The sequence below is a fragment of the Lissotriton vulgaris genome, chromosome 9 (genome assembly GCF_964263255.1).
Source record: "Lissotriton vulgaris chromosome 9, aLisVul1.2, whole genome shotgun sequence".
NCBI classification, from domain to species: Eukaryota; Metazoa; Chordata; class Amphibia; order Caudata; family Salamandridae; genus Lissotriton; species Lissotriton vulgaris.
In genome coordinates, this window is record NC_141697.1 from 297,780,533 (window position 1) to 297,852,621 (window position 72,089).

Sequence of the window (72,089 nt, forward strand, 5' to 3'; positions counted from 1 at the left end):
CTACCCTAAATGATATCAAGAGCCAAATAGATCGCCATCACAAGGAAATAAATGAGCGAAAAATTCGCAAATTCAAAAGAGATACTTTAGATTATCGTTTAGGAGAAGTATATACATGGGCAGAAGTATATGCAAAAAAACGTCAAAGTCGTCCATATAATTCCAACACTGAGACATCTTCATCAGATAGCGACACGAACCAAAGAGCACGCAAGTCACAACCTACACCTGCCACCCATGACAAAACATCTGCAGAAGAACCGACTACCAGCAAAGTCACTGAAACAAGTCCTTTTTTAGACCAAGGCCAAGCACAAGAAGGAGACCCAGGCGAGGGTCCGGCAAAGGACAAAGACAGGGATCCACCGAACACCAGAAGCATGACCGTGATTGCCAAAGAGAAGGAGAAGGAGAAGAAAACCAAAAAGAATCCTCCCCAAAACACCTAGTCATCAACATTAGTGACCATCAACTCAACCCATATGAATTGGATTTACTACAAAAAGGCACATCATTTATACTGACAACTACATCTGATAATCTGGAACTTGAAGTGAGTTTTTTTAAACTAATGAGAAAACTCAAACTGAGACATTTCTTTGATAATACATTACCGGAGAGACCACCTCAACAAAAAGATCAATTAGTAGGACTAAGACCCCACAGCACCTTCCAAGCTCCAACCAGTCACAAAACACTGGACTTATTCGAAAGTCTAGTAAAACAAGATTTGAAGAAAATCAAACACATAAAACCGAAAAACAAAAATATCACACAAAAAGATCTTGATACTCTACATAAATTGGCCAGAAATGAAAAAATCACATACACAAAAGCGGACAAAGGTGGCGCCATCGTCATCATGAATACAGAAATGTACAAACAAAAGGTCAAAGAACATATTTCAGATGAGAAAACATATTGCAAACTGGATAGAAATCCAACACTAGAATATGCAAAAACCCTAAAGCAAATCGTTCAAAGAGCATTACAACAGGGGATCATTGAAGAAAGAACAAAAAACTTTTTAATCACTAGTGATCCAAAAAGTCCTACATTGAGAATGCAACCGAAAATACATAAAAACATCTATGACCCCCCCATGCGACCGATTGTGTCCACTAGAGGAAGTTTGCACGAACCAGTTGGTCAACTCATAGACCGGTATGGTCAACCTATTGTACAGTCCATGCGCACGTATGTCAAAGACACTACTCAATTTTTACAAATTCTTGAACAAGTGCAATGGGATCCAACACAAAAAATGATTCTATGTACAGCAGATGTCTGCAGCCTATATACTAGTATCCCCCATGACATGGGTATCGAAGCAATGGAAGCGGCTTTTTTGAAGTCAGAATTAGATCATGATTTTCAAATCTTTTTGATGGAACTAATGTACTACACTTTATACCATAGTTATTTTAAAGTAGAGGAATCATGGTACCAACAATTGTCAGGCATGGCCATGGGCAATTCAGCAGCCCCAGTGTATGCGAACATTTTCATGGAATGGTATGAAAATCGACATATACTCTCCAATAATGAATGGACTAAAAACTTGAAACTACTGATCAGGTATATCGATGATTACTTTATCATATGGACAAACACCCAAGAGAAACTACTATTGGAACTAACGAAATTCAATGAGCAGGACCAAAGAATACAACTCACATGGAACATGTCTGATACATCTGTCAATTTTTTAGATGTAAAGGTAACCATAACACCTGAGGGATTTGTGACCGATTTGTACACCAAACCAACAGACCGAAACAACATGTTGCTACACTCTAGTTTTCACCAACCAAATCTGATTAACAATTTACCATTCTCACAGATGGCTAGAGTGAAACGAATTACTTCGAACAAAAACACACTGAATATCAGACTGGATGAAATGATTCAAAAATTCAAAAGGAGAGGTTATCCACAACCGCTACTAGACGAATCTAAAAACAGGATTGATCAAATGGAAAGAAAACAATTACTAACCAGCAAAACCAAACCTCAACAGACAAGAATGGTTGTAGTATCAAAATACTCCACGGTGAGTAAGAAATACAAACAAGCCATTATGAAACATTGGTCAATTCTGAACATGGAACCTGATTTTAACCAATCTTTCAGAGAACCTCCAATCTTTGCATACACTAGAGCCAAAAACTTAGGAGAAATTTTACAACAGAAAACTCCAGTCAACATTACATTCACTGGGACAAAACCCTGTTTAAATTGCGGGAACTGTAACAGCATAATACAAGGAAACACAATCAACCACCCCTCCAAAGGTTACCCAATAAAACTTAAAGTGAATGCGACCTGCGAATCAAACAATTTGATTTATGGAATCAGATGCCCCTGCGGCAAAATGTACGTGGGTAAAACTGAGAGACGCATTAAAGTGCGCCTAACGGAACACAGATCGAACATAAGACTAAAGAATACAAAATCAGCATTATCACAGCATTTCTCAGAAGCAAGTCACAACGTCTCACAGATTAAATTCATAATATTGGAAACAATTCAGAAAATCGAAGGGAGAAACAACAATAACTTTTTATTGATGAGAGAGAACTATTGGATACAAAAATTGTCTACCCAGAAACCAATGGGGTTAAATGACAGAATCGAATTTTCTTGTTACCTATGAAGAAACATATTAACTGCCTGTATATGACTGTATCCTGTGTATACTGCGTGTGGTTCACATATACCCTCACATTTTGACATCACTTCTATCATTCTCACTGATGGCTCACAACTCTAATTCCCACAACCCTCATGTAACCCTCTTTGGTTCGAATCCCGAGCTTTCCGGATTAAGAATTTTTTTCAATATGATTTTCACAATCGTCAGAGAGTGTAGGTCACTATTACTATAATTTTTTCAAAAACACTTTTTCGTTACACACAGTTCTGGCCAGAACACTACATTAACGTGCACTTTGGTTTGCACGCGACCATTGACAACCGTTCGCCCGTATAGTCTTTTTTCCATGAGCCCACAGCGTCATGAGCCACATGACCGGAACTCAGTTTAAAAACAGACACACACAGCTAGTAGACGTACCAGCTCGCACCGACGAGAGGACCCGCGTGAATCGGCATTCACACGCTACAGCAGGTTAGTTTCGGAGACGGCTGTCTTTGAGAAATCGCGAACGTTCGAATGGTCATAGATATGACAAATAGACGCTAGATCTCTGTTCTTTTATTGTATTTTTACAGGTTTCCCTACCTTTGGAAACTCCTGACATGTGAGTTCAAACAAACCGCTAGCACTTAACATTTTTTTAAAAAACACCCTGCATGCATCTCACGTTATCACGTTTCACCATGTACTCACCCATTATATTTCAGTTTCAAGCACGTTTTTACTGCTATACAATCACTTATGTATTATATACTAGTGAATTCATTTCTGATTAATGTCATTATTATTTTTGACAGTGTCATTTTCCCTGATGAAGGGCACATTTGCATGCCCGAAATGCATTGGACTGATTTAAATGACAATGTTTGACATGATTATGAAAATGCCAAAAATCATTGCATCACAAAAAAGAAAACATATTTGAATCACATTGAATGAATTAAACAATAAAATGATTGAACAATGAACTGAACTACAGTGTGGAAGTCTACTTATGATATGGAGACAACACTTTGAGTGCCTATGAAGGGATGGATCTAGAGTACCTTTAGACCCACAATTTTGTCAATTATATTGGGTGTCAGGTAATGCAGGAAATCTTGAGCTACATGTATAGCACAGACATATTCTATATCTGCGCACAGACAGCTGCAGCCTGTCCCTGGCCTGCTCTACATATCCTAAGGCACACATTGAAAAAGGGCGCATACAATCAGATTCAAAAGGTCAGCTTGAGAGAAGTTGTAGTTGTAGACATCATTTCATTACTTGACTGTGGTTTTGGACCAAATGTTGTATAACATGCTATGAATTAAGCTATGTTCTTTCTCTGTATGGCAGCTAGAGCCCATTAGGGTGCCTTGGAATGTGTGTCCCTAGTCTTTTTTGTCAAACTCCTGTTGGTGCCTTTTTAATAGGTGTTTTCCTCAGTCGCATTTGTAGGAAGCTGGCTCTGTATATATAATACCAAAGTAAGGTATAGTGTGCACAGAGTCCAGTGGATCCCCAGAGGTATACCAGAGGCTAAATTAGATAATTACTAAAAGCTCTCTTTGTGGTAGTGGGGTTGAGCAGTTAGACTTATCACAATGGTGTAATAGGCATTTATTATATTCACTCAACCAAGACTGATGGCACACACTCAGAGACAGAATAAAGACCAATTAGGCAAGAATAAAAAGGTATCATTATATTTTATGTCTAGAATAAAGTAGGAATTGTTACAGGCAAGTAGAATATACTTTCAAATGGAAAACTTTACAAGCGAATGCAATTGCAAATGGTATTAGTACCATTTCAGGTTTGCATGTGCCTTTAAAACAGTTTAGAATACATAGAAAACACTTTTGATTACTTTTAGATTTATTTTCAGTTACTTTCAGTTCTTGGGATAATATGTTGAAATATCACCCGCTGGGTCTTACAAGATGCAGGTAAGTACAACAGTTTTAGGTTTAAAACACAGGCACTTTTCTTTCATGCAAAAACAGTTCAACACAGAGCATTTTTGGAACAAAAATCATAACATTGGTTCCTATGTGAAAAAATAAGGCTATTGGGTTGCAGGTAAGTAAACGGACTGCAAGGATAGCTTTGTGGGTTAAAACCAAGGTTCCCAAAGGTTCATTTGGCTCTAAAATTGCACCACCAGCATCACTAGGGTGGCCAGGTGCAGAGGGCATGGGCCCAATTTAAGCCAATGGGGCTAGGGGAGCCTTCGGTCAGGGAATGCTCATAAGCCGGCCACTCTGTTGTGGGAACAAAGCTCCTTGGATTAAGATCAGCACTGCAGGGGCTAACAATTAGCACAGGAGCTGCACCACCAGTGGCACAGAGCAAGCCAGATGCAGAGTGCCAAGAAGGCGTCAGCAGCCCTGTGACTTTCAATGAAGATCTCTGGTTTGAAGAAAAGTCTGCAGGCTCAGGAGGGAGGTTTCCTGAAGGCAACAACCAGCTACAGAGGTAAGTTGGGTTCTTGGGGGATGCCTGGACTCCATTGGTTGGGGTACCCAAGGCCGGGGGGCATTGGTGCAGGGTTGTCTTTAGGCGTCAGGGGGGGCCTTCAGGTTGAGGCTGCAGGCTTCCACCTGGAGCTCGAGGTAAGTCGGGAACCATATCCCAGGTCAGGATTTCTGGTCAGACCTCCTCGAGGTGTTGGGCCACTCGAACCTGGGTAGTGGGCATTGGGTGCAGAGTGGTGCAGAACCACAGAGCAGCCTGGATATGGTTCTGTGTTGGAGTCTTTTGGTTGAACAAGTCGGGTGCTCTTGGGAAACAGTTTGTAGATGAAGGCAGGGTAGGTCCTCTGGGTTCTGGATGGCTGCTGGACATGCCAGAGTTTTGCTGTGAGCATGTCTGAGTCAGGACAGGCCTGTAGGGCTGGGGCCAAAGCTGTTGGTGTTCTCTTCTTCCTGGGTCATCACAGCTCTTCGGTCCTTCTTATTCTTTCTTCCTTGAATCTTCAGTGGCAAGGTTCAGGGTCACCCCTAAATACTACATTTAGGGGTGTTATAGGGGTATCCAGATCAGGACCAATAGATCCCTTCCTTGGGGTGAGTACACCCCCTATTATGCCACCCTCCAGTGGGAGAGGGGCATGGGCCTCTCTCTAATAGCCTGTGTCCCCTCATCTTCACGATGGAGGGACCTTACACATGGGCTTCACCTCGCCTCCCCCACCTGAGTGGTGGGGTTGGCAAAGGTGGGCACACCTCTCTTCCTCACTTGGTTTTCCCAACGATTCTCCCGCCTGAAGTGGAGGTCAGAACTGGTGGGAGACAGTTGCTGGGGGCAGCAAAAGGCAGGGACAGCTCACAAAGGTGGCAGGCCTTTGAACCTTCCCCTTCATGGACCCCGCCCATACTGGGGGAGGAGGTATGACACCTCTGCCCAGGATAGGCTTTATTTCTGGACCCAGAGAGCAGAAGCCCTCTACTCAGGGGAGGCAAATGCAGGTAGCCATTCAGGAACCACACAAGTACTTGTCATTTTTCAGGGGACATCTCTTAGGTGCCCTCTGAGTGCATTTAATGTGCTGAGAGGTTTTCTATCAATCTTCCAGGTTTCAGTAAAGCCACTATGGAACTGTGGAGTTCTCAATGCCCAACTTCCTGACCAAATACACGTTATGGCTTTACTGCACTTACTATGTCTACTGTACCCTCACCTGCGGACTTGTGCACCCTGCTAGATGGGTGACTTACCTAGGCCATAGGGAGTGGGTTGCAGGCATGGCACACAGGGATGAGAGCCATGTCAACTCTTCACTTTTCTCTGCACCAAATGACACAGCCTGCAATGGCAGTGTGTGGATGTTAAGGTGCGGGGTCCCAAAGGGTGGCAGAATAGGTGCTGCAGCTCTTACAGACCTTCCTTGGTTTCACTGCCCTTGATATCCATGGGACCTTTTACAAGGGGCTTATCTGTGGCCAGAGAGATGCCAATTCTGGGTACAAAGATAGAGCTTTGGGAGCAAACACAGGCACTGGGAAGTGTCAGACAAAAAGTGGGGCTAACGATTCAAAAAGAGGCACATTCATACAACATGGACATGTGATTGTCAGTCATAGTGAGAATATAACAATTAAAGGTAATAGTGCAAAACCTGTTTGTAGGAAAGGGCCTCTTTTGACATGGTTACCTCCCACGTTTTGCTTGGTATCTTGTGCAACTTTGACTGAAAGGGTACTGTGTTCCGGCCAACCAGGTCCCCAGTACCAGTGTTCTTTCTATAAACCGTACTTTTGCTCCACAGTTGGCACACCTTTAGGATTAATGCAAGCCCCTAGTAAATGATACCCATGGTACCTAGGGAACTGGACCTAAAGAAGATTCCCAAGGGCTGTAGCATGAATTATGCCACCCTAAAGAACCGCTCACCAAGCTCATGAAAACTGCCATTACTGCCTGGGTATCTTGGTGCAGAGAAAACTGAACAGATGATATGACACATATCCCTGTGTACCATGCCTACGCAGCACTGCATGTTTTATAGATAAGTCACCACTATGGCAGACCTAGCAAGCCTAAGATAGGGTGCACTATACCCATGTGTGGGCCTATCTGCATAAGTGAATGTGCCTCTTGTCATCTAAGCTCTCCCTTAGAGCCCACCAGTGTGCAGGGAAGGCATTTTGAGTACATAGGCTGGTTACTCATCATTCTGAGTTTCCCAGCTACATGATAGCTTCACTGTACCTCAAGGTGTTTGGTACCAAACGCCTCATCTTAATAAACCCACACTGATTCCAGTGCTGGGTTTATTAATAATTGCACCCAGAAAGCACCTTAGAGGTGCCCTCTGAAAACGTAATGACTACTAGTGTGAGGAATGACTGTTAACCACCATCAAGCCATCATAGACAGGATTCTGGCTTGCTGGGGTGAGAGCCTATGTCTCAGAGGCCAGAAACAAAGCCTACTCTGGGCAGAGGTGCTCATACCTCCTCCACGGAGGATGTGCATTCCAGGGCAGGAAGCTTCAAAGGCCCTGCCACCTTTGTTATGTGACCCAGGCCTCTCCAGATAGTGGAGATGTCCACATTCCTGTCCTGACCCCACTTTTTGGTGGCAATACAAGCGGAAAAATCTGTAAAATTAGAAGATTTGTCAACATTTAGCAAGCACCACCTCTAGGGGGGGCAAGCTGATGTGGATCCCACTCTTCAGATTCCATTCAGATTCAGAATTAGTATTCTAGGGTGAGGGTTATGCTCACTTCCCACAGGGTCATAGAGAGGGTGTAGACACCCTAAAGGTAGGTAGCACATTGGCTACTACCTGTCACTCCACAGCACACCCCTAAATTGAGTACCTAGGTGGCACTCCTGAACCCTAAATTTCAGACTCAATGGATCAACAGAAGAAAGATGAAGAAGAGTCAGTGCCTTGCGAGAACTGTAGCAGAATTTTCAACTTTGGCATGAAGCCCTGAAAGTTCTCAGCCCTCTATTTTTGGTTTAGTACACTATACAGAAAGCTAGCTTCCTATACAACAGTATACTTTGATAAATACCTAAAGGCACACATTATGGGTTAGATGTGCAAAAGTAAAATTCTGTGCAAACTGTCTGGATATACAAATTACAAAGTCCAGGTCTGGCTTCCAGACATAACTAGATGGCTTGCCATCCTCATGTTTTTAATCACTTCAGTTCAGTGGATGATCCATTAAAATCCACCACACTTGGAGGTCAAAGGTCACCCACTGTACGGGAACGGAAAATTGTACGAGTGAAAGCAATAGAACGATTTTCTTTTCCAAACTCAAAGTTGGAAGGTGAGGGAACAGCTTCCCTTGTATCCAAGGTGAAGTCACAGCAAAACGAAAACCTGACTAGACCTTGCTAACAGTGTGGTCTGCTTTTACTTTGATTGGTGATGGGGGCATAGTTTTATCCATATGCACCGATTACATGGGAGAGGCATGGTTAGAAATTTGGGCAATGGCCCATTTACAGCGCATTCCCTCTCTAGCAGATCCCTGCTTATGGATTTGACTGTGGTGGCGATCTTCAAGCAGAAGGTCAATCCACTAAACCAGGGATACTTTCCTTCATTGGAGCAGCCCCTGTGCTTCCTCCACCCTCAGACAACACTGTTTTCTTCCCCCTGGGGGCAAATAGTGGGGGCAGGATTCACTAAGATTTCCATAATGCAGAACAGCAAAGGAACTTGCTGCACTGCATTGTGTGGAAGGGAGAGAGCAGAACTGCACCATATTTACAATTATTCCTCTTATACAGACGCATAATTGAGAGCTTAGGTGACCCTGGATGGGCTACCACTTAAAGGATGGAAGGGCGGAGGTGGGCCCAGCTGTACTTACACTTGAATAGGCTGTGTCTATATCAGAAAAGGCAAGATTCCTGGGGACTTCAAAAAGAAAGCTCTAGAAGCTTCTCCCCACTCCAAAGGTACAACTGGGTATAAATACTGGCTGATTGTCTGACCTCCTGACTTGACTCCTGACTTGAGCCTCAGGGACAGAAGAATCCAACATTCTTGCTCCTGCATCTGGACTCTGCCATCTGTGAATCTGCGCTGACAAGTGGTGACAGCCCAGTCCTGGGCTGTAGGAAGTGGGCCTAAGGTGCTCTGCCAGCCTCCATCAAGCAGAACTAATGCATCTCCCTTGCTGTGCAACATCAACCAGAAACAAAGCATTTTGCTACTGTGTGGATCGGAACCACAGTAAAGATCCACATCGCATCACAGCCCGTTATCTCATCAAGACCACCATTGTGCGATGCTTAGTTGCCCCATGGTCCACAAATCTATTGTCAATGAAGTCGCAGGACTCCGCATTGCATTCTCATAGCTCCTGATGCATAGCCTGACTATGTGACGCATCCTCAATTCTTGACTTCGCATTACAAGCCCTCGTCAATGGGATCTTCGATGACAACGCAACAGGACATCGCACCTCAGCCTCTCCGCGTCTCAGAACCGACGCATCACTTCAGCTGTTCTCGCAACACTCCGCAAACCAGGATTTAGGGTACTCTGTTCAATGGGCCTAACTGGGTCCCTGTAGCTATCCCTTGCTCCAGCGTGGTTGGCCTGCATATGTAGCTTTATCACAGTATGGCACAACCAGATATCCACAGTTTCCACTTTATGCATATTAGTGCTATTTTCACTAAAAACATTAGCATTGAATATCTCCGGTTCTACTAATTGAATGTATGCTGTTTTGTTCTTGTTTTATTTATTAAATATTACTTTATTGTACTAAACTGGTGTGGGATCCTTTTGTGATGTGTTTTCACTGTGTTACTGTTTGAAGTGTTGCACAAATACTTTACAAATTGCCTCTTAGTTAAGCCTGACTGCTCTGTGCCAAACTACCTGAGGGCTGAGCACAGGTAAATATAGGGTTTGCTTGTGACTTCACCCTGAGAAGAATTGTGATTGCTCCTTGAGAAGAGTTGTAACCCCCACAACCAGTAACCCACTTTCTTAGTGGAGAAATAAAGATATTTATTTTTGCTACACCAGCTTCAGCTAGGCGCATCATTTTGGTGCAAACTCATTATTACAAGTCTCTGCCAATATGAGTTTGCTTCAAAATGCACAGGTGAAGGCATGGGAAGGCCCATGCTCCACCACAAACTCCCTTGTTTTAAAAAATGTCTTGGTGTGACAGGTTTTCCAGGATGGTTGCCAGTCGGGTGAAAATACCGCAGTAAGTCCAATTACCAAAACAGGACATTTTTTGACAACAAATGCAGATGTCTCCATGTTGCGTTTTGGGGTATTTTGAGTTGCATGCTTTTTTCTCAGCCACAAAAGTGGGGTGCCATTTGTTTCAGAAGAAGTGAGGGGAACACGAATTGTATAAAATGTGCTGTAATGAATGGAGTTTCTCTCCATTATTGGCTTCTAAATGTAAGCAAGTATGCAAGATGGATCCCAATTTGCAAATTGTGCTCTGAATCACGTGACACTATGGGGAAACCCAAATTCATAGATGTACAAATACCCTCTGTTCCTAAACTTAGTCCCCTGTTCACATTTCAAAAATACGCAGGTTTCCTTCATACCCATTTTCCATGCAATAGATATTACCATGTGAATTGATGCATGGTTGGTATACAATGAGGAGTCATCACAAGCTACAGCTCGTTTGTTTATGTGTTTTTGAAAGACCCATTAAACACGATATATCCCTGTGACCAGAAGGATCTGATGGATGTAATGGTATGTTACTTCTGTAAATCAGCCACTAGGGCAAAATATTACCTATGGAAAAGTCATCAATTGCTACATATTTTCATTATATTTTTTTATTTCAACGATTTGCATCTTTTGGGAAACCATATGTAATATACACAAATTGCCACTTGTCAATTCAGAATGTTGTCTATGTTTTAAAATTGTACAGCTTTCCAGGTTCACCCAGTGGTTTCACAACTGTTTCCACCACTAATTGCAAGTAGATGGAAATAGCAAAAAATAGGAAAAAATTGAATACATGTTAGGAAAATACAAAAAGAATAGTAAAAAGAAATATTTTCTTTTACAACTGTTTTTTCCCTGAAGGCTGGAAACATGGTGATCTTAGCACAGCAAAAGTCTTGTTGATGCCATTTTTTGAAGAAAAAAAAAGACTTTTTCTGGTAAAACACTTCCAACATAAAAAAAAACATTATGTTGTGTTTATAGCTTTGTTTTCACTCCCCCAGGGATTTTCACAAGGCCTGGGTACCTTTAGTATTCGCAGGATTTAAGAAAAAAGGACACATATTCATCCTGGATACCTTTGATGGAAAAAGGTTATAAAGGTCAATGCATAAAGGTCTATGCTCCAAACATCAAAAAAGTGCTCAGCACTGGAAATGGAAAATCACAGCAACTAAGAGATTTAAAAAACGAAATCAAAGGCATACATATATACAAATTTTTTGTCAGCCCTCTTTGGTCACATTTTTCTTCTGCCTGCCACAACACAGTATGAAGCATTGGGCCAGCTCATTTTGCCGAAAGCCTGGTTTGTTCTGAGAGTTATTTTGGCCAATAATATGCACACAGTCACCTTAAAAGGAGGCTGATGTACCTTGGTTACTGTACTGCTCTTTATACTTCCAATCAAATCCAGAATTCTTTATTCAGCATTTTACATTAAATTAACGCCATAAAAGTACAGATTAAAAATGACAATAATTTGCAGTTTAAAAAGAATACAGAAACTGTCACTCTTGCAGTTCATTGGGCCCGCCCCCCCCACATGTTGGTCATGATTATGGGGTTATTTTACTCAACGAGTCCCTCTAGTGTCTCTTAATTTTACTGCTAACCTTAACACCATCGCTGCGTGCAAGATTCCCCTCCTGTGCTTGGCCCCAATGTAAATGGGTGAGGTCATGACGAGCTCAGTTCGTCATGAGCACACAAGAGGTATACTTCTTGACGAGCTGAGCTCGTCATGAGCATCGAAGGGGTTAAGAAACTTGTCACAGAAAATAAGGTCAGGGGGTCTTGGACCATTTGTAAGTATAAAAGGGCCTCCTTCGCATGCCTAAATTTGGCTTTTTTCAGCAAACCTACTAAAAAATGGTGCCTGGGCAATGAATAAAATGGACATAATAATACAAAATGAATGGTGTTCTGCAGAGATCGTTGATCGCTGCCTAGGGACCCTTTGACTCAACTGAATTAGTAAAACCTGCCGGATCGGCTAGTAAGTGATGTAAAATGTTGAGCCTAAAACGTGTGATTAAAAATCTATCCTGGGCATTGTGTATGAGGGCAAGGTAAGGGTCTGTTCCTTCACAGGTCATCACTAAACCATGGGCTTTGACTGATTGTTTGCCCCAGTCCCTAACGTCTCTGGCTGAGGCTTTGTATTTGAAAAACATCTCCTTTACCCTAGCCTGATCTCGACCTGTTATACCGGTCGGCATCAGGAAAAGGTCCATACAGCCAATATTTTCCAAAGCTCCCTTCATGTACTCCAGCCATGGGATATTCATTCCCCTATCCCTCCCCAAGCAATCCATAATTATGCGTTTGTCAGCCTGGCCTCTGGGTTAGCCCAGATCTTTCGCCATGCTAACAGGGGCCTACTCTCCACCCTGTCCTCTATAAAAGCTCCACCCAGTTCTTCATGTGTAATATAAGAGGGTATGCACTGTGGGACTTTGAGGATCCTTCTCAAACATGTGTTCTCCTCTGTCTGCAGCTTGTCGACATTGGCGATCCCCCACAATTCAGCCCCATACGCAGCTTTAGAGTAGCAAATTGAGTTGTAGAAGTTCATCATTTGCTCCGGCGACCATCTAAGTACGCCTATTCTATAGTTAAAACATTTTCTGGGTTTAGTCCCCATCTCCATGACATACAACTTAGTCAAGTTGGCGGATGAATCTAAACTAGTCATAAAATCGATGAAACCATCTATCAATCACTGCAGTCCCAGTGGAGTATGTGCCAACAGTACCGCGTCATCTACATAGAGCAGGACGGGGATTGCTCTACTGCCTACTCTAGGAGGGAGACAGGGTGTTGAAGGCTGCTGTCAGGTCGAGTAGGACCAAAAGGGTGGTGTGGCCCTTATCGACCTTTGAGCGGATGTTATTAATGACAACAGTAAGGGCAGATTCCGTACTGTGGGTTCTTCGAAAACCATGTTGCAAAGTGTCCAACAAGCTCGAGTCATCCAAGAAGGTACTAAGATGGCGGTTAGGATGAGCTTCAAGTATTTTAGCGGGGGCAGGTAATAAGGAAGTAGGTCGAAAATTTTTCAAGACCCCAGGGTCCAAAGAGGCCTTCTTCAAGAGTGGTTTGACGACCGCCATTTTCCAGGAGTGGGGGAAAATTCCCTCCTTAATTGCAAGGTTCATCACCACTAGAAGGGGGGGAATAGCCACTTCCCTACATGCCTTCAGCATTTTGAGCGGACAAGGGTCCAGAGGGAAGCCAGATTTGATGTTATCGAGGAGCCGGTTGATCCCATCCAGGGTAAGGGAAGGGAAATTAAGAAAGCTAGGTCTGGATTCATCAGCCTGGGACCCTGCTGGGACCCTGCTGCGGGGAGGGAAGGAGGTAGCTTTCATTAGTAGGAGGCTACTTCCCAGGGAACAAAGGTGGAGTGCAATCGAAAGGGAAGCTTTTGCTGTGGTCTGGACTCTGAAGAAGCTGAGGCCCTACTGGTTTGGGACTCACTTCCGGGTTCAGACAGACCACAGGTCCCTCAGATGGTTAATGCAGATGAGGGGTGAGAACCCAAAACTGTTGAGGTGGTCCATCTCCCTGCAAGGAATGGATTTTTCCGTGGAACACCGCCCTGGTACAGAACACGCCAACGCTGATGGTCTGTCCAGCTTCTTCCACCTTAGTGAAGAGAACTCCCAAGAGGGTGAACATTTCTCCCCACTTTCTGCTGGAGGGGACATGGGTTAGACCTGGCATCTTTGGCGTGGTATCCCCTGTATTTTTGCCTCTACCTCCTGCATTTTTGATGCTGTGCTGGATTTCCTTTTGCTGGTTTCGATACTTTGGGCACTTTGACACTTCTGATCAGTGTCAAAGTGCAAGTGCTCCCTGAGTAAATTGTAATGGTAATTGGTTATCCATGATTGGCATATTTGATTTACCAAGAAGTCCCTAGTAAAGTGCACTGAGTGTGCCAGGGCTGGTGATTCAAATACTACTAGTGGGCCTGCAGCACTTATTATGCCACCCACATGAGTAGCCCTAAAATGGTGTCTCAGGCCTGCCACCGCAGTGCATGGTGTGCAGTCTGTGGACTGCCACGTCAACCTGGCCAGTGTCCCCACTGACCAGGCCTAACCCTTCCCTTTCTGTACACATTGGACACCCCTATGGAAGGCCCAAGATACCCCACTGGGCTGGGTGCAGTTTATGTGAAAGGTAGAGCATGTGCTATTGCAGGTGACATGATCTGGTAGTGAATTACAGCCATTTTCGTTTTTCACATTGTAAGGCTATCTTGCCCATAGGCTATAATGGGGAATGCTGTGTACAGTGGTTACCTGCATATCTTCCCATATGAGCAAGATTGGACATAAAAGTCTGGTATCCCTGAACTCAGAATTTAATAATATATCTTTTAGGAAAGGTGGTTTTAAAATCCTGTGTTTGAGAACAGCACTTTTAGAAAGTGGCTGGTCTCTTGTCTAACCTTTCAGTGTGCCTTGGCCTGTTTGTGAATTGATTGTCTGGTTTGTGAGTGACAGGAGCTGGGTGGCTCCCAGAGGCTGAGTGTCCCATCCCTGGGCTGAATAGCTCCATCTGCATGTAGAGGTAGGAGGGGGTAGCACCTGGGTCTGAATAGGGCTGTGCCTGCCTTCCACAATGCTGGCTCCACCTCCTGCTGGGTGGCTGATGACCCTGCGCCTCTCTCTGAAAGGAAAGGAGATGCCAGGAAAACAAAGTGCTCAAGGAACACCCAGAACTGGTTCGGACCGGGCTCAGAGACATAGACTTTAAGGGGTATGAGTATAGGACCCCAGACTACAGAAAATTAGATCATCCTGGAATCAAGAAGGAACCTCTGCAAGGAGAAAGCTGGAAGACTGAAAAGGAAGGACTGTCCTGCTGTGTGTTTGTAGGCTGACCTGCAGTTGCCTTGCTGCCAAGGAGAGGGGATGAACTTTGCTTTGTGCTGTGTCCTCTTGCTTGAAGAGATCTCCAAGGGCCTTAGTAGAGCTGGCTCCCTGTTAAGAAGTCACAGGAACAAAAGGACTTCACCCCCAGCTCCCCCTGAACTCTACTGAGAGAGTTCTGTCCTTCCTCGAGTGCTTGGGCCAGTTGTGGTGCCTCTGAAAGTTGTACTTGTTGTTGGGAAGCTGGATAAGAAGAAACTAAAGACAATCAGCAAAGCTTCACGCATCGCTTGCTTGCGGAGCGCATCCCCGTCAGTGCAAGGAAATCCCACCGCCGCGAAGATTGAGATCGTTGCAGCGCCTGTTGCCACTGCAAGAACTGACGCATCCTTACCTTGCGGAACGCATCCCTCCGGTGCGGGAAGAGTACCATTGCTGTGAGAATCGTTGCAGAGCCTGTCGTCACTGGGTGAGATTGTCGCACCGCTTGCTTGTGGACCACATCACGTCGCTGCGAGAGTCATTGCAGAGCCATCGTATTGAGTTGCCGCGAGAGGAGAAGATTGACGCTGCGCTGCGTATCGCCGCCGCATCTGAGATCGTCGCCGTCCCGAAGATCGTCACATCGTACTTTTGCGAGATGCTTACTACGAAACCTGCGCACCGGAATCCATACAAAGTATCGCATCCCTCCCCATACAGACCAGAGTCACTGCAACACGCCCGCTGCGTCCAGCGGGGTTGTCGCATCGCCTCCCCAGGGTCTCAGGAGTGACGCAGTGCTTGTTTTTCAACGTTGCAGCTTTCCCTTAGAACTTTTGTCACATCTAAAGGTACTTTTGGCTAAAACATGACGCAATTGTGGATTATTTTAATGCAACCTTAAGAACTCTTTTGATATTATATCCTTTAACTGTGTATGTTGGATTTTTTGTCGTTTTGGTCTTGTTTAGTTTAGAATAAATACTTCTATTTTTCTAAACTGGTGTGGAGTCCATATGTGGTGTTTTCACTGTGTTACTGTGAGTGTTGGTACAAATACTTTACACATTGCCTTTGATAAGCCTGTCTGCTCGTGCCAAGCTACTAAGGGGGTGAGCAGGGGTTATCTAAATATTGTATCCCCCTTACCCTGACTAGAGGCCAAGGTCCCTATTTGTCACAAGTATCTACCTGTGCCAACTAGAGACCCCGAATTCTATTAGTCAGTAATTGTTGCAATAATTGTAATATCCAATAAAAAAAAGACCCCGCTGTGTCAGAATTTATCAAGTGAATAAATACCAACCTACTCCGAGTATTTTCCCTGATAACAGAGATAAACATACGGATATGGGTGCTTACCGCACCAAAATCTGCAGGTTCCAGTATTTATAGAACATTTTTCCTCGTATTATTTCAGAAAGTTTGATCAGCCAAAATGTATCCTGAAAATGTGATTTTGATCACAATACTCATAATTCCTATATGTGTGGGAAAGGAGTTACCGCTCATATTTAACAGTTAATTCATAATTTAAGGTTTCGATCTAACAAATATAACTAATTTAATTGATTATTGAATTAATTAATTCATAGTTTGCAGAGTGCACTTCCTGAAGTCAAATATTTCAAGGTCCTCTTCTATGTGGTAATGAAGAAAAAGGCCTAGAATCACACAATTTTGTTATGTGTGTAAGCTGGGATTGATTCCAGGTTTTCTATGTTCATGTTGGGCAATTTGGCCACCAAATATACATGATTCCCGTTCCCTGCACCCACCTTACAGTCCAGCCGCCCCCATAACTGCCAACCTGCTGGCATCACTACGGCCCTTTGTCACACCATGGATCAAACGTTTTAGCTCTTGATAACATTTTTGCGAGTACCACTGATTTATATATTTCAATAGGGAAGCACTAAGGGTAATTTTGAACCACTAATCACCACATACTCACACTTGTCAATTTTGTAAATAATTAAATCACCACCAATGTGCTTTCTTACCCTTTAATACAGATGTTTATTGTTTCACTATGAATTATACTTTTTCATTGTCCGTGGCAAGATAAAAACGCTGAGTGCTTCCATTGTGGGGTCACAATTGCGACAAAAGAAATAAAGGCAGGGTAAATTAATAAAATACAGTGTAAACAATATCGCAATACAAGAATATTGTGTCAAAAATATAAGCCTACTCTGTTCGCTTATTGTCACTGCTTTGTAGGAAACTTTCCTACGGAGAGATTGACGCTGGAGCGTTTCTCACAGAAAAAATGCTAAAGTAACTGAAAAAAGTAGGCCACTTCCTTAAGCAAACATGCCTTTAGCGGAGGCACACTTACAGGAAGTGGCTCTTAAGTTAAAATCCTGTTTTCAAGCTCTCTCCTCTTATTGCGTTCTCTTATTATCAGCTTTGAAAGCACTTGTTCACTTGTGGAATAATACATCTCCTCCTCTTGACACCGCACAACCGCAGCTGAGTTAATTTGCCAGGATGGCGGCTTTGTCAAACCCAAGCACTCGCCCTCCCCCATCACAAGGGTGGCGTATCACTCAGCGTCCCCTTCAGGACATATGGCTCCCTGGCAGCGGGATCCATATTCCATCCGCCATAACCGGGACCTTGACATTTACACTTGACTGAGAGCAGCCGTCATACATCCCGAGGCCTGCGGCAGCAGCAGACACATCCATCATTTTCAGGTGTGCCAGTCCTGTCTCTTTATTACCAGCAGCAGGGGGATGCTGCGCGGCTACGCAGGTGCTCTGAGAGCTGATGATATTTCCGCTTAGGTCTGCACCTCGTTTAGATCTCGAGTAAGTACTGGACGGATAGGAAGGAGATCTGCCCTTTAACTGTTCCCCATAGATCTGTCGACAGTTGCTCTTGACCTCCACAAATTAAATGTCGTGTATGTTTTATAGGTGATTTGTAGACATGAAGTTATGGAAGAATTCTTTCTTGGTCTGAAAGGTATTGAAAGGCCTTTGCACAAATCACTTTGAAACTACTTATTCCAGACTCTAGTTGTGGACTTGGCTGAATGCTCTGTAGGAAATAAAGTAAAGCTCCCAGTGCATATTTAGGTCAGCCACCTTCAGGGCACTTTGAAGAGAATATGGCAATTAATCCCAGGTACCAATTGCCATTCACGAGCTGGAAGACTAAAAAACTTACAGGTGACCTGAGGACTCAGCCTTTTATGGGTTGTTCTATCCAGAATTTTAAGGAACACATTTCATACGCTGAGCGTGAAGTTTTATTTACATTTATTTGAGTATTTGTAAAGTTTGACCAAAATTCAAAGTATTGGACTGGCAGCACAAAATAAAAACCAGCATCAAAATCCAATGAACAATAATGTGTAGCGCCTTGAGTAGGCTTGCGCTGGAGAGCAGGAGAGCCAAGATGCTCCCCTGGGAGCGGTAATGCACTTAAAAGTGCTAGATTCATTCACTCAAGTGTAAAATACTTTTGGTGAATTTTGTTCAATATTGGATCCAGCAGTAATCAAACCTATAACAAAAGGGACATCTCCTGTTTTTACTTTGTGGTTTACTCTGTGTTTTTCGAAACAGTTTTATGGAATAGTACTGTACATGGCATATTGATCATGGATGTCTCACTAGCTTGTGTTTTCAAGTTTAAGAGAAAATACAAAATTGAATACGGTAGCACCAGAAAAGTCAAGAGAAAGACAGAAGCTGTGTTGTTTCATAATCGTAAGACAACCATCAGGAATCCACAACTTTTGAACGTCTGCCACGCTTAAGAGGAAAGTCATCCTTTATGGAAGAGGAAACTTTACACACATCATAGTGTTATGCTACATCATCAGCATCCTCTCCCCACCCTGTTAGGTCAGTGCCTCCAGGGCGTACTCAACCTCCCCAAAGACTTAAATGAAAGAGGGCGTTCTTGGATAAAAACTACTGGACAAGGTGGGAACCAGACAATCCAAAAATACCTCAGAGTTCCTCGGTATTTCCCCATTATTGGTGAGGACCCTGAGTATATTCAAACCCAAGAACAAGTGAGTATATAGAGGATTATGGTGCAACCCCGGCTACTACCTGCCAACATGTTTCTGCCCATTGATTTTAGCCTAGCAGGTCGGGGGCATTCTTCAGGGCTTAGGGCTCCCTTAACTAGCCTTAATTACTCTAATAGCCACATAGACAATTGTTGCTATAAAGTATAATCTTCCTTTATCTGAGGTGAATCCTACCTGACACTGGATATAGTTTAATATGTTAACCTATTTGGGAAGGAGTAACAAGACATATATAATATTATTGACTACTTCGCTATGCACATTCCAAGGTAAATGGCCAGAGACTGATCCCAGTATTCCTCTCAGCAGAATATGTCTTTGAACAAGACAGTATTTAATACCTTGCAAAAAACACCGTTGATGGACAGAATGCAGAACAAGTCAGCCTGGTTAGCTTGACTCCAATGATGGGGAGAGCCTGGGACTCACGTCTGAGCATACCCAGCCCATTCGGGGTGAAAATTGCAAAAAACACAGTTGATGGACATAATGCAGAACAATGTCTTACATTCACCCCAGTACAAAGATCTGGGCCTAAATCCATCGTTTTTTTTCACTCCACACCACTCTAGGTCAGACAATGGCTATATGCAAATCAGCCTTGACCCTGTGCCTCATGGGAACAGTCCAGCCCGAACTACCAAGCCATGTCTTTCCTAGACCGGAATCAAGCATCCAAGTCAGCCTGGATAGCTTGACTCCAGTGATGTGGAGAACCTGGGACTCACATCTGAGCATACCCAGCCCACTCAGGGTGAAAATTGCAAAAAACACAGTTGATGGACAGAATGCAGAACAATGTCTTACATTCACCCCAGTACAAAGATCTGGGCCTAAATCCATCGTTTTTTGCACTCCACACCACCCTAGGTCAGACAATGGCTATATGAAAATCAGCCTTGACCCTGTGCTTCCGGGGGAACAGTCCAGCCCGAACTACCAAACCATGTCTTTCCTAGACCGGAATCAAGCATCCAAGTCAGCCTGGTTAGCTTGACTCCAATGATGTGGAGAGCCTGGGACTCACGTCTGAGCATACCCAGCCCATTCGGGGTGAAAATTGCAAAAAACACAGTTGATGGACAGAATGCAGAACAATGTCTTACATTCACCCCAGTACAAAGATCTGGGCCTAAATCCATCGTTTTTTTGCACTCCACACCACTCTAGGTCAGACAATGGCTATATGCAAATCAGCCTTGACCCTGTGCCTCATTGGAACAGTCCAGCCCGAACTACCAAGCCATTTCTTTTCTAGACCGGAATCAAGCATCCAAGTCAGCCTGGATAGCTTGACTCCAGTAATGTGGAGAGCCTGGGACTCACGTCTGAGCATACCCAGCCCACTCGGGGTGAAAATTGCAAAAAACACAGTTGATGGACAGAATGCAGAACAATGTCTTACATTCACCCCAGTAAAAAGATTTAAATATTTAATACCTTGTCATGTGTCTAATTACTGTCAGGAGGACATGGTCAGCAGAATTAATATTATTTTTTATAAAGTCAGATTTTCTAAACATTTATCAACCATCTACTTCAACACTAAACTCGATTTTTGATAAATATAAAAATATTATTTCGGTGATTATTGAATGTGTCATTAGGCAGCCAGCTTGTTTGCTACAAGGCACATGTAGGGGGGATTTATCTAATCTTTAAAAGTTGATTTTTCTCTTTGTCAGAAGGGTTTCATATGGCCTGCCATGATGCTGTGTTTTACACTGCAGTCTGTCAGGCAACAATGGCAGGACTGAAGCTGGTCAATTACTTTCTGTCATGTGGGCTGTGTCAATGTGCATGTTCACCCACATGTGAGATTCAACCTTTTTGACAACTTATACATTTCTTCCCCAGCTTACTGGGGACTCAGTTAAAAGTTAAATATGTCATTTTGGGGCATATTATCAAGGGGGTTTATCTCCGCTTTTTTGGCTTTAAAAGTCAAGAAAGCTGAGATAAAATGATCTCCCTATTACCTAGCTGTCGCTAACACCAGTTAGCGACAGCTAGTAGGAAATAGCGACCATCTTGGGCCCCACTTTGCATGTCAGTGATATTTATCACTAATGACATGCAAAGTGGGCGTGCCAAGATGATAGCGACTGGAAACAGTTGCTAACATCGCTATCTCCTATTACCAACTTTTGGAGATATTCGCGCTAAGCGCGAATATCTCCAAAAGCTAACACCTTCCCTGAGCAGTTCTTAGCCATGTGATCCAATGGGAGGTGGATAACATGGCTAAGAGCATTAGCTTGGTAATGCATGAATATCGCTGACTTTTCAGCGATATTCATGCATTGCGGCGATTTTTTTCGCATTTGCGATAAACCTTGATAATAGCAAGGTTCCTAAGCGATAAAAATCACCGCAGCTCAGCTGTAAATTTTTGTCTCTAACCAAGTAATAGAGATAATTATCGCTATTGCTTGGTAATATGTCCCTTTGTTTTAGCCATCCTGTCAGCATGTTTTGGGAGTCAAGGAATATGTAACCGAAACATCCCAGGACACAGAGTCAAAAATGTCAATATATCTCATCGGCAAAAATGCGAGAACATTTTTAGACATATGTAGAAACCACGCACAAAGGTGAACGTCTTATCTATGACTTGAGGATAGGTTCTAATATGGTCAGGGATGCCCGCCACCCCTTCCACCACCAATCCCAATGGTAGGAGACAGACACAGTTTGAACTTTTAGAAGGTAGGGGGGCCTCACGACCCCCCCGGCCGTATTTATTAAAATATGAAACAAAATATAAAACTTTAAATTAAAAACGTTTCATGTATCATGTACAAAATTCAACTTTCATTACACTTGATGAAGACAGGTATCCAGGCTAACCTCAATACAAAGATTTTCCTAACCGAGTCTAACATCATGACATAATGAATTGCATACGAATTTTGTACTTCCTATCGTTAGGGGCCAACGGCAAGGTCTTAACCGGTGTCAGATCCCTATCACCAAATTCCCGCCCTCAAGTGTGAGTGGCGTATGCGCAGAGGGCTTTACCCTCATAGCCAACTGCAACTTCCCTTGTCATGGGGGCCCCCTTCCACTCTGCGCCAGCTTAAGGTCGTCCGAGTTCCCGTGCAGGGTATCCGTAAGAAGGACAGCATAGACTCCCCCCCTTTCCCTGCACTCTCTTCCGCCGAAGTGGATATCCGGCCCCCGGCAAATTCGTGGGAGGGGCATATAGCCATCTCCCCCTGGGAGGGGCCTATGGCTGTCTCCCCCTGGGCGACCCATCTGTAATGGGTGCTGCCCCCCTGTGGGAAGGGCCAATGGCCGCCTCCCCCTGGGCGCTCCCATCCATAATGGGTGGCGCCCCCACTAGGGACCTTGAAATCAATGCTCACCGATCATGACCTTACTGCCCGACCGAAGACTAAATAAATACGACAGTTAGTTACCTACTAGGGGAAAAAACCTATGCTTAATAATCACTGCTCAACGATCATGACCTTACCGCCACAGGCCAGATAGTTGACCGACTATCTGGCCCCCCCACACCTCCGATAGGTCATGTCTCCTCAATCCCACTAGCCAAGCTATCATGTCCCCTATCAATAAGTCGTTCCCCACTTTGGACAGGTGTACCCCATCGTCTGAATAACAGTGGTCCCCCAGATGCACCCATGAGGTATGCTTTGAAGATGAGCAGAGCGAAACAATTTCTCCATTTTATTGTTGACCCTCTTTACCGAATGGTTCAATGCTGTCGTGGACAATCCACCCCTCCATACCCTCCTCGGGATCATGTGTGACCACGCTATCGTGCACCTGGGGAGCGTCTTTGCTAACCAACTAACTGCTGAAAGTATGTGCTCGATTAAAGCTCATTTGCCCAACCTTACCAAGTCATTGCCCCCAACGTGCACTATGACTACTGATGGCGGTGACCTCTGCCGCCTAACAATTCTTCCACAAAACTTTGCAGTCGGTCAATACATAGGCCGCCCTTCCCATGGAAGGACACCCTGAAACCATATTCCTCAGATGTGTGGATCGCATCACCTGTCTTGAATATGTCCGCGGCACGCCTCATGTATGAGTGGCCCACGACCCAGACCACTCGCCTTCCATTCCTTGTTCCTGAAGTGGTGGTTAGCTGATACTGGGCTGGTCCCAATTTCCGCCCTGCGTCACAGGCTCGTGAAACTGTAATCCAAACAAAAGACAACAAGCGTGAGTGCACTTCTTCAGTAACTTACAACATGTGCAGCCGCACGTACCGTTTGAAACAACTTGACGACCAGCGGCCTAATTGTTTCACATTGTCCGCCCGCAGACCTCCAGCCGTTGCTTCTGTAGCGGCTCCTATCCTAAATGAACGAGTCCCATAATCACTCGGGTTCAAGCCCGCAGCTGCAATCGTGATTGCCAGCACCCTCTGGAACTGAAACTTTGTTAACGGGGTGCCGTCAGCATGTCGCAGCAAGGCCCCCCCCCATGTCGTCAACCTTTGTTTTAGGTAGGCCTCAACATACCTTACTGGACAACAGGGACTACCCAGAGCGCGCTGCAACGCAATGCTATTCCCCTGGGCCTCCTGGTCTGTCTTTGACCTGGCTATCGTGATCAGCAGGGAATCCCCCCTCACTTGCGTGTGGTCCCTGCGCAAACCCCCATCGATATCCCTTTTGTTGGCAGCCACTAGTTCGCTTACCCGCAGGGCCCCATAGAACGCCAACGCAAATGCTGCCCTGAATAGGACGACCTCACTAGGTGAGGAGCACGTCTCCTCTAGTTTAGTCAACAAGGAGGTCAATCTGTCAAAACCTATCGGGTGCCTGGTATCCTTTTTGCGACCCACTAGGTGCCGCCAGCCGCGCAGCACCTTTATGACTATAAAGGAATCCGTCGGGTCCCTAATCCCCTGGAACTGAGCCATAAATGATATGGCGGCCTTATACCGACTGGTGGTTGCCACCGACCGGCCCTCCTCAGGAAGTGCCACTAAAAATCGGGTAAAGGTCCCCTCCTGACCTCATCTATGCTCCCATGCAGGGCCCAAAAAGGCGCAGTATGAGTGGAACGCCCCTTCATAAGCTTTTCTTGTCCTGGGCACTAAACTGGCTGCCACTAGGTCTTGTAGTCCGGGGCGCCGATTTGCCATAGTGCTTCGGGAAATGGCGCTGCCACTAGCTCCGCTGAGGGTAAACACTCCCTGAAAGCCTGCATTTTGAAACGAGAGAGCGCATCCGCTGCATTATTCAGTAGAGTCAGAGTCAAAAACGTTTTATTCGATTATTTTAAAATCATAAAAGTATGCTATACAGTCACATTAAATCTATTATTCAGTACTCCCGGCACATGTTTTGCCCTGAATTGTACATTTACTGCCACATGCATCAAACTCCCGTTTTGCGTTTCCAGATTTGCGAATTTTACCGAATCGCAAATATGGATTCGCAAAACGGGATGCATCATAGAAAGTGCAAAATATTTCCGATTCGGTAAAAATCGCAATTTTTACCGAATCGCAAATATTATGTGACTTCAAAATTGCGAATTCGCTATTCCCATTGATTCCTATGGGCCAAAAGGCCCATAGGAATCAATGGAAATTGCGAGTGGCACTTAGAAAATTTCATGGGTGCAGGGGGGGGGGTCCAAAGGACCCCCCCCTGCTCCCCTGAAATGTATTTTTAAATGGATGTTTCACACACACATGTCCTAAGGACATGTGTGTCTGTAACATGACATTGTTTAAAATGTAAATTAGTACATTTTAAACCTTTTTCGCAATTTACCACGAGGTTCAACCTCGTGGTAATTTGCACTTCCAAACCTTGTTCTCGCAATTTGATTTCAGAATGATGCATTGCATTTAAGGAATCGCAAATTTGCGATTCCTTAAATGCAATCGCATTCTGGAAAGTCGCAAAATCAGCGAATTTCATTAAAAAATAATGATGCATCTGAAAAAGCATTTTTGGAGTCGCAAACGGCCGATTTTAAGGAATCGCACCGTTTGCGACTCCAAAAATGCTTGATGCATGTGGCCCAAAGTCTCAAGCATTCCAACACAATCTCTTTCAACAATCACAATATCCACTTGCAGCGTGCTGCCTGCTGGTTAATGCACTCGACTACAGTCATGTTATCAGACCAAAATATCACCGAGCGGTTTCGGAACTCTTCTGGCCATGCCGACAACGCTACCCAGATGAGGAATAGCTCTAGAAAACCAATGTTGCTCGTCAAACCACTTGTTTCCCACCATGCTGGCCATTTCTGGGCCGACCATTGGTTACCAAGGATCGCGCCAAACCCCACACTGCCCGCAGAGTCAGTCCATAAACCTAATTCTGCTGACGAGGCCGGGGCTTTGCTCCAGACTACTCGGCCATTGAAATCCGCCAGGAATGCCAGCCAAATGAGCATGTCCTGGCGAACCTCTGCCGACAGCCTCGTACGATGGTGCTCTTCCTTTAGGCCAACCATGGCCTGGGCAATCGATCGGGAGAAGGGGCGAGCCATAAGTATAACCCTCAATGCAAAGTTAAGCTGACATACTGTTTGCTGTAGTTGGTGCAGTGTCACTTTGTCGTTCCGGAGACATTGCAACAAGGAGGCCCTGAATTTGGCAATCTTCTCCGCCGGCAAACGGAAGCAACCCTCCAAGGAGTCTAGTTCGATACCCAGAAACTCCAGGGAGGTATTTGGACCCACCATCTTACCTGGCGCTAATGATACCCCGAAACCCCGCATGAGCACGCAGAAATCCCGCAATGCCCGTGCACAGTCCCGAGAGCCTGCTGGGCCGAGAAACAGGGAATCATCGAGATAACGCATCACATATTGGTGCCCTGAGGCCTTCGAGAATACCCACTCCAGAAATGAGCTAAACATTTCAAAATAGGCACACGAAATTGAACAACCCATCGGCATGCACATATTTATATAGTACTTCCCCTGAAATGCAAAACCCAACAGGTGCTGATCCTGGGGATGCACCGGAAGCAACCTAAATGCGGATTCAATGTCTGATTTTGCTAACAATGCACCGGGGCCTAGGCGATTCAACATTACTACTGCGTCATCGAATGATGCATACTTCACACTGCAAATGCCTGCATCGATCGCCTCATTAACGGAAGCTCCCCTTGGTGCCGATAAATTATGAATGAGCCTGAACTCTCCCGGCTCCTTCTTGGGAACTACCCCTAACGGGGAACACACAAAATTGGCCGTTGGTGGTTCACCGAACGGTCCTGCAACCCGCCCCAAGCGAACCTCTTTTGCGATATTTGTGGCGGCCACCGCCGAGTTGAGCTTAACGGACAGTTGGTTTCTGCATGAGGGGGCCACCCAAAAATCACCCGCCGGGATCCTGAAGCCATACGAGAAGCCATCTCGCAGGATCCCAGCGGACACATGATCAGGGTATTTGTTCAGCCAGGGAGTCAAAGCCAGAATATCCACGGGCGATTGTTTGGACCTCCGAGGCACCGTGTCAATCCTGTTTGGTACCCCCTTTCCCTCCTGTACTATTGCCTCTGGATCGGCAGCTAGTCTCGGGGTGGGAGGTGTTACCACAACCTGCGCAGGCATGGCTGCACCTGCATGTTCCCTGCGGCCTGCTACATGTTCCCTTGTTGAAACCCCAACATACCACTCGCTTATTCCCATTCCCGCCCGATCTAGACTGAGTGTTTTCCCCCTAGGTTGGTCGAAAGGGCTGTGGATGCTTCTGCTGAAAGGCCCTGGAGCCGTTTGCACTCGACCCTGATCCACCCGCTGAGCCCGGCAAGAACTGCGCATGCCAAGATACAGTATCCAAACAATCCCAAGTCAATGTTTCGTTAAACTCTTTCGCTTTTCTAAATGCCACGTCATACCCTTTCCATTCCTCTCCTCCATACTTCTCATGGAAGCCCGTGATTCTGCTCTGGTAGCAAGCAAGGTCTCCCAAGAGTTCTGGTGTTTGCTCACCCATAATTGCTACAAAAATAGAAAAAGCCCTGATCCAGTTCATCATAGACTCTTCAACCCTGAATTCTGCCATTTTTGCCCTCCATACACTGGGGTGCCATAAATCCTTCTGAGTCTTGGCATATTCTAACTCACGATTGTCTGTCAACAATGAAAACATATTGATATACTTGTTTGCCCACACCATTTCTTTAGTTGCCATAGGAACATGTTGCGCCAAGTATTCCCGCCTTGAGGGTACAGCGCCCTCCCCCATTATAGGGAGCGATCTCTTACCGGTCTCTGTTGTACCTCCGGTCATGTCCGTCGACTTATTCCGGCTTTCGACCGCAGCCAGGTTTGCCACCTGTGGAGAAATAGAAGGCACGTTTGCTGCCCCAGCGGCCCTTGTCTGCCTGAGCTGCTCGACAATCTGCCTAGCTTCTTTGGCTGGGTCTTCCACAGCCGCGGATCCCCCGCTCCCTTCTTCAACCAGGGTAACACAGCCGCCAACTGAAGCGCTAGTTCGGGAGGCATTTGGTCGTTATCCAGCGGTGTGATAACCACGGGGATTGGCAATCCCCCATCCGGTGCAGGTACCGGGCTGGACGCTGGTGCTACTGGGACCAGCAGGACCTCCATCGGGACTGGGGCCTCGCTAGGACCCACTTTCCCCTTCCTCGTTTTCCCCTTATCCCCCCCTGGGATAATGTTTGGCAAAGCAGGCCCCACGATCCTCTTAGGTCGCCCTGGGGGCCCCGCTTGGGCCTCCACTTGTTTCCGGAGGGCCACTAGGCCGCGACCCAACTGGTCTACTTTACCGAATTTCCTGTCCATCGCCGACACTTGGTTCACTAGTGTGCGCAGCATTCGTTCCATCTCGGAGCTCTTTCCACTCTTCTTACCAGGCATATCTGCGTTCTGTTCTGTCTCTGCCTGTTTTCCAGTAGTGACTCGAACTCCAGCTACGCCTTGACAACTGAAACAGAAAAAACAACGATTATACGTTCAAAAACTGCAGTTTGTTACCTTGAGGGCTCACAAGCGACGAGTGGTGCAGCCTTCAGAGCACAGGAACAAGAGGACGCCTGCCTGGATTCCAGCACCTTTTATCTTGCAGTGGGAAGGCGGGGCAGCATCCCCATCCCGCCCAGAAGTGCACGGACTTCCGGGTGAGTGTTAGGACAACCTTTTTAGGTGGCGGGGGCGTGCTCCAACCACTCCACTATGGGCATACCGGCCGGGACACGCCCCCGCCCGCAAAAGTTTCCCGGGGGATCGGGGCACCCAGCCATACATTCGGGGTGACCGAGAGGTCTCCCTTTTCCAAGAACTGTTTAGAGCATGACAAGGAAAGTTACACCAGCCTATGGAGAAAGGAGTCTAAAAGTAAATGAACAAATATGTGCAGAGAAACTACTCATGTTTTGGTGGTAAACCAAGCAATCACTGCTCCTGTAGACATCTGTTCGAATTTAGCATACAGGGCCTACAGTCTAGTAATTTACACAAGCACCAGGATTCATTTTAAAATGTGGGGATATGAATAATAATACATTGAGGATTAAAACACCAGGGACCTGCAGGCATTGACTGTCAGATCCCTTGAACTTTTTGCTTTCTTTGTTCTACAATTTTGGTCCCTTCTTTTGACAGTAATTAGTGCAGATCGCTGTGGGTTGCATGAGGCTGAAATATTTATTTGCCGTTGGAGGGCAAGCAATGTCAGTTACATTTTTCATAGAATCGACCTTTGCATCATTACTTTACTTTAACCGGCCAGAAGAACTGTCGTGAGACAAATACTTCCTGACATAGAAGGAGGAGCCAAGAAACCAGTATTAAATAACTGTGCTCATTATTTTTTGTTCTACACGAAAGAAGATGTCGGCACAGATGTGAGCATGAAAAGTACTCTTATCCGCAGTTTTCTTCCTCCCACCGTAGACTGATAGATCCAGCTATTTTTTAGTTTCAACATATTCATTTAATATCTGATGGATAAGCCTGCTCACATGACAGTAGGGACAATCATTGCTAATATAGCCTGCAGCGTGTGTTCATAACAAGGTTGACCATAATGAATTTGAAAATAATGAACTATGTTTTGTGCAGATATGACTTGCTTCTCACAGACACCAGATACAATATTACATCCAGCACACTGGGAAAGGCATTATCAATTGTACTCATTATAATAACTTTCACTAGACTGTCTGCAATCGGAAATGGGTCCAGAAAGATTTAGATGTAAAGTATTTATTAAAAGTGAACAACAGAGTTTAAGCTGTAAAAACTATTTGTGGATAACTTTTTATCAACTTCCATTTACACGGACACCCACTATCCCATGTGAGCAAACATATTATCCTATGAAGTTTTCACTAAAGTGGTTTTCTACAAATAGCACACAAGATCCAAATGATCTATTCCACAGTAGAACATAGGGGTCACGAAGTGTTAGCAATCTTACATTTTTAGCATATAAATGAGGAATATTTACAGAAATATCATTACCCGATGTGTTTTTTGCATTCATGCATGTATTGATGTCTTTAAGGTCTTGCCTGCTATAATCTGCCATACTATTTCCATTACGTCATTCAGTAGTACCGCAATTCGGTGGTACATCAATCTAGTTCACAGGAACCCCAAAAGTGCGTAGTATTTTAATTACCAGGCCTTTTCACCTCTTCTGCAGCACCCGAGTAGGTGGAAATGCCAGTGGATATTGTGATTTTTTTCACTATCTTATGCTATGTTAGACTTGAAAAAATTACAGTGAGAAAAACCTACAGAAACGTTGAAGACATAGGGCCTCATTTATGACGTTTTGCTGCAGGGAAGTGCAGCAGGCCTCCCTGCTGCGCTTACCTACGGCAAAAGAAAAGAGCAGGAATGTACTATATCTATAGCATACGGCGCATTCCTGTCCTTTTCCCCTGCGCCGGCGCACAATGTGCTGCCCTGTGCTAACGCTGGCACCTATGCACCATGGTGCAAGGGTGCCTGCATAGCGGGGATGATTGTTTTTGTACAGGAAGGTAAACCTTTCTACACAAAAATAATCAAAAGAGGCTTTTTCCTCTTTCTATGTGTGTTGCAGAATGTCGCACATATAGAAAAAGAAAAAAACGAGGGGAAATAAAGATATTTCTCCTCATTGTGCCTCCATTACGCCTCCCCTGGGGAGGCGTACGCTTTTTGCGCTGCCTCAGATTTACGATTTCTGGTAAATCTGGGGCAGTGTCAAAGGGCCATGGATGTTGCTGGGAACACCCCCCGCAACACCCATTGCACGCCCCTTTAATGCAGAACACTGTGCTAAAGGGACTGATATTTATCAGGCAGCATTAAGCCAAGTAATTTGGCTTAATGCTGCCTGATAAATATGACACAGTTTTCTGCGCCATGGAAGGTCACAAAAAGTGACGTTACAAGGGTGCCAGGAGTCTCATAAATGAAGCCCATATTATGCTGAACACCAAGTTTAATCAACATCGATGTAGGTACAAGACATTTGATACATTTGTAATTCTTCCTTGAAATAAAAAAGGAGAAAGCAGCAATAATACTTTCTAAATTGCTGAAAATTAGCTTAATGCAGATGTATTATTACATGTTGCCTCACATAATTGTACTTATCCAACAGTAGGAAAACACATAAGCAACCTAACCGTGGGGTCTGGTGATCTAGTGGACTAATTCTTCCACTGTAGGGGCCTGTGTTCAAACTGAAGTTCACAGGTTAAAATCCTGGAGGGTCCACTCAGCCTTTCATCCTTCTGAAGTCAATAAAATGAGGACCGTTGAGTTGGCTAATAAATAAACATCTGTTATTCAGCACCAAAATACTCTTCTGGGTGAACGTGTGCTTTACCAATACACGTTATGTTTACTAGAATATTTTAACTGATTTGGTTTGTATATTGTTTTCAGTTGCAAAGACAAGTCTAGTCTAGTCTAGTCTGGATATTTGTATTGCGCAGACATATCACATCCCGTGAGGGAGTCTCATGGCGCATGCGGACAATCCCAGAAAAAAAGGTGAAAGATCCTGGAAGGCAAGACCTAGCTGAAAAGCCATGTTTTCAACAACTTTCGAAAACTCATGTGTTCAACAAGGAGATAATGGACGGAGCGCTGAAACTTTTCAGACACCCACCCCCAGTCATAGATCTGGGTTGAATCCGTCATCATTCTTTAACTCACTCCGCCACCCCAGTTTAGACCTAGCTATATGCAAATCAGTCTTGAACCTGTGGCTCATGGGAACAGTCCAGCCCGAACTGCCAAGCCAAATCTTCCCCAGACCAGAAACAAGCATCCTGGGACAGGTTTCGTGGTAACATACCTCATCAGCCAGGCTAGCTTGAATCCAGTGGCAAAGTGAGCAGGGGACCCACGTCTGTGCATTCCCTGCCAACTTAGGGCGAACAAAGCAAACACAAGGAAATGATGGATGGAGTACTAAAACTTTTCAGACACTCACCCCAGTCACAGATCTGAGTTGAATCCATCATAGTTCTTTAGTTCACTTCGCCAGCCCATTTTAGAACCAGCTATATGCAAATCAGTTTTGACCTTGTGCCTCATGGGAACAGTCCAGCCCGAACTGCCAAGCCAGGTCTTCCTTGGGCCGGAAACAAGCATCCTGGGACCAATTTTGGTGTAACACCCCTCCTGAGCGAGGCTAGCTTGAATCCACTGGCAAGGTGAGCAAGGGACCCACTTCTGGGCATACCCTGCCAACTTAGGGTGAATAAAGCAAACACATGGAGATGATGGATGGAGTCCTGAAACTTTTCAGACACTCACCCCAGTCACAGATCTAACTGGGTCTGAACTGGTGTGGTGAAGTGAGCTAAACAACAATGATGGATTCAACCCAAATCTGTGACTGGGGGTGAGTGTCTGAAAAATGTCATCTCCTTGTGTTTGTATTGTATTAAGTTGTACTGCATTGTATTAGGTACTATTGGTAATCAAACAAATTCCAGAAGTTCACCTTCAAGGTGCAGCAAATAATAAGACCTATCAATCATAAAATTATAAGGACCTAACAATATGAAGAAATGAATACAGGAAGACTAACATTTACTTTAAGAAAGGAACACAGTTGGAATGTTTTTCTGTGATATACTATTTATTTATGAGCAGCACATATGCGAGTCCTAGTCATTGGGTGTGGAGAGAAAGTAAAAAAAGTGGATAATTATGGATTGGCAGTGGTGGAAGAGCTCTGTTAGATATGTTCTGCTTATTAGAACAATGTTAGATAATTGAGACGCAGTGTTGCTGAAGAATTGTTTCATGCTTCCATCTCTACTTTTCCCGTTTTACTATACCCTTCCGGTATGCCTGGTAATGGGGTAAGACCTATGCTAATTGGATGAAAGTGGACTCTAGTATGGTGGATGAAATGTTCAATGGTAAGGCTGTAATATCTTTGGAGCAGTGTAATGGTCAGTTTCAACTCAGAGATAAGGTGAAATCTGGCCTGCAGAGAAATATGTGCTGCAGCCAATTAGTGTGCTTGGTTTTCTATGGACCCATAGAAGGCCTGATGTACTAGAACAGTGGTTCTTAACCTTTTGACATGTGTGTACTCTCCACTTAATCATTACTGGATCCAGGGGCCCCTCCTAAATCATTATGGGAATCTGAGGACCCTAGGTTTAGTAATTTGATGATTTGAACTGCAAAACAATACACAACAAAAACACATACAAGCATTCTTCAAACAACTGTATAAAATGGTAACATATTTTATTTAATTCAGAAATTAAAAAAATCATACATTTAGTTTTAATTGGGAAGGTTTTAGCTTTTCTAAATTCAATATTCTATTTGATGCTCTTGCACTGCTCCCAGGAATCATTCTGAGTATACTTAATTTTTAGCCTGCAGTATCAAATTCCTTCACATTGACAAAACATTTTCAAATTTTCAATTTTTATATTTTGCTTCTTTATTTATATACTCTTTAGTCATTTGTTAATATTCTTTACCTTTCTAAGGGCCAGAAGTAGGTAAATACTATTTACCTATTCTTGAATACCGAATTTTATCGATTCGGTATTTAAGAATAGGTAAATAGTATGTAGGTCATTTTTCGGTAAATTTTACCGAATCTGTCAAATTCGGTATTTACCGAATTTATATTTACCGATTCTGTAATTGCAATTTATTCCCATGGGCCTGGAGGCCCATAGGAATGAATAGAAATTATTGGTAAATACCGATTTGGTAAAAGGGGGAAAACATTGAAGGGTGGCAGGGTATTCACTTTGACACCCTGTTGCCAGCCACGGCCGGTGGTAGGTGGTAGGTGTAACTGCTGGGCAGTGATGTAGGGAGGGGGAGGGGCAGGGTGGGGGATTGTAATGTATGGATTACGGACATTTACATGTAAGTAAACACCCCTGCACCCTTGAAATTTTTCTCACTTTCGATTAGCAAATTGCGAATCGCAAATTGAGAATAACTTCCCATTCATTCCTATGGGCCTCCTGGCCCATAGAAATGAATGGGAAAGTATTCCTTAATTGCGAATCGCAATTTGCTAATCGCAATTAAGGAATTTTAAGATTTTGTACATACATACCTATTTGCGATTCTCAAATAGAGATTTCTTAAAAATCGCTATTTGAGAATCGCAAATCAGGCTGATGATACATATGGCCCTGAATTCCTTAATTTCGGCCCCTACAGCAGTAAAGCCTATTACTGGTCGGTAACAGCCGAAATTCGTTAATTTCGGCCGTTACCGACCGGTAATAGCCTTCCTGCATCTGGCCCTAAGTATTCATGGACCCCGTGAGTAGGCTTCGAGGACCCCAGTGGTCCATGGGCCACAGGATAAGAACCACTGTACTAGAAAGTTTCAGAACACGAAAAGAACTGCAGTGCACACAATTGAAGGCTCAGGCTTTGAGAGTACAACCCCCAAAGCCACAATGAACTAATGGCACATTATGGGACGCAAACAGATTTATGATTTCCAATGTCCACATTGCAACCACTTTTATGGGCAAGGAAACAAGTGTGAGAAGGTGCGCCGCCTCCTCTTTGTGAATGAAATGAATATGAACTCATTATCTGGCTCTACAACCTGTGGCTTTTGGGGGAGCACATAGAGGTCGAATAGACTGTTGCATGCTCTCCCAATAAATGCAATAGAATCATTTCGCAAATGCAAGTGGAGTGATCGTAGGACGTCGAACATGCACCCTTCACCACATCTATGCCCCATTGCTCTGCATGAGACCAGGTTTCTGCGAATCTAACTGAGAGGACATGTTGCTCAACGACAGATTAGTACTTCCGTCGCACCGTAAAATTCCCTGGGGTCGCATCATAGATACTGCTAAAAACCGCATCTGAAATGTAACAGAATTAATAACCACTTCAAGCATGGCAAGACACACAGCTCCAATCTCCAAAATGGCAGTAATGCAGAAAAATACTCACTGATTGTTATCACGTGTTTTGTGAAAGTGCAGGTCGCTGCGCACCAGGGACAAACTACATCGATAAAGTCTGCCCACACTGTATTTTACCCTATCTTTTAAGGGATCTTTTCCGTGCACTTCTGCTACCATAGGCAAGCACCCCATCACACCTAATGCAGTTATATGTATTTGCATAATTTAGTTACGCATAACATGATTATGGAAATCTGCAGATTGCTCAGTCACAGCAAGACTTACTCACTCCAGAATAACACTCGGCGCCTGTAGGAGCATGCAGGAACGGGGATCAGACTTAAGAATGCAAATGAGCTTCTTTTAATGGATTACATTTACAAGATTTTGCATTTATTATTATCTGGCCGAGTAAGAAAGCATCATCTGCTTCACACCCCACGGTTTCCCTTCCAGAGAGAATGTATAACGTTGTCAAGCGGTAGTGATTTTTTGATGGATTGAACTGATTTTTCGATTCTATATGGTGTTGCAATAATTGCCATAGTGCATCATTTCATATTTTAGCAGTATATTCTTGTGTACAAATTACAACTCCTTAATATCATCAAGTGTGTTTTTTACTGGTTTTTTTTGCTTTCCAGTTTTAGTGACTTTAATAAAACAATCTTATTACGGTACAAAATGGTCCATGTGAACCTAAAACACTTCCTTTGAAACCCATGTTTAATTAAATGCAGTTTACTTTCACAATGACTTTCACAATTTACCCTAAGAAACACTTCGATTAAAATGCACTTAGTTCTCCAAAGTTCGGTGTATAATGTTTTTAGGTCTCGCATTTTATCCACTTAGATGTTCTGTCCTTTAATCCAAAGCTCTATTGCCTTGTTATGTTTCACATTTCAAAAACAATTGAAAAATCTCACCTTATTTTTTAGTTCTGTCTTAACCGTAGTCTTTACATCCCGTTCTAAACCTCACTATTGCTTTTAATTAAGTGATTTTCTGATCTGGTTTTCATGATGGTGATAGGAACATAGAATTTTGCTGTGCAACTCATTGGTCAGACTCTGCTGGATCCATGAACCTTTTTGCTCATCTGCTCTAAAGTAAATTGAATTAAATATTAGACTTTGAGAATGGTTATCTGATACAAGGGACTAGTGCTTAGCAAATTTTGTGGCCAGGATTGGTCCAAAGATAAAGAAAACTGCTCAGTCACTCATGTGGCTCCCTTTGCAGATATTTTAAGCATTCCATCAGTTGAATAACATCTGCTTTCTTCTTTTCAGTCGGAAAGTGTTTCTTTCAGGAGGCAAATTAGCGCATGTGTTTCAAAATGTGCTCCTGGTTGATCCTGCTGACTCTCTTACGAGAAAGTGAGCAAACAGTTACTATGCTATTACTTTTCGTTGATGAAGTAGTCCCACAATTAGGGATTTGCAAGCTGAATGTGCAGCAGCACCATAGAGCACTCATTGGGTTGGGTCTGGGTGTACAAGTCTTCTGGAATGGACCTGCCACATCCAGAGATACCACAAACACCTTATTTTTAGCATGGGAATAGTGATATGGCCAGTCACGGCCCGTGGTGGTAAGAGCGGTGGGACGTTTGGGGCCGGGTGAGGGGGGATTTCGACAGACATTGAGAAAGGAAAATTATTTTGTATTTAATTTTCCCTTGTGGTTGTCAGTGAAATTCCCCCTCCACCCCCCCCCCCCCCCAACCCAGCCCCACCGCTCTTACCTGCACGGGACGCAGCTGGATAAGGCCTTGATGGGGTGGCAGGATGGGAATCCTGGTACTACTCTCCATCATCATCACTGCCAGAAAAATGCTCTTACCTTTGATTCTGCTATGACGTGTCATCATTCTCTTGGCTTTCTGATGACTGACGCTCCTACATAGAGGTTGAGAAACAAGAATGATTTTCTCCTTTACGACTGCTATCTGCTTTAAAACTCTGAAAAATGTGGGTTATTATTCTGGGAATAAACATAATTGTTTCAGGACACAAATCAGTTGACTTAGAAACTCTGTTTAACCTCTGTTAGCTTTGCCACATCTACAGGATATTCCACAATTAAATGTATGAGAGGTTTAAGCACTGCCAAACAACATTAAGAAAACAACACAATAGAAATCCCAAACCTGTGTTTAAATCTAGAAGGGAAAATTAAACATAAATCGTTGAAAAAGATGAAGGGAAGAAGAGACGTAGATTTTTCATAGTCTGAGGCAAAACACGTAATGTAATTGAAGAGCGCCAACTGATGTCAATGTTTGCAGAAGACTAGGATCTAGACGCAATTTAGTCTGACCAGAATGAAGTGAGGGTCAGGTAAGCCATGAAAGACACACCAGTCAAGTAGATTTAATTTGGGACTTTGTTATATTTCTGGCTCTCATTTTCTTCCAGATGTCCAAGGCAGTGAGTGTGAGAAGTTGGCCTGGTATATAATGCTCACTAATTCTTAGTGATCACTTTGTACCATGCCAAGCAACCCTTATGATGATGGTTGTAATTCAACCTTGTAGACCAGTTATCCTAGTGGTAACGTGGACAAAGCAGTCTTAGGCTAAACTCTGAAGGGCATGTGAAGCCAGCTGTTATACCATACACAACCCCCTTGAATACCAAATGAAAGGGACAGCACATAGATATATATTGAAAATATATATTGATTTATTAACTATAAAATCCCCTGGACTCTTTATGAGCACAGAAGCATAAGCGTTAAATCACAAGACAGTTTAAAATACACAAAAGTTGCACAATATGGATGAGCCCTAGGGGCCACCTAAACCATATACTAAGAAAGTGGTATAAGAGATACCAGGAGGAAAGTGAAGAGGCCTAGGGCCTTGGGAATCGCTGGAGCTATTCGAGACTAGCAGTGACTAAGTCGGGAGAGGCCCACGGGACTCGGGTGCAGTGTTCAAAGTGCACGCACTTTCCAATACAAAGTCTATGGTGCGTAAAAAGTACAAAGTTAGTTTAAGGGCACTTCCGCTGAACCTAGAGGAACAAAACTTAAGACACAGACCCTAGAGGTGTGTACCAGTGTAGGGACACCGGCGTTGCAATGTTACCTCACCACCAGGAAGCGGGTGCACAGGGTCGAAGTGGCGTCGGGTTTTGACACGCAGGTTCTTGGCGCTTGAAGCTGAAGATGCTGCAGGCGATGTGAAGGAGAAGTGTCCGGTGGATCCAAGGGTGGATCTGAAGTGGTGAAGACCTGAAAGCAGAGGGGACAATGTTCAAAGTCACTGACCAGTGACCACCGTGGAACCAGATTGGAACCAGGCAAAGTCGGGTGCAAACAGGTGATGAGGTGTTGCTTCTCTCTGCAGCCACGTGGACACGAAGAGGTCAAGGACGTCCAGGAGTCGATCACAAGCTGTCCCTTGAAGGCTCTAGCTGATGGCAGTGTCGGCAACTCGATTGAAGCAAACAAGCCTTGGCTAACGCAAGCCACGGCGAAAGTAAATAAAGGCTTATTACTCGGACCAGCAAGGTCAGAGCGGGTACTCCTTTCTACAGGAGCGAGTGCAGGTCTGGAGCAACCAGACCCACAGTGTAAATCGTAGGTTTCGTCGCCAAGATGGCCGCTGATCACGTGACAAGCGGCTGGGATGGCGAGTCGAGTGGCACAAAGCAAAAGGGCCCCATGCAGATCGTGGAGATGCTGGAGGGCTGGTCTTTGGTGCAAATGTTGCTCGGTTGTGGGGCTTCTCAAACCCCAAAGCACAGAGTCGAGGGTGCCTCGGGTGCTGCGCAGTCAGCGTCTCGGGGGTCTTTCAAGATGTCTGCTCCCACATCTCTCGGTGCCTCCACGGGTCCCTTCTTTGCAGGGACTGTGGATCGGGCTGTGAGAAGTCTGGGAAGCTGGGTCTTGTCAGGCTCTGCACTCGGGCTCCGGCGGGAGGCGGCGGCAAAGCAGACGTCGAGGTGCTGGGTGATGCCTGTGTTCACAGGGTGGCCCCTCCTAGGCCACAAGGGAGATTCTCTTCAGTCTTCTGTGCAGCAGAATGTCGAAATCCAGTCTTCTTCTTGTTTAAAGTTGATTCAGGATGATCTGCTGTGCAATGGCACTGCTCCCACTCTTATTCCAATCTGAGGGGTGGATCTCCTGCTAGGTCCCTCCCCTATGGATGGGACCAGGAAGGGGGGTGGTTACACCCCCTCTCCTTTGTCCAGATCCTCGCAGGACTGGGGCTGGAAAGTCCCAGAACCGGTTTGGGCTGGCTTATGCACAGGGACACCTTGTGTGCCCCAGGCATGTCTCAATCTATTCAGCCCTGTCCTACCCAATACACAAAACCCTGTCTGGGGTGGTGCTCGCACCTCCCCAGGCAGGAAACCCTTTGTCCAGGCCCTCCTCGCTGGAAGGACTCCCAGCAGGAGGAGGTCAGACATGTGTCTGTGGTGGCAGCATCCATTTTGTGATGCTGAGGCTCTGTTTAACTTTAACCGGGGTTAAGGCTACACACATGTCGTGTCCCTCTAGAAGGGTGGAATGCTATCCCCATCGCCAGAACTGGCGAGGGGATAGTATTCCAATTCGTATGACACCTTACTCGACATGTTTTGATAAAGCCAAACCAAAGATAGCATATAACCGCGAGGATTATAATGCACTTAAGAGTATATGGTATGGCAATATCCCAGAACAGCTTAGGGATTGGTTCCCGACAGCTGCAGACAGGCTCAGCTCATGCTAGAGCACCATCTCACATGTAACCATGCACTCTGCCCCCAGGATTGCAGGGGCCTTCCATAGGAATGGCTTACAGGTTAACATGTGTCCAGTTTAAGGTTAGATATAGGGATAGTATATCTAAGTAAGAGGTGATTACACCAACTTACCCCAGCTGAGTGATCAGCCAGTTGTGTCAAATCTGGAGGCCAGGCCAGGGGTGGCACAAGACGTGCTGCAGCCCCTGGTAGGCCTTGGATGCACCTATGCCCTGGGTACCTAGGGTACACTGTTACAGGGACCTATAAGGTGAACCAGTTCCAATTATGTTATGCACCTAGGGTACATGGAGTCCATTTTAAGGAGAGAGCAATCAGCCTGGGGCCCTGAATAGCAGGATCCCAGGCCAACTAAGTCAAAAACCAGCTAAACACCAGGCAAAAAGTTTGGGGGTAACCATAGTCAGATATCCACCTTCCTACATAACCCCCCCCCCCCCAAACGAAAGGAGATAAGGCTATCCTTGACCAGGTAAGCCTATATTGCCTAAGTGGCCATATAAGGAAGTACCAGCTCTGGCTTGGTAACCCCCTGTTTCATGGTCCACTAAGCAATCCCTCACCCTAAGGGTATCTGAGGGTCTCCACCATAGGGAATCTCTACCTGTGGTGTGTCTTTGCAAAGTCAAAGGCTGGTGTTGAGATGGAGTACTGAAGTGAGTCTCCTCTGTAGGGCTCAGCTTCCTCCAATCACTCTCCACCATGTGTGCCTTTCTTTCTTTGACTGAGTTGCACTGTGCTCTCAGGGTCAACCTCTGGCTACCTAAAGCTGGAGGCTGAGTCCCTCTGTTTGGCTTACTGAAGGGACAGTTCAGGTTTGGGCCCTTAGGGTCCCAGGTTTGGCTGTGCCCAACAATAGCCATCTGGGGGAGGTCCCTAACTACTTTTAAGGGGGATCCCTCAGGAATTTTTAAAGTTTGCACCTCACTAGGGCTACTAGTTTCGGTGCCCCTAATCTGTGGATGGGGGTGCTTTATTTGACAGGGGGCCCTTTGGGTCTCACTGTCCTTCTTGTCCTCTGCAGCCCTGGGCTGAGTAAGGCAAGGTAGAGAGGGGCAGGTTACCTGCTCCAGACTGGGTCCCACCTGAGAAGGGTCCACTGCCATCAGATGCTCTGTTAGGCCAGGCCTAACAACCTCTGGGACAGTTCCTTCATCAGGGGTAAGATCAGTTTCCTAAGGAGGCTGATCCTTTCCTAAAGTCTGGTGGGAGGGAGATTTCTCTTCCTCCTCAATGCTCTCTGTTTGGGTGGAGTGATCCATCATTTCAGGCTTCACTACCCATGTATCAGTTTGAGTTTGGGCTGTGGCCATCACAGCCCCACCAACCTTTTCAGGAGGAGACTCAGTTTGGGTATGGGCTGTTACTAGTACAGCCCTGCTACTCTTTTCAGTAGGGAGGTTATCTAAAGATGGGGCTGAGGTTTGCTCAGCCCTCCCAACCTTTTCAGGAAGGACATCTTGGATTGGGGCTGTAGCCATCACAGCCCCACTAACCTTTCCATGGAGATTTACCATTCTAGAATGGGTTTGCTGTTCAACCTCAGCCCAGGCTGAGATTTCCAAATCATTACCCAGTAGGCAATCTACAGGCAAGTTGGCTGACACTGCCACTCTCTTTGGGCCAGTGACACCTCCCAAGCTAAGATTGACTACTGCCATGGGATGATTGGTTTCTATGCCATCAATGTTTGTCACCTGATATCTGGCATCAGGTAAAAGTTGCCTTGAGGGGACTAGACATTCAGCCACCATGGTGATGCTAGCCCCTGTGTCTCTGAAGGCCTCAACTTTCAAACCATTGATGAGGGGCTCCTGTCTATACTTGCTCAAAGTGTTTGGGCAAGCAGTGAAATTGGCAACCCCCATGCCAGTCTCATAGACAAGAGTATCTGAGTTAGGGGACCTGGATAGGCCAGAGTCCACCTGTCCTCCAAAAGTAAACCCACCCAAATTCTTGGGGGTGCTCCCACCACCTGGGGGACCACTGCTAACAGTGACAGGAGGTGTTGGAGCCTTACCTGGAGGTATATTCTCTTTATTGCCATTCTTGGGACAACAGCTATCTGTTTTGTAATGCCCCACCTGTTTACAGGTATGACAATAAGGCTTTTTCTGGGTTGTAGAAGTGTCTTGGGACCCACCCCCATTCTTGGAGTTTTGGGGCCCTGGGGAAGTCTTTTCCTTACTTTTATCCCCACCCTTCTCTTGAGGCTTGGTAGTCTCTTTCTTTTGGTCACCACCCTGGTTCTTAGGCCTGATCCTGGTTCTGACCCATTTGTCTGCCCTCCTACCCAATTCTTGTGGGGAGGTCAGATCAGAGTCAACCAGGTGCTGATGTAGAAGCTGATTTTGACAATTACTTAAGATTTGCTCTCTCATAATTAAATTATACAATCCTGTATAGTCAGTAACCTTACTTCCCAGCAACCAGCCCTCCAGAGCCTTAGTGGCACATTCAACAAATTCAGACCAGTCCTGAGTCTGTGTCTTCTGGGTATCTCTGAACATTAACCTGTACTGTTCAGTGGTTAAGCCTAACCCATCAATCAGAGCACTCTTCAGGACCATGTAGTTTCTAGAATACTCATCACTAACTGTGAGGAGTCTGTCTCTGCCTCTACCTTCAAAGGAGAGCCACAAGATTGCTGCCCACTGCTCCTGAGGGATCTGCTGTACCATGCAGGCTCTCTCAAGTGCAGTCATCCATTTGTGGATATCATCCCCAGCTTTGTAGGGGGGCACAATCTTACTCAGGTTTCTTGTATCAAAAGACCTGTCTTTATCCTTCTGGATAGTGCTGCCACCAGTGGATCCTAATCCACTCTCTCTAGGCTGTCTTGCTCTAGCAAGTTTCTCTTTGGCCAGGGCAACCTCTAACTCTTGCCTCTGGATCCTAAGCTCAGCCTCTCTCATCTTGGCCTCATGTTCCCTTCTCTGAGGGCTAGTCATCTCCCTTCTGGAGTGACCATGAGAACCTCTAGAAGCATGGGAGTTGTTAGAGTCACCTGAGTGAGTCCTTCTCCTCCTAGGCTTCTGGTTAAGTCCACCTGGGGGTCTGAATGGGTTGGTACCACATTCATTCCCAAGTAGGCTTAAGTTAGTCTGGTTCAGTCTACTGACCAGCACCTGACTATTTCTGTCATCATCTGACTCACTGCTTCCCCCCTCTTCCTCTTCTTCCTCATCTACCTGAGGAGCTCCAGTGATGGGGGCTTCCTCATCTACCAGGATGATAGGGACAGGGGTGTCTATAGTGTCATCCTCTGAAGGATGGCCTCCATCAGCATTCCCAGTGGGGTCTGCCTTAGAGGGCTTTAGAGTCTCAGACTGGTCTAAGAGCTCTCTTAGGTGGTCTGTAGTAGGGGAAGGCCCTGTCTTCAGACCCCTTAAGACACAAAGCTGTCTTAGTTCCTTAAAGGAGAAAATAGCAAATTTGGATGGTGCCCTTGGAGGGTCACTCTCAACAGGGATGTTACCAGTGGAACCCTCTGCTCCAGACATTGCTCTAGTGTGGGTGGATGTGTTGCAATCTACCTACACTGGTGTTTACCTACTAAACCTATCTAGTAGTTGTAGCTAGGGTGTGCTACTCCCTTTGCTCTACAACAACTAAGTTCAGTAGAACTTAAGTATACTAGTCTTGTTTTATATGTACCTAGCAGGTACCTGTATGATCTTTCAAATGATAATCTCAAAGATTGTAATGGTAAAACAACAGCAAGCTCAGATCCCAATCCGCTGCTCACCAATGTGAGAAGTTGGCCTGGTATATAATGCTCACTAATTCTTAGTGATCACTTTGTACCATGCCAAGCAACCCTTATGATGATGGTTGTAATTCAACCTTGTAGACCAGTTATCCTAGTGGTAACGTGGACAAAGCAGTCTTAGGCTAAACTCTGAAAGGCATGTGAAGCCAGCTGTTATACCATACACAACCCCCTTGAATACCAAATGAAAGGGACACCACATAGATATATATTGAAAATATATATTGATTTATTAACTATAAAATCCCCTGGACTCTTTATGAGCACAGAAGCACAAGCGTTAAATCACAAGACAGTTTAAAATACACAAAAGTTGCACAATATGAATGAGCCCTAGGGGCCACCTAAACCATATACTAAGAAAGTGGTATAAGAGATACCAGGAGGAAAGTGAAGAGGCCTAGGGCCTTGGGAATCGCTGGAGCTATTCGAGACTAGCAGTGACTAAGTCGGGAGAGGCCCACGGGACTCGGGTGCAGTGTTCAAAGTGCACGCACTTTCCAATACAAAGTCTATGGTGCGTAAAAAGTACAAAGTTAGTTTAAGGGCACTTCCGCTGAACCTAGAGGAACAAAACTTAAGACACAGACCCTAGAGGTGTGTACCAGTGTAGGGACACTGGCGTTGCAATGTTACCTCACCCCCAGGAAGTGGGTGCACAGGGTCGAAATGGCGTCGGGTTTTGACACGCAGGTTCTTCGCGCTTGAAGCTGAAGATGCTGCTGGCGATGTGAAGGAGAAGTGTCCGGTGGATCCAAGGGTGGATCTGAAGTGGTGAAGACCTGAAAGCAGAGGGGACAATGTTCAAAGTCACTGACCAGTGACCACCGTGGAACCAGATTGGAACCAGACAAAGTCGGGTGCAAACAGGTGATGAGGTGTTGCTTCTCTCTGCAGCCACGTGGACACGAAGAGGTCAATGACGTCCAGGAGTCGATCACGAGCTGTTCCTTGAAGGTTCTAGCTGATGGCGGTGTCGGCAACTCGATTGAAGCAAACAAGCCTTGGCTAGCGCAAGCCATGGGGAAAGTAAAAAAAGGCTTATTACTCGGACCAGCAAGGTCAGAGCGGGTACTCCTTTCTACAGGAGCGAGTGCAGGTCTGGAGCAACCAGACCCACAGTGTAAATTGTAGGTTTCGTCGCCAAGATGGCCGCTGATCACGTGACAAGCGGCTGGGATGGCGAGTCGAGTGGCACAAAGCAAAAGGGCCCCACGCAGATCGTGGAGATGCTGGAGGGCTGGTCTTTGGTGCAAATGTTGCTCGGTTGTGGGGCTTCTCAAACCCCAAAGCACAGAGTCGAGGGTGCCTCGGGTGCTGCGCAGTCAGCGTCTCGGGGGTCTTTCAAGATGTCCGCTCCCACGTCTCTCGGTGCCTCCACGGGTCCCTTCTTTGCAGGGACTGTGGATCGGGCTGTGAGAAGTCTGGGAAGCTGGGTCTTGTCAGGCTCTGCACTCGGGCTCCGGCGGGAGGCGGCGGCAAAGCAGACGTCGAGGTGCTGGGTGATGCCTGTGTTCACAGGGTGGCCCCTCCTAGGCCACAAGGGAGATTCTCTTCAGTCTTCTGTGCAGCAGAATGTCGAAATCCAGTCTTCTTCTTGTTTAAAGTTGATTTCAGGATGATCTGCTGTGCAATGGCACTGCTCCCACTCTTATTCCAATCTGAGGGGTGGATCTCCTGCTAGGTCCCTCCCCTATGGGTGGGACCAGGAAGGGGGGTGGTTACACCCCCTCTCCTTTGTCCAGATCCTCGCCAGGACTGGGGCTGGAAAGCCCCAGAACCGGTTTGGGCTGGCTTATGCACAGGGACACCTTGTGTGCCCCAGGCATGTCTCAATCTATTCAGCCCTGTCCTACCCAATACACAAAACCCTGTCTGGGGTGGTGCTCGCACCTCCCCAGGCAGGAAACCCTTTGTCCAGGCCCTCCTTGCTGGAAGGACTCCCAGCAGCAGGAGGTCAGACATGTGTCTGTGGTGGCAGCATCCATTTTGTGATGCTGAGGCTCTGTTTAACTTTAACCGGGGTTAAGGCTACACACATGTCGTGTCCCTCTAGAAGGGTGGAATGCTATCCGCATCGCCAGAACTGGCGAGGGGATAGTATTCCAATTCGTATGACACCTTACTCGACATGTTTTGATAAAGCCAAACCAAAGATAGCATATAACCGCGAGGATTATAATGCACTTAAGAGTATATGGTATGGCAATATCCCAGAACAGCTTAGGGATTGGTTCCCGACAGCTGCAGACAGGCTCAGCTCATGCTAGAGCACCATCTCACATGTAACCATGCACTCTGCCCCCAGGATTGCAGGGGCCTTCCATAGGAATGGCTTACAGGTTAACATGTGTCCAGTTTAAGGTTAGATATAGGGATACTATATCTAAGTAAGAGGTGATTACACCAACTTACCCCAGCTGAGTGATCAGCCAGTTGTGTCAAATCTGGAGGCCAGGCCAGGGGTGGCACAAGACGTGCTGCAGCCCCTGGTAGGCCTTGGATGCACCTATGCCCTGGGTACCTAGGGTACACTGTTACAGGGGCCTATAAGGTGAACCAGTTCCAATTATGTTATGCACCTAGGGTACATGGAGTCCATTTTAAGGAGAGAGCAATCAGCCTGGGGCCCTGAATAGCAGGATCCCAGGCCAACTAAGTCAAAAACCAGCTAAACACCAGGCAAAAAGTTTGGGGGTAACCATAGTCAGATATCCACCTTCCTACAGTGAGGACCACTTGAAGTCAGTTATGCTGTTTTCACGTTCCTACTGAGGCCTTCAGTTTTGTGGCAAAAGATCTGCAGGAAAAAGTCAGATTCCACAGCCATCATAGTGGCTTCAATGCTGGAATGAATGTGTTACCTCATTCCAGTCCAAGGTCCCACATTCAAATTAAGTCACTTTTTGGTTTCCTGGAGCGGGGCAAGATGCTTTAGCCAAACTGGGTTTCACAAGGTCAGATATTTCTAGTCTGTAGTATAGCAGTAGCTTAGAATGCAGGTGGAAACTGTTCAGGTTGGGACAATCTGTAGCCGGGTAGTTCATGTCTTCTTCAGGGAGCATTGGTACCTTCTTCCTATGTCTTTTTAATTCGTAATGCTGGGAAAGTAACTTGTGGTCCTGCTGCAGTTCCCAGTTTCTCTTAGGCAACTTGCTTTGGGCCACTGCATTGGGCAGCTAACGCTTGTACACAAGATAGAGCCATTTTCAGCTATTTGTGTCACTAAAGCAGACAACAAGATGCCAACCAGGTGACTCTTGGGGAGTAGTTCGAGTCCCTGGGTGCAATTCAAGAGCATGAGTTATCCCTGTGAATTCAACCAGGGTATACCAATGATGTACTACATGTTGGCAGTGTCACCATTGTCCAGCTTCTTCAGGGAACTGAGACCTCTGTCTTGCTGTGATAGTTACCAAAACTCACCTTGTATTATATTTAATATTTCTGTATTGATGAGTAAGCAATCACTCAGGGGGGCAGGGGATTAAGCCCAGCCAGGTTAGAGACAAAGAAGCCTCTGACGATTATTCAGATTATTGTAAAACCTCGTTGTTAATACTAATTGCTCTACCTCCGGACTGGCACACAGATATGTTGCATTTACAAACGCTACCAGGAAGCGAGAAGGAAAAGGCTTATTGAAAGGAAAAATCAGATCCCACCCTGGTTTCAGGGTGAAATGAGGGCTGTTCACAGAGTGTTACTGTGAAAAGTCCTCTTCTAGGAAAAGTGCCTGTAAAGTGTTAGTCCAGCGCAGCATTTCCCAAGCATTGGCGGCTGCCTCTGTATGGGGGTGGTGGGCCAGGGGCATGATATAAAAATAAAAAACTGTACTTACCTTTTTTGCCGCTGCATGTCTCTCCTCAGTCCTCGCAGAGCACTGGAAGCACCCAGGCTCTCGGACTCTCCAAGGCAATCACGGCGCTGCAGGGCAACACAGCCCAGTGGAGAACATGCTAAGTGCGCATGACTGGACAGCCCCAGAGGGCGTCCAGCTTTGCCCGCCAGACCTGACTGGAGTCAAAGTCCAGCAAAGAAAACCAAAATGATAATAACTTCTTGTTATTATCATTTTTTTTTTTGGCACTGCGAGTAGTAGAGCAACGCTCCTCCGCCTTAACTGGGGAGCCGCCACTGTTCTGAAGCTGTGAGTCGAAATACACTGGAGAGTCAAGAGACGATTTTTGGTGGTTCGGGAAAGTCCGAGCAATAAATAAAGACGCCTTTAAATTCTGTGTTTATTTTGTCACATTTACTGGTGCTTCAAAAACAGTGGTCAAATGTCAGGCTATGACTTCTGACGAATTGCTGCTTATTCTTATAACAAGGGGATTAGTGTTAACTTTTCTTTCCCTGACTGCAAAGTAAGAGAAGTTTTACCATTGAATTATGTAACAAGCTTTCTGAAGAACAGGGATTATCAAAGAAAAGGCTTTAGAATGTAGTTTTTTCAACACACAACAAAATGTATTTAGCTGTATATTGACTGCATACATTCAGCAGTTAGGAAAGCAGAAATGAAACACATTGTATGTACTTTTGGAGTGACCTGGAAACTGAAAGATTAGTAGATTCAAAACAACTCAAGGCACTTTACTTGGTAATGCACACATAATAAATATTCACAGAAACTGGATTTCCACACATTATCATTTGTCATCCTTATCAATAAAACTGAACGAATTCAGGAGCCATTTATTTAGAAAATGTGATGTCTGTAAATAAGAATCTACTACCACAGATTGTTTTAGATACATTAAAAAACAACCCCATTGGTGTCCACTAATGGTAGTTTGTCTCAAGCTAACCCATGTGCTATGAAAGGTGCTTGATGTTCAATTTTCACTGTGGGGCTCATAATTACAAAATTAAGACAACATTATGCAAATCCAATTAAGTTAAAGAAAGAAGAAGATATCAAGAGGAATAGGAACATTTAAAGATAATTTTATAAAGTGGTAGGTACGGAGATTGATCTGAATGCAGGTAAACATTCTGATGCTGGTATCCTGCATGAAACACTGGTGTAATGTGTCAGAACTACGTTTTGCTGGCAGCAATGGGTAAGTAACAAAGCCAATAATATAAAATTGATAGATATTGATTCAAGGGAAACTGGCCAAATAATCGTGGTGCTAAAAAATTCTAGTGCACTTCGACCTGACTGACCTGATCTTAAGGCACATATGGAATTGCAGGATCAAATATTGGTGACTATAAGGGAGATATTTGAAATTATGGAAATACAGAAGATCTGGAAAGGGGCATTACTTGTGCCTTCAAAATAAAAACCACCTTGCTTGAGAATTATCATTTACATTCAGTGCTCTATCTGGTCAGGGGCGGCTCCTCCGTTAAGGCGGAGGAGCGTCACCCACTACCTCAGCGTTCTTTATTGTTCAATTAATTAAAATCATTACAATATACTACATTTTCCATATGTAAAAAAGGAATAGAAAAAAGGAAAGGGTACACTGCTATCTGAATTTGCTAAAAGCTATCAAATCGTAGAAACAATTGTCCAAACTAAGAGGCTGATTACGATGGAATAACGTTCGCCACCACGTCCGTCACACCATTGTAACCTGAATTACCCATCGCCATATTACGATGGCGTTGGGTATCGCTGCTGACGGAAAGCTCGTCTGCCGCTTTTCTGCCGGTCGGCAATCGTTACGATTGCCGGCCGGTGGAGCAGGGGCACAAGTGTGGTGGCGGTGCCTAGCAGGCACCACCATCCATATTATGATGTAGAGCATTTCCATGGAAGGGCTAGCGGGATTTGTTTTGGGGGCCCTTTGTGGGCTTCCGGGGCATGAGGGGCTGCACTTGGGGGTACTTAAGTTACCCCCCAACATTGCCATGCACAAGGTGGCAGGCATCGCGGGGTGCCTGCCACGTTGGGCATGGCAATGCACAACATGGCATTTTACCATTGCAACGGGTGCTGCAGCCAGCAGCACCCATCGCAATGTTAAAATGCCAGATACGACCGCCGCAGTGGGTGTAAGATCATCATAATTGGGGTGGGGGAACCTCTGCATGGCAGGCGGGTGGTCCCATTACTGATAGGGTGGTCTGCCCACCATCCTAATAACCCCCTTAAACTAAAGTGCTGATGCATGGGGATGGCTCCTGCTTCTGTGAACCTAGTTTGCACGTCCTTTAAATGGGCCCTATGCCCGATCAAAGTAAATTTGAAACAACATAATTTTTTTCATTTCAGTGCCAGGTACCTGGATTAGCTTGTCTGACATGCTTGTGTAATCTTCTAGTCTTGATCGTTTTTTTGTTCCCTTGTGCCTGGGATTTATTTTTAATATAAACGGAGGCATACTCTGAATATGTTGTAGACAAGGGACTGTTGTTTTGCTTTGTGGACTGTTTAGTCGTAGTCACTCTGGCTTGGTGGCCAACTGGTTGCAACTTGTGACTTTAGTGGTTTATGTCAGTGCACCCCAGATTGCATCTGTGAATTTCCCTAGTCAGGCCACTATTTGTGTTGTGTTGGGGAAGAACCATAGATCTGAGACTTCTCTGCATCATCTAAAGCCATGAGACCTGCAAATTGAGAGTACCAGACAGTGCTGCTCTCTTGCCAACTTTGGGCAGCAACACAGCAGGCGTAGCTACATAGATGACAAGCGATTAAGTTGAAATGCCAGGCTCAGGATGGATTGAAGTCCACAATGGGCAGTGCGAGGAGTCTCATGTAGGTGATTCTTTTCAGGGCGAGGATTGTCAAAGCTTGCTCAAAGTATGACTGATGTTTCCCAGGATATAGGAGTCATCCAGTGTGGAAAGATTGAGTTGGTAATGAACAATTTCCAGGTCCCTTTCAAATGATATTCTCTTGACCTGAGCGTTCACTGTCTTTTTCCAGGCTATGGCTGGGATATCCTGGTTGTACGGAGTTTGGACTTCTATTTCAACTAGACTTGTAGCTGCTGTCAACTGAGCCTACCATGGGGAACCACCCTCTTAAAAAAATGTTTGGGCTTTCAGTGAGCGTGCTGAGGCATGCAAAGTACTAATGTAGTATGTTTGCTATGTTCCCCGAGCAAATGAAATCTGGGCGTGCGAGTCCAAGTTCCAGTCTCACTCTGGCTCTCCTGGCCTGTCGAGGGAGAGCTAAAACATTCTTATAAGCTGAGAATTGGAGATTCATAATGAGCTTGTTGAATGCACCGGGAAATACTGGATAACCATAATAAAGGGAGGGAACTTGTTTTATTCTTAAATCTTTCAGGATGGGTTCTGCAGTCGGACTGTGAAGTTGCTAGTTTAGGTATCTCAGACTGTAAATGATGCCGGCCCCTTGCTTTTTAGGCATTTTAGGTGGGCCGCTGGCTTTGCCCCTTCTGATAGCCTGACGCTCAGATAGTTATAACTCGTGCATGTTTTAATTTAGAGATCGCCTAGTCACCAATGAGCTGTTTTCTTATGCTGGTACTTCCTAAAGATGATTATATTGGTCTTCTCCTGGTCGCCATGAGGTTGTTCTTTTGATTATACCTGTGGAGGGCATTGAGAGCTTTCTGTACACCGGTCGGCTTGTGATCCATTATTACAATATTGTTGACGTACTGAAGGATTTGGATCCACCCTTTCCCTAGCCTTGGTGTTAATAAACTTGCACCTTCCAGGGCTTTTCCCAGGTCTGCTGTGTAAAGATTAAAGAGCAGGGGGGCGAGGACACAGCCTTGTCTCAGGCCGTTATTGGTTGGCACCTTAGCTCTTACAGTGGATTGGCGGGTCTTTATGCAGACCCAGGTCCCCTGATGTAGTGCGGTTATTCCCTTTAATAACTGTTGGGGAATTCCTCAGGAACCTAATTTTTCCCACAGTTTCCCTCAATCAACCCAGTCCAATGCTGTACTGTAGTCCACAAAGAAGCAGAAAAGAGTTAATTGTGCTGGCTGGGTTGCTAGGTGTGACAGGTGACCTGGTATTAAAATGTTATCCGTAGTGGAACTTTCAGGCCTAAAACCAGATTGAAAGAGGGTAAGGATGTTGTTGCCTTCTATCCAGGCTTCTAGTTCTTTCAATAGTATTCTTGCATATGCTTTTGCTTCTCTATCTAATAGAGCAATAAGGCAGTAGTTTTCTGGTTTCAGGCTGTCCCCTTTTTTTTAAATGGGGAAAAGAATGGAACCTTTCCACGACAATGGGATAGTTGAAGTGGCGTAAGCGTACTTGAAGAGTGGTGTGAGCTGTCCTGCCCAGTATGCATGTGAGGCTTTAACCTCTTCGCCGCTAATGACAAGGGTAACTCGTCATGGACTTTCCATTGATTTCAATGGAAATTCAATGAAAAGATAGAAAGTAGCCTTAGCAGTAAAGGGGTTAAACACTGATACGGGGACCCCATTGGGTTCTGGGGCTCCATCTATCATAATTTTTTTAATTAAGTTGGTAACCTCGGCCTCTGTAATGTTAGGTGTTTTAATGACCTGGCATGCTAGTAGGGAGGTTTGTTGAAGGTTGGTATATGAGTATATGACCCCTCTTGGATCACTTTAGAAAGCCCTCACTCACCACCCTGGTTGGTGACATGCTTCATCATAGGGCCCAACTGGAGAGGCCGAGTGCCTCCCCAGTGTGCTTCGACGCCAGGTCTACTGCGGAGCAGGTTTTGTGAAATAGGCGTGACGTGAGTGATTAAGGAGGTGATGGTTAAAAAATGTCTTCAGTGTCTCAAAAAATATCTTTTATTACTTGATCACTTGGACAGGTTTAAATGGTGTAGGAAAATGGTTCAAATAAATTGTTTGGTTATTTCCAGTAGGTTAATAATCAGTCAACATGTTTCGCCTTGAAACGGGTGTGAATTTACCAGGCATTCATCAGGACAAAAGTGAACTAAACCCTGGCGGTATGAGCACTCTAAGGCCAACCCTAACCTAGGGACGTGAAAGTGAAAATCGCTAGTAAAAAAATGCATGGAGAAGGAGTGAACTCCTCCTAGGGTCTTCCCAATTAGGAGACCTCACAGTTGGTGTATATGCACTTGAATGGTGAGTCAATTGCACACCATTGATCTTGGGAGGGGGGTGGTAGCGTAATTGGCACACCGCCCTCGACACCAGGCACCTGCTTTGAATCTGCTGTCACCCTCGTTACCGGATCCGACTAAAAGTGCTGTTCTCAAACACAGGATCTAAAAACACCTTTTCTAAAAGATGTGTTATTAAATTTGAGTTCAGGGATACCAAACTTTTATGTCCTATCTTGCTCCTATGGGAAGATATGCTGGTAGCCACTGTAGCCAGCATTCCCCATGATAGCCTATGGAGCAAGATAGCTTTACAATAGTGAAAAACGAAAATGGCTGTAATTCACTACCAGAGCATGTCACCTGCACTAATACATGCCCTACCTTTCACCTACACCCCACCCTGCCCAAGGGGGTACCTTGGGTCTTCCATGGGAGTGACAAATGTGTACAGAAAGGGAAGGGTTAGGCCTGGTCTGTGAACTGGCCAGGAGGACATGGCAGTTCAGAGACTGCACACAGGCACTGCAGTGGAGAAGTGTGGCTCAATGATTAGAGCGGCAGACCCTGATGCAGAGGTCTAGCCTGGGACCAGGGTTCAATTCCCCGCCTCGGCGGGTCTTGGGCTCAAAATTCGACAGACCTAATAATTCTCGCCTCGGTGCCGATTCCAATCATGGAGTCCCACTCTGCAACTCTGGGCAATAGCTTGCTTAATCTCCACAACGGCCCCCACAACGCTAAGGATGCCTGGCCTCCACCTTGGTGGTGCCCAGGAGTGGACGCCTCACAGGGAAAGCCAGGATGGGTTCCACAGTGGTATTCGTGCAAGCACCTTGAGACCCTTGTGGGTGGGTAGTGCGCTATACAAGTATCAAATTACATTACATAACAGTGGCAGGCCTGAAACACCATTTTAGGGCTACTCATGTGGGTGGAACAATCAGTGCTACAGGCCCACTAGTAGCATTTGTTATCACCAGCACTGGCAAACTCAGTGCACTCTACTTGGAACTTCTTGGTGACACAAATATGCCAATCATGGATAACCAATCACAATAACAATTTACACAGGGAGAACTTGCGCTTTGACACTGATCAGCAGTGGCAAAGTGCCCAAAGCATCTATACCTGCAAAAACTAAATCCAGCACAGCATCAAAAACACAGGAGGTAGAGGCAAAAAGATAGGGGGAAACCACACCAAGAATGCCAGGTCTAACATCCTTGGACGGGGCTCTTGGTCCTATCTGAGCAATGCTTGAGTAGGAACTTAAGCCGATGTCTCGTTGACAGGCTTCTAATCTGAAAATGAGGCTTCGAGATGGCGGGGATGTTACGTCACCGAATATCTGAGGGTCCAAGGAAAAAGGACCCTGAGTGATGTGTGCACCGATGATAGGTCCTTGTTCCCCAAATGGGCATGGTTGACTATTATGCTCTGGCCTCGTGGTGGTTGATGAAGAAGCTGATTGAATTTCTTTTGCTGGGCTTTGCAAGCTCTGCGATTCCCCCGTTCGTGAAGTTGGATATGGTAGTTTGTCAGTCACTTGTTTTGCATTGGTTGGGATTGGTACTGTTGGTATTGATTTGATTGTTGCAAATGTTTGGGCGAGAATTGGATGGGTCCGCACTTTGTCATTATTGGCTTGTAATATTTGATTGTGGGTTATTTGCAGAAGGGCAACATTTCTTGAAGCTTTTGCCTCTTTCTGCTGTTTTCCTCGAATTCCTTGCCTGAGTGTGAGGTACGGGGATTTGGACTTAGTCTCAGTAGGCTGGTAGAAGTGTTGATGGCCAAGGATTGAGCTTGGTTGACGATCTTCGTTGGGGGATTGCCCGAGTTGATTGTGGTCGGGTTAGCTTGAAGGCCGACACACGTTGTTGTTGGTGTGGAGCAACTGTTGTTCAGCAGGTTGGTGGTGCTCCCTGTTTGTCCCTTTAGCGAGGCGACCAAATCTGTTAAAATATTCAGGAGGGTTGCCCATTTGTTAGTGAGCACTGCATACGAGCAGTTGCAGGGCTGGTTGTCCTTTTTATCGCAAAACTTGTTCTCTATGAGGTCCACCTTGTTGCTCAGATCCACTAAGCGTTGTGTGTGTGTGATGGTTGATAGAAGGTTGATTTGCAGCTCCATTTTGGTTGGTTGTCAGAGTAGTGCCCTTGCCGTGGAATGTTTTTATTTTGCTGGTTGGGATTGGTCCTTAGTCGTTGATAGAAATACTATTTTGAAGGCTTTGGCTGATTGGAGTCGAAGGCCTGGTTTCCCTGGCCATTCTGAACAGCTTTGAGGTGAGCTCCTGTGTTCTTTCTATCTTATTTTCTAAGTTTTGTAAACATATTGGTGATAGTTACCTAACATTTTGTTCACATTCAGACGCTTCTGTCATAATTGGCCCAGATCCTAAGAGCTCTGAAGGGCTGGGCTGGATAGGGAACTGCAGGGTAGGTTGTTGTTGGCGATGTATTTGGGCTGTAATAAACCGCTCATGGTTTCCTGGCGTTGGGACGATGGTATCAACATGTAAGTCCCTTACAAGTTTGTGTTCATTTCCAGAGGAGCGGCACAGCGTAGGGCAGGATTGAGACCCGCGTCTCCCAATGTGTGTACGTTGATTTTGTATTGTGAGAGATTTACTTCTGGGGAGATTGCCTGGAAGGTGCTTCTTTCCATTGCTGGCCTTAGCGCGTATTGATGGTTCGGTCGAAACAGGGGCTTCCCACCGTTGGGGAGACGTTTGTGTAGGAATTGGGCCTGCTGTTGGAGTCTTTAGAAGAGACTTTGGAATGGAGGTACCTGGGATGTGTTCCATGCACTCCTTAGATTTCTGGGTGACACTTGAGGGATTATCTTTGCAGGAGCGTGTTCTAGGTGCTGGGCAGGGTGTTTTTTTGGTCATCCTGCAATTGGGAGGACCTGGTTATTGGTAGCTGGAGAGAACCTCAACAGGTGTGTCCTTCCTCCTTGGCCTTGTGCTGTGCTCTTTCATGGCCCTGGGTTGTAATGGGGTAGCAGGGTAGTTTTTAGGGCAGTTGGATTCTTGTAATTACTGCCCCTGCAGACCACCAGCACCATCACGGTGAACCCGGAAGCAGTCTGTTCATCCAACTGTGTGAGCCATGGAATGAAGCCCTCATCCTCAGCCGGTGTGCAGCCGCACCCTCTCAGCTTCTGTAGCGGCAGGCGCCACGACAATGCAGCAGCCAGCAGCCAGTGCGGCTGCTCTCCCACGGTGCCCACATCAGGTGTCGGATACCTCCGGGGAGTTCCTACAGTGAGCCGTGGGTCAGCAGAAGGGAGAGGCAGAGCTGGTAATTGTCACGCCAGGTCCACCGTTGATGGCCGCACCCAACCAAGTGACTTCACCCAAGAGGAGCCAAAACTGGTGGGCCCGATTGCAGATGTCCAGACTTGGTCTTGGGGACCGGCTCAGGAAGCAAAGCAGTGCTTTCCCTCCGCCTGACCACCTTCGCTTCTCCACTACCTCTGGTTGCCCTCAACCAGTCGCCGGTATCCCACTGCTGCCCTGCCGTGGGGCGGTCAACGAGTGCCTGCCATCGGCGTCTATGTCAGTGCCGGCTGTTGGTGGAAAGCTTTGGTTGACCTCCACTCCTGACACCGCCACCGGGCTTCTCCGCCGTAATGGGATCCTCAAAGGCGGGACCCCCGCCAGCGTGGTGTGGCGGCTGCCGAAGGTCGGAGGCCGGGGGCCGAGCGAACTGGACCAGGGCTGAAGTTCAGCACGGACCCACGGCAGCAGTGGGAGCAACGAAACCGGTGAGTGGAACTTGCACCTCTCAAATGACCTACATACGGCAGATTTCACACTCCGTCGCCCACTAAAAATTTGCTCTCAGAGAGGGAAAAATGAAAACGCTAATAAAGTTAGCATTTTATTTTTCAAAACCCCATCCAGAGCAGAGTGTCATGATGGGGGCAGCCAGGCGCAGCAGCAGAAAGCAGTAATAGGCAGAGCGCTTAATGTACGTTTAAAAGGTGCATGTCTTTTTGGCTGGCCTTGAGAAGGCCAACCAGACATGCACATTTGAAACCTCTCTAACCAGCTGTCTGAGACAGCTGGGTAAGAGACAGCATAGGGCTTCAGTGTCCTCGGGAACAGTGAGAGAGGCCGCTCCCTCCAATCCTGGTGCTGCTCTCATGCAGCAAACGATGGATTTAGGCCCAGATCTCTGTACTGGGGTGAATGTATGACATTGTTCTCCATTCTGTCCATCAACTGTTGTTTTTGTATTTGTTACCCCGAGTGGGACGGGTATGCTCAGACGTGAGCACTGTGATCTCCACACTACTGGAGTCAAGCTATCCTGACTGATGACGGCTGATAGCCAGAAACCGGTCCTCGGATGCTTTATTCTGTTCCAGGGAAGACATGGCTTGGCAGTTCGGGCTGGACTGTTCCCATGAGGCACCGAGTCAAGGCTGATTTGCATTGTCTGAACTGGGGTGGTGTAGAGTGAAAAAAAACGATGGATATAGGCCCAGATCTCTGTACTGGGGTGAATGTATGACATTGTTATGCATTCTGTCCATCAACTGTTGTTTTTGCTCATGCAGCATGAGAGCATTGCCAGGATTGGTTACTACAGTTTCCTGGAGCCTGCTTGCCTAGAGAGATGACCCAAGTCAGGAGAATGTTGCACCAGTGAAATAATTTTTGGCCCCGCCTCTCAAATCTCCTTACATGCTAGCTGCCACTGGCCCAGGTATGAAAATGGTTTCCGAGGTTTTGAAGGATAATCTGTTAGAATGGTTTGGCAATGACTGAAATGATCCTCAGCCCCGAGCAATGCAACATATGTGGCAAATGGACCATTGTATAGAGATTTTATTCATTTCTCCACACCCCTTCACACCATAAAAAAAGGAGCACACTGTAGAAAGAAATGATCAAGTAGTGCACTCCAAGTTGGCTCATACACAACATGGAAACAATGCTGTTATCTTGAAATTTGCAGCTGGAGCACACCATTTCTCTACACCTGTGGGCAGCCATGTTGTCATGTGAGAGCGGACAGTGTGTTATCCCCAAACGCTTTCGTTTAGATAAATGTTTTGGCAGAGGAAATGTGATGCCCACAATTCACTCAAGATTTTCTCATAAGTTGGGTGAGCTCATAGCCTCTATTTTTTATGTGAATGACATGATGATCATGGAAAAGACAATTGAGACTGCAGTGAGGTTGGAATTTCACTGATTATATACAAATATAAAAATCCTTTGCTTTGGGTATGCTTGTAACAAGCATTATTGGTCCCTTAGCCCTGTTAAGCTGAGCACTGATATTTTCTAGAGATAATTACCTGAGCCCTAGTTTAAACAGCAAGAAAAATTATGAGAATAGCTTATGGTCTTGTAAGTTTGCGGGCCTGATTTAGAGTTTAGCAGAGGGTTCACTCCATCACAAATTTCACAGATGTCCTGTCGGTCTTATTACAAGCACATTAAATTCTACAGCACTTATAATAAGGAGTGCAGGACATCTTTCAGAGTTGTAGCCGTAATTCAGACCCTTATATACAATAGTGTTAATAATGCCAATCTTGATCAGCATGTATGAACGCCGTAACGAGAATTAAATCAATACTTTCTAATTCATTCATTGACTGCAAAAAACTACTGGTTTAATTTTGCTTTCCTTTCAGAGCACATAAAGAACACATTCATCAAAGTCACCTTTTCACTAAACATATCAAAATTATCTGTCATTTTCCCTACCAAAATTATCATAATAGATTTTTTATTCGCAATTAAGCCACTTCATTGGAACATGCTACTACCTGCTTGGTCATAAACAGGTTTTGGTAACTGATGCTATCATGTTGGAGGTCTTAAAATGACCATTAAATCGAATTCACACATCCAGTCAAAGTCTCCTATAGTATTCACCAAATTGTTACAATGCGAAAATATGGTTGATTTAGCAAATTGAAACAAAAAAGAACGTGAATACATTGAAGCCCTGAGTTGGAGTTTGGCAGATGAGACACTCCATCACAACAGGAGGGATAGCCTGTCCACCTTATTACACGTGTCATAGGATATAATGCACTTCCATCACTATTGTGAGAAAGCATCCCATTCACCCACTCTAGATCAGGTCCTTTCTCTCCTGATACCTCTAATGTGTGAAAGAACAGGTATCAGATGTCCATGTTCAAAGTTGAGAATTAGCTACACTTGATTTTAAATCAACCATGTTTTCTGACAGGAGGAGGGTGGGTGCACACTGCCTCATATCCCAGCACTCAGTTTGCCCCGATGCATCATGGTAAATGCAGTGCATTATAACACTTACTTCGGTGAAAGGCTTTAGTTTTCAACCTTGTTGGTGCAGCCAGTGCTGTGTATCCCTAGACTTGTGTTTCAGGATAGTTGTCCTTCTTCAGTAGAGTGGAACACATTCTTTTTAGAGGTGCTGGAAATGCTGCCCAAAGTCTTCTCAGGTCTCTGTACCACTAGCTGAGCACAGCTGTACCGACCAGAGCTCATCAGCTTAATAGCTCAAGGGAGCCTAATTAAACAGTAGGACAGTGGGCACAGACTGCCTTACATCCCAGCATTAGGTTTGCCCCAAGAGAGCCTGAGTGAGTGTGATGCGAGACGGGTATGTCTCCACACTGCTTACAAAGCTGGGAAATAGACACGGGTCCGTGTAGGCGTCTATGTCTTCATCCACGATCTTTCGCATGCCGCTGACTTACTTGAGATCGCCACCGCTGCGATTCAGCCCTGAAGAGTCACAGCCGCTACACGCTGTAACGAAACACGTGTCAGCTCCATTATTCTTTGAACTACAACAGGCTACTTGGATGTACTGATCATTTATTCCACGATTAAAAACATTATACTGCGACCAGACGAATCTTTCTGAATCATTTCAATAACATTGCTCAATCAAGGCTTCCAACAGGGAACCACTCGACTTTACGTGTGCACAGGACTTTGTTCATAAATTTTGGTACAGGAGACGCTTCTCCTTACCGTTCCAGGGGCTGGTTTTCCGTTGGGTTTGTTCCCCTGACCTGTATGCACCGGGCTTTTTACTGTCACAGCAACAACCAAAACCTAAGGAACACGCAGAGCGCCATCACTTCCTTACACATATCCAATCCTATTCTCCCTCGCTAAAATATGGGTTTGTTGAAGATGTTCTCCAACAACAGGTGGAGATTAATCTTAAAACAATCCCTTTTGGCCTAACCCCAGACTACTGCTTAAGAGATCCAGCATCCAAATGTATTTTTTATGTGGTTATCTTGGCCAGGAAAGAGATTTGTAGATCATGGAAATCTCCAAACCCCCGACCTTTGCAGAGTGTCTGTCACATATAATGTTTACCAGCCAGTCAGACATGGCGTGTGACATTACCAGTTTGAATAATGTTTGGTTGGCCTTGGCGGCTTGGCGTAATAAGTAAAGTGGTCCTGTGATTTAACCTGGGTACTGTTGGCTCTTTGTTCTTCTTAGTAACACATGGCTCGGGAGCCAAGGTGAAAAGGAGTGGATAAAGGAAACAGTTATGACTTGAGGGAACCTCATCTCGCTATCATTACTGGCCCAACACATGGCGGGAACAAATAAGCCAGATGAGAAGAGAAGGAGGATGCCCGTTAAGAATGCCCAATATGGTGTATGAGGACAAAAAAGAAAAACATTGTCAAAATGTGTTCATATCAGCGAGGGAGTCTGACCATCTCAAAAATTTGAGGTTTGTAAATTATAGAAATGTCTAAAAGAAATTGCACATCTTCCCTCAGGGTTGTTGGTCAGGTTGGAAAGTTGATGATCTATCCATCCATTATTCTCAATCCATCCATCCATCCATCCATCCATCCATAAATCCATCCATCCATCCATCCATACATCCATACATAAATACATACATACATACATACATCTTTCTCAGTCTACCACAGAATTCCCCTGGGTCTCATACAGCCAGGCTACAAGAGCCTACCTTTAAGACCAAGGTCCCTCACTGCTTATTGGCTCCTTGCTTCGTACTGACATGTGATGACTCTGCTTTAGTAGTCACCCGTGTGGTTAATCTGTTTTTGCTTCCCTGTTCACTACTGTCATCACGTTAAAAGATACAGACTGTGACTTCTCTGGCCTACATACTGCTTTTAATTAACGGCAAACGCTTAGCCGGTTCAGTCCTGTACACAGCTGAGTAAAACCTGAATGCAGAACTGAGAACTAGCCACGAAACACAAAACTCAAAAAGCTAAAATAGTCTAGATACGACCCTGCACCTTAAGGTACGAAAACGTTTACGAAAATGTAGGGGCATGCAAGGCCTAGTTACTGTGAATTTACATGAGCAACATAACAATGCAAGAAATGAGGAATGTGTGTGCGTGAAAAACAGAAGAAACTGTAAATGTAGCGAACTTTCAACATATTTTCAAAATGCAAACAATGATACAAAAAATGGGAGAAATACGCTTTGCACAATGAAGGGTGGGTGCCAAAGGTACATTTCACCTGTTTCTCTTTTTGTCTGAAATGTCACCCTTGATTACCATGCAGACGCACACCGGATCAGCGGGTGCACACCTGATGGTATAGCCACATTTATCTCTGTAGCATCTGCACTTTTACCACGCCTACCCCACTTACAGTCCGAGATTCTATGAAACTGTGGCTTTAGATTTGCATGGCTTCTTTTTCCCTCGCAAAAAGATATAGCCATGGTTTGGTGAATCAGGCCTTTGTCTATAATTCTGCCAATTTCCCTGAGCTTGCCACTTATGAAGAATGAAACCAGTTCAATTTTACGCTGATGAATGTTGCTATTAATGTTTTTTTTCCGCTGACGATTACTCTTTGTGGAAACTGGTGGAAATAGTAAGCTATGTTATTAGTTCTCATGTATTACCTTCCGTGACAGATCTCTTTTGTTATTTCTTATGCAGTTAGACCTTTTCCACTGAGTTATGGTGGGAAGACCATTCTTCACCCTGTTGCTGGTAGAATCTGGTGATACTGTACTTGATATAGGAAGGGTATAGTGATTTATCCTGAATATCCAGACATCAAGGGCCACAGTTATCCATTTTTTGCACAAAGCAACACAGCAAGACACCTTGCTGCACTGCATGAAGGGGGGAAGGAATGCGGCATATCTAGCAGGATCTGATGCATTTCTGATCTCTCCTTCCACCGGTGCACTTTTAACTGCCTAGCGCCAAAGCAGGCACTCATGTGCATTGGTGCAAAGGTGCCTGCGTTGCAGGCAGGCCTGCTTTTGGGCAACAAGGGGCGTCTTCCCACACAAAAACAATCCGTTCAGGCTTTTTCCTCTTGCTATGAGTGCTGCAGACTGCAAGAAAGGTAGAAAAAGGGCAAAAATGAGGCGTAATAAAAATGTTTCCGCTTGTTACACCGCGACTGGGAAGATGTAGCATTTTGACACATTTCGAGGTCTACCACTAATGGTAAATCTGTGATTGTGTCAAAGTCCATGGGTAGATGCATGGGAACACCCATGCAGCACCCATGATATGCCTTCAGAAGGCAGAGTAAGGCAAGGTAGTGACTTGCACTGCCTTGCGTTACTCCAGATTTATCAAACACCGCAGAACCACGGAAGGTGGCCTTAGGTGGCTTGGTAAATCTTATCTAGATTTTGTGTCACCCTTGCGTTACTTTTTGAGGTGCAAAGTTGATGCAAACCTTTTATAAATATGGCCCCATATGCCCAATTTTCCCTGTCTTCGTTTTATAATATTTTACATAGTCAAAATTGTCTCTGACTTATCAGTGGCACCAGGCACAGTTATGCATGTAACCTTTAGGCATTCGGGAAGAATGTCTAGGTGCTGTCTAAACCTCCTTTAACCCCTTCCATGCTGATGACGAACCCCAGCCGTCATGCACTACGGTGCTCGTGTGCTGATGACGGCTGGGGTTCGTCACGGCCCGCCCCTGTTCGTGCTGTTTACAGCACACCAGGGGAATCGCAGCCGCATGGAAAGGGTTAAATAACATCTCAAACTTAAGATGTAGACCCAATGACTACTTGGGGCATATTATCAAGGTACAGCGTTAAAATTATCGCCGCTTAGCGGCAGAAAACTGCTGCTAAAGCCGCAATAATGGACTTGATAATATGCCCTTGAGAATTCCAATAGAAGCCCATGTTCCTTGATAATATGCCCCTTGGCTTCTTATGGGACAGGGCAAAGAGTACAATCAACATACATGATTATCACAAACCTGTGGGAGGAATAGAGAATGGTGCTTTTCGAGCCAATCAATATAATGCCTACAAAAAGGAGATACAAATACTGATTGAAGGAGATCTTTTCTACAGGAATGCTGCACGTCTACTAATCATGACCTGCGTCTTTTAACTCTAGCCTAAGATGTTTGTGTTCATGAAAATTAAAATTAACATTGAAATACAGGAAGTAGAAGTGATTTTGGATGTTTCATTGAGAGAAGAATCATTACTATCCTCTTTCTCTCATTTTTGCTGTGCTTAATAATATATTTTCTGACATAATCCTCTGAGTTTGTTTTATTACTCTAGGAAATTGGGTTACTGGTTGATAATAGTGAAACCCTATTCAAGCAGAATCACAATCGCTATCGGAGTGAGACACAAGCAAATCCCAAATTAACTTGTGCTCAACCCACTGGTATCTTGGCAGAAGAGCAGTCAGGTTTAACTTAGAGGCAATGTATAAAGTATTTATGGAGCACTTCAAATAATAATAAAGTGAAAACACTACACAAGAAAAATTCTACATCAAATTAGAAAAATACATAAAAGGTATTAATTTATTTGAAACCAAAACAACAAAAATAACAATTAGTATAACCAGAGTTTTCCAATGTGAAAGATTCAGGTAAGTAAAATGCCAAAAAGCACAAAGCGACCTTCACGGATATCTGGTCATGCGAGAGCAGGTGAAAGTCACTAGTTCAGACTGACCATGATGAACCATGGGTCGGATACAGTGAGCAGGTTTGTCCTGCTGAATGAGTTACCATCAAAAGTCCACTGTAAATAAGAATGCTGGCAGTGGAGGAGATGATGGGGTAAAGATACCTTCAAGGGATTTTAATAAACACAGGAATTTTTAAATCACTTAAAGGATGAGATTGTGTGGGCTTAGTGATTTGGACCCACTAATGCTGGTTATGCAACAACAAAAATGACATATATTCAAAGCTGTTACTTGTGAGTAATCAGTCAGGATAGAGAGCAAAAAAAGATTGAAAAACTGGTGTATATAAACAAAGAGAATTTAATCTTTTTTTCAAATCAAGTTAAAAAGTTGGGTACAAGATAAACAGCAAAGATGTAAAAGGGTAATACCATTTATCCAAACAGCCCTTGTTACATCAATTACTCAAGCTTTTCTACCTAACACAAAATTAATGAAATATTCAATGGTAGATAAAGCCACAGTCGACGTTTCCGTCTCTGTTCTTTCATGTAGGAGACCATCCTCAGGACACGGATTTCATATCTTGAGTACCCTAAAAATGATAACAGATTAAACATTTTTGAAAAATACTGTCTCAACCCAATGAAAGTATGATCTACTTGATATATATAACACCCAAAAAGCTCTCAACTCCTAAGAATAAAGGCAGATATTTAGGAATACATTTTGGTTGAACCACAATCAAAAAATAGTGGTAAAGTAACAGATACAAGATTTTGAGTTACAGCTGTGGAGGAGGCCATGAGTCGTTGTAGCTTGATGATGCTGCCAGGCATTGTGGATGGCCTTTGCTGGAGCTTAGTGTTGACAGTCACTGCAAGCTGTTGATGCTGTAGCACAAAGTATAAATCTTGTGTTACCGGACGTCGTGGCAGTTCACCGGGAATTCACATTGCGTAGGAGCAAAGGTGGCACGATCTTGGTGCAAAACGGAATGTTTGCAGTTGTGAAGAGTCCCAAATGACAGGATTTCTCTTTTTTTTGGGAGAGGAGCGCTACTGATGCCACATCAAGGGTCCAGGGCCTGATGGGCACCGCTTGGGGTTTAGGAGTTCAATCCAGCAGAGGCCAGCAGGGTTTAGACAGATCCAGTTGCAGGTCCATAAAGGTCCAGGTAGCAGATCAACTGAGCAGTTGCAAGGAGCATGTGGAGCTTGTTTTGTCCCAGTAGCTCAGAACAGGAGGCCAGTCGGCTGAGCCTTTGGAACCATGCCCACCTGGGAAGGCGGCTGCAGGTCCAATCTTCCTTCTCAGTAAGCCGGGCAATAGAGGCCAGGATGGCAAAATAGCAGGGCAGAATAGTAGCAGTCTTTCGGGCAGCACAGCAGTCCTTCTATAGGATACACTGGTTCAGAGGTGTACTGAAAAGTGAGTATTTTCATACGTTGTGCCTTCATTGAAGTAGTAAAAGTTTCTAGAGCATGCCTGTTGAAGTTTTTGACTTTTCTTGCCTCTCCTGCCCTTGCTCTAAGCTGGCTGCAAGAACAATGCAGTGGTGACAAGTCTTTTGTGTGACAAGACACAGCCTATTTGGTTGAAATTGGGGACATGCCCAGCATCGCTCCCTCATCCTGTCAGTTGATGGCCCATCCAGGCATACCTAATCACTCTATTGTGTGGCTGTCTGCGAGGAATAAACAAAGTACAATGCAGTTTTGTGACCCAGGCACCTGATGTGTGCACCAAACTGTTGAGGAGGGAAGATGCCAACTTTCTAAAAGTGACAGTGTCAGAATTGTGACTTAAATCCAACTTTACTATTAAAGAAGTGTTTAAATTATAATTCTTTAGACACCAAACATGAGATTCCTACTTTCTCTCTATTGAACGTTATCACTTATTAAATGTAATTGGGCAACCAAATGTTATCCTATGGGAGGGGTAAGCCTTGCTATAGTGAAAAACAAATGTAGGACATGCAAAAGTTAAAAGTACATGTCCAATTTTTTTGATACACTGCACCTCACCCTAAGGGCTGTTTAAGGTCTACCCTACAGGTGATTTATATGTGTTACAAAGGAAGGCATAGGCCTGGCGAAAGGTTTATTTTGCCAGGTCAATATTGCAGTTAAAACTACACACAGGCTGCAATGGGCGTCCTGGGACATTTTTAAAGGCTGCTTAGGTGGGTGGAACATTTAGTGTGAGAGGCCCAGTAGTAGCATTTAATTTACAGGCCCTGGGTACATGTAGTACCACTTTACAAGGTACTTTACAGGAAAGAGTACAAACACTTGCAGTCAAAACAAATGGGTTCAGAAAACAGCAGGGTGAAGGCAGAATACTTGGGGATTGCCCCTGCACCATCACATTTGTTAACTGAAGAATGGTCCTGAGACCTCACCCTTGGGTAAAGTGTTGGAGAGCCTAATTTCAGCCTATAGGCAAGTTCGGCAAGCACTATTTCACAGGTGATTCAAATGGGTCATAGGACAATCTTATTTGCCATGCATTATCAAGCAGCTTAGCAGATAATGATAAAACACAGAGGATCCATTGTGCAATTAATGATGGCATTTCTCTTATTTTAATCCATTTGTTGGTTCCTGCTTTAGACCTGTTGAAACCATCATGAGAGCTTTGAAAAGCCTTCAGGTCCCCGGAGAAAACATGCTAGTACCTTGTACAGCTGTTGACTGAAAAAATAATACCGCCATACCATACAGCAAATCCAGTATGGTACAAACCCTATGAACTGCAACTAATTAAAATCGATGGTTGAATTGGTTAAAAATATGTTTTGGAAGTGAGAGCGTCAATGGCTCCTACTCAGAAATATTGCCATGATAACAGCCATGGATGAAAATGAATAACTGGACCAATTCATAGACGCCCATCCAGATTCTGTGTAAACCTTAACACAGTTTGATTTCTCAAGATTAATAGGGTATTTGAACCTCTTAGCAGGTGAATGGAAGGTTACCCGTCCTATCAATAGGAGATATTTCTTGCACTAAGACCAAATGAACTCCCACTGCAAGAGAATGAAATATGTAAGATCTACTGTCTACACCTCTGTTCTTGCCTTGATGACCCAAGAGACTAAAGGTCTATAATAGCAAGAAAATTATATTTAAATGGAGCCACATTACAACTGTGCTTTGATTGATGGTTGTGGGGACATATACCTACCTCAAATGTGACTACAAGGAAGCTTTACATTCAGCGTTACTGAAGTGAAAGGAGTAATACCCAGAAAGGGTTCACCATCCCTACAAATCCCATTTCAAGTACTATGAAAAAACCCTATTGCGATCGGAGACATTGTGAGCTACTAGATAATGGAGATACATTTACGCCTACCCTTCAATGGAATATTGTGGTGGGGATTGTGCACATATATGTGGACAAAAAATCTATCCCACCAAAGAGTTGTCAATAAAACCAGTAGTGTAGGGGTGGAGTTTAAGTATCAAGCTGACCTAATTAAAAGTGGCGCGCAATGTATTACTTTTCCTGTGTCCATTGGAAAAAATTGTTACTGGGTTCCAGGACGTACAAGAGAGGAACAAATAATGTTGATATGAAATTAAGATGTCGTACCTTTGGCTGCACAATTCAAGCAGATTATTCGATTCAAGATCAACGGAGGGAAGGAGCTTTGGTTTACACAAGGATGCTCATAATCAGCAGGTTGTCTCAAGCATGAGGAAATATTTTTCAATGCACAGAGAAGTTTTGCACAAGACAGTAGAATTCATAAAGATCAGTCGTGGTGATCAGCAGAAAAAAAAACATTTTGAAATTGTGCAATAATCATTATAATAATTATAATAATAGTCTGGCCCTTGACAGGCACATTACAGGACTTTGAGGTAAACTATATTTTGGTTGTGTCAATTACAAAGTCAAAAAGGCTCACAAAACATCAATTATCTGATTGTAGTCACACATATAGCAAATCTACCCTACCAGAAATTATGGCTGGCTGAGATTTTTTTACGTTCTTTGACAGACGATTAATGTGGTTATGGCTCATCTTTTCCCCACCGTTAAGCACCAGCAAGGCTAATAATTATTTCAGTGACCATTTATCCACCAACTAGATTGAAAAGGCAAAAAATGTAAAAGAGATTTTCGTTCACAATAGCCTAACATTCAAAACAACCAGGCGCGGTTCGTCCTTCGGGGCGTGGGGGCATAGCCCCCCCGCCCGCCGCCGCCCGCAGCTCCCTCATGACAATCATGTCAATGAATCAACATGACGTCAGACCGCCAGGCGGGCGTCATGTTGATTCATTGACATGATTGTACAGACGGCAACACAAGTACGCATGCGTGGGGACGGAGGGTGAATTTTTACCCGTGCCCACGCATGCGCACTTGTGTTTTGACGGCGTTGCGCATGCCCACCAGGAGCCCTAATGGGCGTGCTGCGGGACAGAGGGTACCGGTGCCCCTGGCGCCAGGATTGGCCAGGAGCGCTGTGAGCCTGTGACGTGTGCGGGACCGGCAGCAAGGTAAGAGTGTGTGTTTTTCGGTGTTCCAGTAAACTAGCTTGCACAAATGACTTGAGATAGTTCAGTGTGTTAAAGCATCTGCTGCAGAAATGTGTGCATCTATTCCAGGTCACCCGTTTATTTCACAGCATGGGGTTTTGGAAATGTAAAAATTCTCAGAATTTCTTTTTTGATAGTTGCAACAACAGCCTTCAACAGATTTCATTTTATAAACATTTTCCAGAAAATGAGTTAACAACTGTCACCACAAATATAATGTACTCTTTGAACTAAGGTTATAAAATTTCAAAATGTTAACAAACGGTAGAGGCGGAATAGCATGATATATGCATTTATTATTGCATGCATGTTGGTGTATGTGTGTATGTGAATTTGTATAGTACATACCTAGTGCTTACAGGATGGCAAATACATGGGCGGTAGAAGGTTTCCAGCATAAAAAGGTAGGGGTGATGTAATATGTAAACTGGCATATCCTTCAACATCGATCCTAAAGGCTTGTTGGAGTCCATAATTTATTTTTATATGGTCATAAAAATACATGAATGATGGATGGATGCAGGGTGGGTGCATTAATGATTGTTCGGTGGATGGGTGGGTGGGTGGATGGGTGCATGGATGGATGCATGCATGATGGGTGGATGGATGCAAGAATGATGGATGCAGGATGGATGGGTGGGTGGATGGGTGGATGCATGAATGAATGATGTATGGATGCAGGATGGGTGGATGGATGGGTGGATGCATGCATGATGGGTGGATGCATGATGGATGGATGGGTGGATGGATGGATGGATGCATGAATGATGTATGGATGGAAGCATGGATGCATGCATGATGGGTGGATGCATGATGGAAGGATGGATGGGTGGATGGATGAATGGATGCATGAATGATGTATGGATGGATGCATGCATGATGGGTGGATGCATGATGGATGGATGGATGGGTGGATGGATGGATGGGTGGGTGCGTGAATGAATGATGTATGGATGCAGGATGGTTGGGTGGATGGATGGATGGATGGATGCATGAATGATGTATGGATGCATGCATGCATGATGGGCGGATGCATGATGGATGGATGGGTGGGTGCATGAATGAATGATGTATGCAGGGTGGGTGGGTGGATGGATGGGTGGATGCATGGATGCATGCATGATGGGTGGATGCATGATGGATGGATGGGTGGATGGATGGGTGCATTAATGAATGATGTATGGATGCAGGATGGGTGGGTGGATGTACGGGTGGATGTATGAATGATGTATGGATGCATGCGTGCATGATGGGTGGATGCATGATGGATGGATGGATGGGTGGATGCATGAATGAATGATGTATGGATGCAGGGTGGATGGGTGCATAGATGGGTGGATGCATGAATGATGTATGGATGGATGCAAGGTGGTTTGGGCTCGCTCGCTGTGCTCGATAGTGCGGTGCAATATGCAAATTAGTTTACGCCTCACCACTTTCAAATGTCACCAGCCGCCCCTGAAAACAACCCCTGTAACAATTATAGTTCCACTGTTATTTTTACTACAATATTCTTAGGTTGGCTGATGAGTGAAAAACATATCAACAAAGAGACATGTTGGTTTAACGTCCCTCGCCACATGTCACCACTAAGTCAAGACACTCATGATTGCCCAAAGTGAACTAAATTTGCGAACGTTTTCTTCTTTAAGGACATATGCATCGCAAAACGTAATCTTTCTACTATAGATAGACATGGCAACCACTTAAGAGAACACAACTTTACTACCCAGGATGCACTGCATAGGTTGAGTTGTTACTTTCCTTTCTGTAGTCATGCAGAAAGCACGAGGTCATCTCCCTGAAACAAGCATGTCGGTCGACTATATCGCTACAGTAGTCAGTTCAGTCTTATATGGAGGTAAAAAATATTTATAACGTTGAGGTAAAGAAATTCTAATAGACTTGAAAAGTCCTAAAGAGCTACCGTTTATCATCACTATTTATAATTTGGAACGCTCTGATGAACGAAGCTCAATGATTTTCAGCTATCTTTCCTGGTTTCATCTATTACTATTTTTTTTATTCCAATGTGTGAACTGTAGTTATACGGATTTGCAGTGTGTCTGCTACATCACAATTGCATACCTTTCCATGTATCGCATTACAGTTATTATAATTATTATTCGTGTTGTATTAGACTTTCATAAATGTTGTTCATTGCAGATCCTGATGAGCATTTTGCTTCCTTTGAATCTCATCGAAGGAGTGCAGACAAGCTGATTTGAAAGGAGCTTTAAATTCATGCAGTACATTTTTAGGTCTAAGCTAGAAATGGCTTTAGCTGTTTCTCTAGACATATGTAACGAACAAAACAAAAAAAGATACACAAATAGCTACAATGTACATGGAGATGAGTTCAAGCCAGATCTTTTGAACCATCACTTGATTGGTAGTAACATTCATATTTTGGAACATCTCTCACTCTGCCTTCAGTTGTTGAAGGTGTGCTGACATAGTCGCACTCATGTGAGGAGTGAGCGATGGGGATCTGGTCAAGCCACTCTACATATCATCTCCGTTTAAGTCAACCAAACATTTTCTTAGAGTTTTATTTACCTTTCTCTTACACGTCTTCTATGTGCCCCATTTCATTTGTAGTGCCCAAGTGGCTAATTTGCACTCACGCCAAGTGTCTCCAATCAAGTTTGACAGGCTTTAAGTATGACAGATTGTTTGGGCTTGCATTATTGTGAGTTTGTTCTTGTTGAGCATGCCATCTCCTTCAGTATCAGCCATGTCCCTGTCTTACTGTCTAGAATTTCACTAGAAAATATTTTTTTAAAAACCACTACAATCAAGGATTCAATAAACTGTATTCTGACAATCATCCTTCACCAGAAGTGTACATGAAATGCATTAAAATGAATGAAAAATGCATTTTAGGGTCATGATATTTGCTCCATAACATGGAGCCTGATCTCTAAGAGTCTTGAGTCAGAACTACAAAGCTGTGTGTGGTGGGATACATGGTCAGAAGTTCATGTAGGCTGTTTCTGGCTGTGCTGAGCAAGTGGAGTTTGTAGTTTATTGACAATTTAGGATTAAAGAAGGAGCTGTGCCATTAGGCAATGATATGCTTTGTAAGCTGTGTGAGGTCAAAGTGTGCAGGAACTACAGGAAAACACGTCATGATGTGCAGAATGTGCTTAGCTTTGGTCTCCAGTTCCACGCAAAGATACCTTGCTGTGTTAAACGCACGTTTTCAGCAGTAGAAGATGCTGTCAGTGTTCAGGGTACAGGAAAGAAGGTTTGCATCGCCGATTGGCACACTAAGTTAAACAACCTTTTCGCATTTAAAGAAACACTTTACTGGCGCCCCTATTTTGCAGCACTCAATTGTTGAATTTCTGTGGAAATTTATGCCTCATATCATGGTATGGGAAGGGTTGTGACTGGGCACGTTTATTCCCTGGCCTATTTTCCTCAAAAGGTTTCTCTAAAATAATTAAATTGCACTCCTACAGACTAAGCAGTTGACAGTAAAGAGATCTTTTGAAAAATCGAGACATTATTTATTAGGAGCCACAAGTTTACAATGATCACGGGACTCTCCAGTTTTAAGAGGTTGCTAGGACATTAACTCCCAGACAACTTAGGCAGACCATGTTCTTTACTGATGATGATTTTGTTATAATTTATAAACCTATTTCAAAAATGACAAAGCATTTTCCGTATCCCAGCAGAACTAAATTGAAAATCAAGATAAGATATTTATGGACTCGTCATTGAGTTTGCCAAGTGCAAACTCTCTTAATCATTCTATAGCATTAATCAGTGTTGAAACATTTCTACCAGAAGTACCCACTGAGGCACAGAGACAGTCCATTGATGAGAAAGCTCTGCTTATAGAAAATTAATACTGAAACGAGAAGGATGAGTTATTGTATCTAGGAAGAACTTTGCATTTGCCTTCCTCTCAGTGAAGACACAGGCTATGAGTTGCCTTCCTGATTCTGACAATGCTGGGCAACCTGTATTTGTTACAACTTTAGAAGCAGTTGAATGGTGTTTTGTGGTCTGACCCCATTTGCAGATATAACGTAGTATGTTCAGACAGTTAAAATATGTTCAGACAATATGTTCAATGTGTGCTTAGATTAATTGTTCACAAGCTAGACCCATAGGCGTTTGTGCGAGACCACTGCTTGTTACAGCTAAACATTTATATACAGTATTAGTATGGCATCCATGTACTTGAATTTCCCAAACGTCAAGCATGTATTGCTTTTCTAGCAGTTGTGTCCATTTCTCAATGATGCTCATTTAATGACATTAACTGAGTGGCCCTCCTGCCAGCAGCACAAATCATTGCAAATTTTATTAATTGATTATATGGAATACTACAGACTTCATAGCTGGGTTCTTAACTTACATTGACATGCAGCTCTGCCTTGTATAAAGAAATAGACAAGAAATTCCACATGAGTATCAGTTAACACTGTTGGACAGAT